General features: G+C 43.8%; 1 protein-coding gene and 1 long non-coding RNA gene across 4 annotated transcripts; both read right to left on the bottom strand.

The window, feature by feature from the left end:
* Positions 1–12,570: 12,570 nt before the first annotated feature.
* On the bottom strand, positions 12,571–16,586 carry LOC139614392 (uncharacterized). The gene is made up of 2 exons (XR_011687032.1): positions 15,911–16,586; positions 12,571–14,231 (listed from the first exon to the last, which is right to left on the bottom strand). It is a non-coding gene; the product is annotated as an uncharacterized lncRNA (long non-coding RNA).
* Positions 16,587–16,935: 349 nt separating this feature from the next.
* epha4l (eph receptor A4, like) lies at positions 16,936–70,309 on the bottom strand. 3 transcript variants are annotated; one of them, XM_071471598.1, is made up of 17 exons: positions 70,081–70,309; positions 68,331–68,398; positions 65,132–65,795; positions 46,049–46,204; positions 38,918–39,253; positions 32,852–32,976; positions 32,554–32,713; positions 30,615–30,726; positions 28,029–28,087; positions 27,426–27,539; positions 26,663–26,848; positions 23,095–23,156; positions 21,620–21,829; positions 21,332–21,481; positions 20,672–20,868; positions 18,364–18,522; positions 16,936–17,151 (listed from the first exon to the last, which is right to left on the bottom strand). In XM_071471598.1, exons 1-17 carry the CDS (start codon positions 70,175–70,177, stop codon positions 17,037–17,039), a joined length of 2,970 nt encoding a protein of 989 aa, XP_071327699.1. In that variant the 5' UTR covers positions 70,178–70,309; the 3' UTR covers positions 16,936–17,036. The 3 variants fall into 3 exon arrangements, with proteins under 3 accessions (XP_071327699.1, XP_071327698.1, XP_071327697.1); XM_071471597.1 differs by having other exon boundaries at positions 18,364–18,525; positions 28,029–28,084; XM_071471596.1 differs by having other exon boundaries at positions 18,364–18,525; positions 70,081–70,308.
* Between the last annotated feature and the right edge of the window lie 1,780 nt (positions 70,310–72,089).

Here is a 72,089-nt window from a genome sequence, read left to right as displayed (position 1 = left end):
GCTGAAGGTCCACCATATCAAGACTGGCCTGTCCAAAGCGAGGCCAGCAGCAGGTTATTATGACCCACAGTTGACGTTTTGTTGCTAGGCGACATCTCGCAGTCGTGATCATTCTGACAGGAGCAAAGGGAAAAGTGCGGTGATGTAGTTTATAGAGCGACAAAGTCCACGTCAGGAGGAGTTTGTGGTGCATGGATGGGTCAAAAGTTAATGATGTTGCTGTTATTGTAACCATGACAACAAAGATCATCTAATCTTTAGGAAGTGCTTATTCTAAGCCAAACCACAATCTTTTCCTAAACTTAACCAAGTCATGACCATAGTTACAAGGGTGGGGTACCCCGCTGTCTGTGTACAGTCTGTGTGTTTATCATTATAACCATGACAACCAACATCTGGTACACCTGTTGCCATAGGGACAGAATTTCAGGCGACACTCCTATGGGTCGTATGAGAAGGTTCAAAAACAAGGTCTTCAGTTGTCATGTATATGGACCAAGCTCGGTAGCTGTAACAATGTATTTTGTTGTACTTTCGTGACTTCCCCTGTGAAGTGGCTACAAATGTAAGAACTTGAAAAAGAAAAATTGTCTGAGGAAACTTACAAAACATGTTGATGCATCAATTAGTTGATGGAAAACTTGCAGAAACAAATCAACAACAATTTGAATTGTTAGTCATTTATCAAGCAAAAATACAAAGCGTCCTTCACTGGAAGGACTTGATGGTTTCCTGTGTTTTGGGTTTGGTGTTTTTAAGTTTTTTCAGACTGCAACTTTATAGACTTATTAAGTGGGGAAAAAATCAACAGTATTCTATTAATAATATTTGCACAATCAATAGCAGTTTCACTGTTAAGATACAGTTGCTGTGACACCACATGGCTGTTGTGTCTCGAAACTAAAACTGCTGAGAGAAAAGCCAGGGGTCTATTTTTAAGTGAACTGAATTCCACACAGAAAACACACTTTCTTCTTCTCTTTCTCCCTCTACTCACTGTTGTCCCCAGTGGACACGTTAATCTCCTCTGTTTCAGGGCCTGAGTTACCCCTGCAGACACTTTATTTAGACTAGAGAGAGAGAGATAAAGAGAGAACAAGCAGAGGCTGGAGAGAGGAGAGGATCCTGGGTGAGAAAAGAATAAAAAACAGTGAAAAAAGTACATTTTAGCATTTTAGCAAGTCATCAGACTAATGAATCAGTGGATGTGTATGTGTGTTCCTGGATGAAACATGTTTAAAAGTCAACTTGCCAACAACATAACACACTTGTCTTCATCAAGTGAGTCCGACTTGGAGCTCGAGGGTCATGGACTGTTCCTGACCCGCAGAGGAAACACGTAATCCTTCAAATGAAGTGAAAAACTGAAAATCACCAGAGCCGTAGTTACAAGGTTTACACATGACAACAGAATTATACAATGAACTCTCCTGATCACACGTTAAGAGTTTCATCCTGTTACGGATCCATTCATTCATGTAGTTATTTAAGCTGCAACCAGTTGCACCGGCTGATTTCAAGCCTGATTGATCACATGGTAAATTCAACATTAATTGCAATGTTGTAACTGCCTGGTTACACACTGAACTCGCTTCTTATTCATTTCTTCATCTCTACTTACACTCAGTCGATGTTAATATGAAGATTGCTGCAGAAACTGACATTTCACCAAGTGCATTATGTGGATAAAGTAAAGATGAAAACTGTGACTAACTAGTACTTACAGTGGGCTGTTATTTAAAAGAAGAAGCTAATATATCTTGTATCCGTTTTGTGTGAACTAGCTAATGTGTGGCCTCATTAGTTAATCATGAATTGTTTTTGTTGAAATTTGATGTGTTTCACTGAAGTTTGAAACCAGCAAGTAGCTGAAACCTACAACGACTCGACAAAAACCTCATACAAAGAGTGATTCCAGTCTTTGACAGGCTGTAAGGAGCAGACACTATAGGACTGAATCAATACACAAGACTGAACGACTTGTCGGTAACAAGATAACCCTGCAAATCCTGCATGAACTCCAACAGTCGTGTGTTCTTGCACCAGAACAACCAGCAGTTTGCAGAGCAGCCTGCAGCGGGAAGTGGAGGTGAGAGAGCGTGAGGCTAACTTCACGTGAGCCAAAACTGTCCTACCAGCATGTCTCCCACGAGCGACTGGCAGTGATTGGATCTGAAGACTTATGATTAAAGTATTTACGCACTGTATGTTTTTATCTGCCATCAGCTGATCCAGAGCCACAACAGACCCGGTCCAGCTTGGTCTGATCAGTTATCACGCCCAAATCAATTTCATAATCGACTCAACAGCTGTAATGTGTGTCTTCGCTTTAAGGTGAAGATGGCTGTATCACACATAACTGTGGTAATTCAGAGTAAAAGCATCAACAAAATAATTCAACAGTTAAAAGTTTCTGTTGGAAGCAGCCAAGCAAACATACGTCCTGGTTCTTCTATGATTAATCTCTCTCAATGTAGCTCTTCCTCCCTGACAGGAAGTTCTTATAAGGACTCAAGGAAGTGTACATTTTGTGTGTGTTTGTGTGTGTGTGTGTGTGTTTGTGTGTGTGTGTGTGTGTGTGTGTGTGTGTGTGTGTGCGTGAGCGCTTCTGTTGGAGGTAAAACAGCAGTCGCATATCAGACTGTGAGAAGGTCCTTCAGTCTGGAGTGACGCTGTTTCTGACTTCCATTAATTAGCGGCATCCTCTAGTTAATCTCTCTTCGGTAATGAAGGCCCAAACATGCACAGCTAAGATACTCTGTGTGTGTGTGTGTGTGTGTGTGTGTGTATGCAAGAGAGAGAGAGGGAGGGGTGTGATTGAAAAATAAAAATGCTAATTTGTGCTTTTTGCTCTTTCCTTCCTCCCTTGCATCCTTCCTCTGAAATCCAAACCTCGTCTTTGTGTTTCACCGTGGAAACCGCCGCTGACTCTCCTGTGCTTTCAGTAATATCACAAACACCCATGAGGCCGAGCGTGGCCACTGGACAAGAAGGGGATTTACGTTATTGGACCTGTGCGCTTTGTTAAGAAAGGTTTCTTGACCCAGTTTAATTGCCAATTAATAAGAGGCAAGACTTTGGTTTCCATGGCGATCGTCTAGCCATACATTCCCTAGATAGGTCCATTGACCTGCACTAATGAAGGTAAAGATATGGCAGTAATAGTTATTAATAGGTGCAGAGCCTCGGGGTTAACTGGGACTGAATACAGAGCAGAGCTGAAAATAAAGGTTACCTTCCTTATAACCAAATGTTAAATCTTCAGGGAGCAGAGGGTTTCAAATTAATGTCACTGGAAATCATTTGTGCCTTTATATTTCCAGGCAATGCTCTTTTTTTTTTACATTTCTCTCCCTGTGACCCACACTATGTTTGCTATTGGCCCTTTATAGCTACTTAATGGACTGTATGACTGGTGTCATGGGTTCAAAAAGTGCTAGCAAGCTAACTGGTGAACTAAAGCATGAAGCACTTCATTCAATTAGCCCTAACTGTAACCTTATTATAGCCATGCCGTGTCTCCATCAGTACATGCTGTGTGGTCTCACTGAATTTAAGTTAACCTGCACGCACACACACACACAAACAAACACACACACACAAACACACACACACATTCCCACACCAAAGAGCTCATGTAATGTGCATGTCCTGTTGGGATTTGAGGGAAAACATGAAGCTGAAAAAGCAACGCTGTGCTCCGCTTTACACAAACACACCGCTCACAAGGAACACACAAACACACACTCCCACAATATACACACCTTAACTACTCAAAAGGCTGCTATTTTAAACTTTTATACCCATAAGTACATTTTCTCACAAACATACACAAACACACTCTGCCTCATTCCTGCACATATATTTTACTGGGTCTCCTGGGCTGATTACACACACACACACACGCACACACACACACACTGCAGCCGACTGGCCAGTCAGCCTTAGTTGTTTTTGGACTCAGGAGTCTAGTTAGCAAAGGCTAGAATCAATCATTTAGCCGGTGGAGAGCAGCTCAGTCGATGGGGTCGTGTATGGGTGAAGAACCTGGCCCAACCCCAGAATCCCTCACTCCGGGGGGGTGGAGGAGCCGGGACGGTGGAGTTCAGAGATTGAATGATGTTTCAAATAGGATGTAAGGAGGCAAGCTGAGTGAGGCTAGATGAAAGAACTGCAAATAAATATGCAGGCAAATACCAGCCCGCTACCAGACTGCTTATTACACGGCTTTATTGAGCACTCAATTTTCACTGTCCAAAGAATGCACGCTGAGCTTTGTTATTTCTGAAAAACACATTCCTGCTTCACATCGGATTATATCACTCTGTGTGATCTCTGGTCCAGTGGTTTTTGTTGATTTCTAATTAGCAGAAAAGGAGAAGAACATGGCGGGGAGTGTCATTTCATTAAGTCATTAATTTGCAATAATTTCTCATGCTAATTTAGAACTATTAAGAAGTTGTTAAGGAGCTGGAGCCTATGCCAGCATGCATCACATAGCATGACTGGAAACATGCTTGATATGTTATGTAGTAGCTCTGGGCTAGTTAGAGTCTGTCCTGTGTCTGTTTGGATTGGGAGACACACAGGGAGAACCCAGACTCCAGTAAAATGGAGAAGCACCCACCCACAGGAATTAGAGCTCTATTAAAAGATTGAAAGGTTTTATTCATGCATATTAATGATTCAAAAAGACATCTCAAAATGTTTTGCCTCAGCAACCATATACGCATATATGTTTGTGTGTGTGTGTGTGTGTGTAGCAAATTCAAAGGTTTATACATAATGCTATGTTCAATTAAAAGCAATGGGGAACTTTTTTTACCTACTGTTAATATCTAGATGTCTTAAAGGGCCAGAGAGTCAGAGATATCCTGAAGTTCCTAGTATGATACTACATTTCCCATAATGCAACTTGAAAGTATCTTGAATTGGCTCTCCTCTGCCAGCTAAATGTCCACTTCTTTTAGATCCCACACATCCGGTCTGCCTTTCTGTTGATAATGTCGAGTCTCAAAGCCAAACTGATCAACCCTAATGACATCATCAGGGGACCGTTTTATTTGGAAAGCTGTAACTAATAGTCTTAAGTTATGGTGATTTAATATGCACTTGTTAAGTTTATCTAAAATTTTGTTGTTTTTGTTTCATTTTATGAAGTTGTTCCAACTTAAAAATGGCAACTAAAATGTACTTGCTTTTTTATTTGCAGAGCCACAGCAGACATTTTACAAATCTCTTTTCACACAATAACACTCCTTGTGTGTGTGCGTGTGTGTGTGCGTGTGTGTAAAATCTGTGAGATGCCTCTTTATTTGCTCCTGGAAGCTTTGTCTTGCTCTGTGTAGTAAATTAAGTAAATGCTGCTTCTTCATGTTTAGTCTTCACTCCATGGAAGGGTCTCCTACTGGTTAGTTACATTATTAAGTTTGCATTATGACAGTTTTATGTCACATCTCTTCCTTCTGTGGTGGGACAGGACACTTCTCTGGTAGTGGGGCCTCAGTGTTTCTCATTTTACAGGACAGATTGCTTTCCTGGACTTATACATTTATTTGTGGCATTTACTCAATGCATCTGTTATATTAGAGATTCGCCTCTTGAACTTTTCACATCTGTACAAATACAGGTAGATACATAGTAGTAAGTATTCTTAAATATTATATGTATAATATAATAATTTATATGATATAATATATGGTTTAATAAAAAACTAATTAATGTAGTGTGCTGTAGGAATAGTTCTAATAGTTTCAGAACTACTACAAATTTTTTTGTGTTTTTATTGTGTTGTGTAGCCTCGCAAAGTCTTATAGTATATTTTCCTGTTCTATCATAAGCAATAAAACAGATATATTGTGTCAATTTTAACTGAAGGTAGGCCTATGTTCTATCTACAACAACACAAAGATAAATACACAATACATAATAGTATTGTAGAAGTAAATTATACTATAATATTATTGTAAAACAATGCATATTTTCAGAATACTATGCTTATTGAGACAAAAAGCAAAAGTGTTGAAATTTTATGTATTTTTAATATGTTGCAACTGTCACTGATGCATGTTGCAATTGGGTTGCGGGCAGTTGCAACATCTCAATTCTTCCATTCAACTAAATATTATGATATTATGATATGTCAAATGTAATCATCTTTAAATGTTTATGGGTAATTAGCAGACAGATGTAAGTTTAATATATAAAAGTTTAGGTGGTCCAGTCCAATTAGGCTCTGAGTAACTGAGAGAAATGCAGAAAGTGTTGTAACCGTCTTCAGTCTCCCCTATTTTATTGTGTCACGCTTCAATTTTATGCATCATATCTTTCGTTGGTGTTTTAGATATTATTGTATTTCATTCAATTTCATTTTTTGTTTTCATGTATCTATGTCCCATGTTTTATTGAATCAGTTTTTCTTCTTCAGGTTATTTGTGTTTTTTATTGTGTGTATTGTAAATATTTTAGTGTGGTTTGTGTTTATTGTTTTATGACATAATAAAACCAAACCAACAGTAGTTAGTACTAATGTTATATTCTATTGATATTATTGCTTTAGTGGTTGTAATACATTTTTAATGCGAAATACAAAACTATATTATCTTGCATCACACAAAAAAACACATATCCCTTGTTAACAAAACCTGCCAGGCTTGAAATCTTAGATACGGACAAGCTCATAGAGTATTCTTCTGTTCATGATCGTATCACAACATAATGTACCTCAGTCCCCTGGCATGGCTGCTATTTTAATTCCATTTACCAACCTACTGAAAATTGAGGATTAAGACTGCATTTAGCATGTGTGCATGCAAGTATATATGTCCATATGTTTAGCTTATGTGTGTGTGTGTGTGTGTGTGTGTGTATGTGTGTGTCTGTGCTGGCTTGCATGTGTTGTAGCCCACATGTGAGCAGCGATAGGAATCTTATTGCTGTCAACAGTCCAAAGGCCAAAGCTGTGCTTGAAGAGAGAAAATCCCAGAGCCCGGCTCTCTGAGCAGCATTACCGCTCTCTCTGTCTCCTTTAATCTCGACTCCTTTTTCTCACCGTTGGGCTCAAACCAACAGATGATGGATGAGTGTTGTGTCACAAGGTGCCTTTTCTTTCTTTCACTCTTTCATTCCCTTTTTCTTACTTTTTTCCTCCAACTTTTTAAATAAAATAAGGTTTAAAAAAGAGGGAGGGCAATTACAGAGTTTGAATTCAATTGCCTTGGCTGTCTCCCAACTTCTCCTTTCATGTACAAGTTCTGTTTTCTTTTCTCTTTTCCAATTTTCTCCCTCTGTCTTTCTATATATACATAGCTGTCCGTCCATCTCAGTCTATCAGGCAGTTATCAATGGGATTTTGAACACTGCTTTCACTGTGATAACCAGGTTTCTGCTTGAGCTGATAGCCTGCTGGACTTTCATCGAGAGTAGGGAGGAGGAAGAGGAGGGCAGGGGTTGACTCGAGATGGAAGCCAAATCCACCATCACCCACTCGTATGTTCGTTTTCTGTCCTTAACCTTCCAGCTTGTGGACAGAGACCCAGTGGCTAGCGAAAGTGGTTTGCTCTAGAGATTACCATTTGTGTGTGTGTGTGTGTGTGTGTGTGTGTATTCGGTAAGGTCAAAGGTCAAGCTATTAGGTGGGACCAGCAGTGTGGCCAGTGGATCTAGATAAAGAGCAATCGCGCAGTCAAGTAGGTGACCTCCCTTCGCCTTCGTTTGGGAAGAGGCCACCCGCGGGCACTCTGTGGCCCGGACGTGAGATTAGTCTGGTAGGGCTGATAAAGCTCCATGTTCTCCCAACAGACCAACAATCACTGAGGATTATGCTCCTGGAAAGAGACAGTTTCCCATACAAAGCAGGTGGGGAGAGATGCAAGGCCACTTACTTAAAGGCTCTTGTGTTGTTGGTTTGGTGTCTGTAGCCTTGAGCGAAAACACACCAATTTAGGTTTGCTGCAGCCCTTGGTGTCAAACAATGGATTTTTTTTCTCCCAGAAACCCAGCTGTAGTACTCCCTGACTGGCTGTGTGTTCAACCAGCACATGGTTTGGCTTTGTCTTTCAGCATTGTCCTTCTAACCTTTAGACAGATGTTCAGAGCCATGACATATTTGAAAACAGCCATGTTTTATGAGGTGCTGAATAGTGAATTCATAAACAGAGAAAACCCTCTCTGCCTCTTCATCCAGATCTCCCCCGCAATCCCTTCATCGTCTGTTCACACAAGTAAAACACAGGAAAACAGACTTGAAGTGTTTGCAGGCATATAGCACAAGTAAAACAGGAGTCATTACCTGCCCTGTGTGGACAACTGGATTGATTAAAATAGGAGTGTATCTGTTCCGTTGGATGTGCAACACGGACGACTAGAAAACAGACAAGGTGCAGGAGTGTACAGCCATTTAGCAGCTCCCTGAGGTAAAGTGGTGTTTTGATCTATTTGGTTATAAACCAAAAAAAAAAAAAGTCATCTTGATCCTATGATGGCACAACATGGAAGGTTAGGGGGATTAACAAAGTTTTTAAAATTCATCCTGTGGGGAAAAGGATTTTCTGTGGAAAATCTTGCAGCAGTCTAACCAACAGTTGTGAAGATATTTCCATAAAAAACAGAAATGTGAATCTGATTTGGCAAAGGAAAAGTCAGGGAATCACCAAAGTATTTATAATTCATTCTGGGGGAAGGGGGCATTAATATCTGTACAAAATTTTATAAAAATCCATCCAATCATTTTACTAAAAACTTAAACCTCATGACTGCAAGAGAGAGAACGTCAGGGAATCACCGAAGAGATTTGTCATTAGGGAAACATGATTGTCTGTACCAGAGTTCATGGTGATCCGTACCGCAGCTGTGCAGACATTTCACTTAGAACCACATATGTCAACCTGCTGGTTGTACTAGATGAGTAGTAAGTTGCTCTAGTAGCCGAAAATGTCAACTTCTTTGTCATGCTAAGGTAAAGTCAGTAGGTCATCAAAGTCTTTACGCTACATCCTCGAGGGATCATGAATCACGGATTATGGCAATCCATCCAATAGTTGTTGATTTTGGTCTGACCGACCGATCATCAGACCCACATAGCTATCCGAAGGGTCAAAAACTCGTCTAGAGAAAAGAAATTGAGAAAATTAAATTCCAGGGGCATGTTTTTGCTGCTGTCTTCATTTCTCCTCGTTGCCCTTGCAAAACAAGGCAGAAATCTCCACTGCTTTCTTTGAAAAACCTTCACTTAAGATTCACTTCTTTATTTCAATCATTTTGAAGTAAATGTTTCCAGATCTGCTGCCAATAAATTCTCAAAGACGATTTCAGCTTTGTCTCTAAAGTTGTCACCAATCCATCTTCACTCGCTTTCCTCTTCCCTTTATCTCCCTTTTCTCTCTTTGTTTGTGGCATTGACTCACAGCTCTGTTTTCTCTGTTTGTTCTGTTGCCCCTGTTCTCATTGCCACCCCGTTCACTTCCATTACTTACAAGAGACTCTGCTTGAAAAAAAATAAAAGTTGCCTGAAGGCCGGGTTGCAGCCGAGTGAGGGTGCTTCTCCGGTAAGTGCTTTTTCATGTTGTTGGGTGTTTGTCTGCGATAGTCTCTGCCTCTGGTGTCTGCTGAACCAAAGCTGTGTTGCACAGACAGTGTTTGACTGTGAACTGAGAAATTTCAAACGCAGCTAAATTAAGACACATTCTGTTATGCTGCCAGAATTTGCTCCTGTTTTGTTCTGACATGGACATTTTTTAGTCCTTCCATGGGTATGGCTGTGTATGCGTTGTCCATCAAAAGTCCTCAGAAGTATTACCTCGCAGACCAGACACAAGGTCAACTCTGTGCTGGAAACCTCTCGATCAATATGCTCAGACAATTCCACTGAAGCTTTCAGCTCTTGTTGTTTTCTTCCTCAAGGTTTTCTCTTATTTTCCTCCGCTTCAAATATTTCCTGGTATGCCACAACAGCATTCGGTCTTCCTCTTAAATCACCCTTCGCTACGACAAAAAAGCCGACCAATCACTTGTCAAGAAAAGAAAACTCTTGACTCAAAATTGGTTGAAGCTGCTGGGGATTAACATTGAAGCATTTGGATTATGGATTATATTATTGTCTGGACCTAAGGGCACACTTCAGAACGACAACACAAAGGACAGAGTAATCATAATGTCAGTGTGAAGGGTGGCGCCCCATTGTGATTGGCTTAGAGGACGGGCCGGGAGGGGTTTTATCTTCCAAATCAGGAAATTGAATTATGAAACAAAGTGACCTGATGAAAAGGGTTGCAGTGACAGTATGGGGTTGTGCAGGTTAAGCCACTTTGAAGGGCTGGCACTTCACCCCGAAGTTTCTTAATTAGATTGGTTGACAAGAGCATTGAAGCTTCTAGCGCTCAGTGTGTGTGTGTGTGTGTGTGTGTGTGAGCATAAAAGAGGATCTGAAGGAGGTACGATTGTTATCTTTTGACTTGCTCTTCATTTAGCCCCTTTGTTTGGCTATAACAGTGAGAGGGTTCACTAAATTGAATCTTGATGGAGCTGTTACGCCCGAGACAAGTTTCAAGGCTGAAGACGGCAACAGTTCCCAAAGTTTTTTTCCTTTTTGTTACCATGAATACTGTGCAGACAGCAATTCCCCTTGCCAGGAGAGAACATCAGTATTGGATGACTCTTTTTTATTTTTGGCACCAGTGTTTTTCAGATTCATGCTTTGTGCAACATCATGGCAGATGGAGGACACTCTTTCACCACTGACCCTAAATGTTGGCAGCCGAAGTAAAACTTGAGTTGCAGAACTGTCCAGTTTGTAACCCCTAGATTCCTCTAAATGTAACTCCTGGAAAACAAGGCTAGCACAAGCCACATTAAATGCTTCTTCTGACTTTATTGTGGACCTTAAGTAGATGCTCACAAAAGTAATCCAAGTACTTCAGCCATCTGCATTTTAGTTCTTCCCATGGAACTGATCGCAGGCTGGAATACCTCGGAGACCGCTTTCTCCTCGAGAAACTGAGGTAAAAAGATAGGCTTCACTGACAGAGTTGTCAGATCGAGCTGATTTCGTCCTTGCGTTGAGGAGAGCGGCAGCATTCCAGCTGAATCACGGCCATTACCTGAACTTTCAACATGACTCAACTTTCTTTGGTGAGCCTGGTCTTGCAGACAGCCAGTTTTTCCTTTCCATGTGACCTGCACTCTCAGAATGTCCCGGTTTTTTCCTCTCGTCTTGTTTTTTTCTGCCCTCTGTTTTACTTGCAGTCATGGCTGCATTTAGCACTTTTCTTTGTCTCGCTTTCCCCTGTCTGTTTCTTTCAACAACACACCCTAACCCCCTAATCCTAACCCTAGGCTCTAGGTACAGTCAGTCAGTCTCTGTATATACCAAATCCGCTTTTGTCCAGACCAGACCAAATATCTTAATGATTACTCATAAATTCTGCTCAAACATTCATGTTCCCCAGAGGGCAACTCATAACTCTGCTCCTGAAGGAAAAATCCTGACAATGATTAGATGGATTGCAATGAAATGTCCTACTGATATTCAAGGTCTCTCAAGGATAGATAATGACTCGGGTAATCATCTGATTTTATCTCTAGCGCAGGTAGAGTAACAGGTCAAGGTTTTTACATATTCAGTGAATACCTTGAAATCTACAAGATGGACTGGCACAAAGGTTTCATGGTTTCCAGACATGATTTGTTTGTCAAACTAATGTTTTCCATTTCTATTTTTTATTGATCTATTTATTTTGAAAATTCAAGTACTGTACCACAAATCCAAAACCAAATTTCAGTTTGGGGCAAATCCATCAAACTCGGCCTCACTAATCTTCCTCCGTCTACCCCTCTACGCTTGCCAACAATCTGTGAAGGAGGCACACTTTCCCTCCGAGGCCGATAAACATCTCCCCCTTCAAACCTCAGAGCGTTTCATGTATGCATGCCTTGTGCTGGTCATTACTCAGGAAACGTGTAAAACGCCATTTGGCTCAACATTCGCCCGAGCTCTGTTTCTAAAACTGTCCTTTCTCTTCCCCCACCCCGTCTCTCCCAGGCCCTTATCAAAGGCTCAGGACAATCAGCGGTTTATCGCAGCTGGAAATGAGTGCAGGAAGCAGATGTTGTTCTGATTAAACATACACACGCATCCACACACATGCACCGCGCCAAGTGAGTGGTGCTTGCTGCTGTTGCCTGAAGGCCTGAGACGAGCTGAGGGTCCAAAGTCTCGGAGTCCAGAGTCATGATATCTGCTGAACATGTGCTGTAGTGGAGACAAACTGCCAAAAGACCGGCGATTTTTATTCTGTGTGTGTGTGTGTGTGTGTGTGTGTGTGTATGTGTTACAGTAAAAAAAACCAGAAAGCTTGATGTGCTACCTTGGCCCCTTCCTTCTGTTACATAACCACTCTATTATATGCAATCATATAATGCAGTAATCAATGCATAAGAGTTAGGTAATCAGCTCTCCTCTGCAGACATAATGACTGCAATAACTGATGAAACTGCTGATGGCCTTTGCATCAGACACTACAGTGTGTGTGTGTGTGTGCGTGCATCTGTGTGTGTGAATGAGAGGCAGGGAGATTGTTGTATGGTTTCTACTTTAATAAGAATGCACTTTGGCACCCCTTTATTTTCTTCACTTTAGGCTATTATTTTACAAACTAGATATAAAAGGACATAAATAAATGACATAAGTTACATGTACCTAGAGCTCCTTGACAAAAACAAAATAAAACAAAAAACAAGGCCAAAAAAATCATGATCATGTCAAAAAAAAAAAAGTACAAAAAAAGATTGAGAGAATGTTAGATCTACATGGCTAGATCATATGGCATCGGAAGGCATACAATGACAAACATTAACTCTGGCGATTTGTTAATTTTTTTTCTTTTTTCAAATCTCCTGACATTTAAGTAAAGGAAAAAAGTATTTTACAGTACATTCTGGTTTCCATCTCCTTCCCAACATGTCTTGCATATTTCCAAACAGGTCCTTTTAATTCGATAGATAAACCCCCCCCTCCCCCCCAAAAAATCCCCAAAAAAACCCCAAAAAAACATCGAATTGCCAAAACAGGAAAGAGCAGTAGAGCTGTATTAAGGGCGGAGGTGTTTTTTTGAATTATATGAAGCGTCACTTACGAGTTCAAAAACATTCACATACGTATACTTCAAAGAGATAAAGGAACAAAAGGAATATAGTCCATTGGGTAAAACCTGTAGCTGTATGATGCGCTCTGGAAAAAAGAAAAAAATAACAGTTTTCCCTTCTCAAACACCTTCTTCCGTACTTCTCTGATCCTTTGTTGTGTACAGGTGCGTCATTTTTCAAACTGCTCCCACTTCAACAGAGAGATGGCTCCAACGTTTCCTCCTTGACTTGACATGAGCTCGGAGAGTCCAAACGTGATGGGGTTTGTATGCACAGGAGGTTTTCAGTCAGTCTCGTCTGTGTCTCCCGTGTGTCTGTTCGCAAGCCGCTGTCGCTGCAGAACTGGTTTGCACTCCAGAAAGCTGTTCGGTAAATGCTGTGGCGGAGTTGAGTTTGCATGACAGGAGCAAACACACTGTATGTTCTTTTTTTTGTTGTTGTTGTTTTTTGTTTTGTTTTTGTTTTTTTTCTTAGTCAACACGAAAGCAAAAAAAAAAAGTCCAGGGTTTTTCTTTTTTATATCAAAAACAATACAACTCTGTTATCTCCTCCTCCACAGTGGCATTAGAACAGACACGATTACTGATAGTACTTCAAAGACGTTTTCACTCATACAGCTACACACTCACATGCACACACACACACACGTCATCTCATTCGCACGCTCAAATCAAACGCTTGTTACTTTACATGCAAACAGAATTAAGCAATAAAAAAACAACCAAAAAAAAAAAAAAATCACAAAAAAATGAAACTTTCAAAATAAAAGCACATTATCCGCTGGAGCAGGGCTTCTCGATTATATTACATTCTTCTTATTGTCTCTTTTTTATGCTGTTAAATCATTCATAGTAAATTCCAGTACATTGCTGGACGGCCACAAGCACACTGTGGCCAGTTTGTCAAGTCGACGTGTTGTAACGGCGGATGTCCCAGACGCTTGGGGATGGATTTGTCATCTCAGTGTCAGAGGAGGCTCCAAGGAGGAGGAGGGGGGAAGCAGGAGGAGGAAGACAAAGAGGAAGAAGAGGAGGGAGAATTCTGGTCGTGGTGAGCGAGGCCGGGAGCCGGTTTATGATGGATGGCAGCAGCTGGGGAGAAAGAGAAGGGGGAGGAAAAGAGAGGCTGCATCAGTCATGGTGGTTTTGAATATAAACAATTTTAGCTTGGCATCCAGTCCTGACCAACAACACTGCTCTGCAGCTCCGGCTCGATGGAACATTCGACTCATCCGCTAAACACAATCGAGTGCCAAAGTCAGGGCATCCAGAGAGCACAAGCGGCCGCACTATGGGGGGAAATATGGATTTCGTGGCAGCAACATATTAACTTGTGTGCACCACATGGTGTTGTGTACATAATGTATGAAACATGCCCTTGACTTACTGGCACACATCAAAAGCACAACAATCGACGTTCATTGAGCGAGAATGCTAGATGATTACTCCATGTATAGAGTCAACAGCCAGTGCAACCACACTGTGCTTTTTTCTAATGCCAACTACAATAATCCTTTGACACATAGTCAAGCAACAGTACTGAGGAATTACAGCCCATTAACCTTCAATATCTATTATAGGTTTTCTTTCATGCTCGGAAGAAGCCTTGTGCAGCATTTTTTGTATATTTTTACATGAAGTAAATTGTAATATACAGCAAAATATACTGCATTATACTACTTTAATTCTGTTTTTTAATAGTTACATAATAATTATTCACTCATGTTGATATAGACAGGGAAAATATACCTCACAGTTTAATGTAACTATTTCTTATCAATTAATTGTGTTGGACATTTCAAAACCAAAAATGCCAAACATTAGCAGGTTTTAGGTGATGTGGATATTTGGGCTCTGAGAAATTATAACATGCATTCTTCACTATTTTCTGACATTTTAGAGACCAAACGATTAATTTCAAAGATGGTTAATCAGGCAGATTAATGTGAGCGTCCTGACTACATCTTCCATAAAATTAAATTTGAACCTCTCTCAACAACAAAAACTGAACAACAAAACCTTCAAGGAGGTAACGTTTATTGCAGGGCTGTTGTATTAGACTGAATAAGTTTTAGCTAAGTGTACCTACTAAACTGACAACTGAGAGTACCAGGAAAATCAAATAAATCAATGCTGTCACATCAGTGAAAGTGATTATGTCGAGAGTGAAATTATGCCGTAACTCGTGGAGTGAGCTAAATCCAAGCTTTATTATATTATGTGTTAATTTATGTGCATAAATTATTATCTTCTCGGAAAATTTAAAAAAAAACTCAGTTCAAGGCTTAACAATCTGTAGTATCTGATACGCTAAATTTAATCAAGACCCTCTGTTAAGACCCTCATGCTACCATGGCAACATATTAGTGTGTTCACGCAGGAGAAAGTTACACTCGAGAGCACCTTCTCTTCTTTCCTGAAAAGAGTTTCTGGTGGGCTCTGTTTGGCTGACTGGGAGTCAGCAGCTGATTAATTCTTCTCATTAAGATGCCGGCGGCATCGGGAACGCAGACTGATCACAGACCAGTGGCTATTGATCTGCTCTGGCTGCCTGCGGTGGCACAACCTGCTTGTTAATTAACACAGTTTCTGGAGCTGAGGGGCCAGTGATGAGAGAGAGGGGGGGGTCTAATGAGTCTTAGATATACTGGATATTAGCATCATGCTGCAGCAATAATAGGAGGTGTAATCCAATATTTTTATTTGTTTTGTTGTAATGGGACTCTTTGTGCTGAGTCTAGGTAACAATGAGGTAGACTATTGATCCTCACCTTGATGATGGTTGGAGAACAGGTGAGCGTGTTTTCTTGGCGGTGATAATGCTGATGATTCCTGCATCCATACTGCCTTTGTTCCATCCCTTTGTCCGCATATATCCTGCCCATAAATTCCTTCATTCTGGCGTCCGCTTCACAAAGGCAACTTCAATTCAACAGGTTCCAACAGCTGTCCGTCCATCAAAAGTGGTGAGGAAGAGGTGATGGGTCCTGTAGTGAGGCAGGGGTAGGAGCTTCGATTCAGACATGGAGATGAATGGAAGAATCCAAATTGTGTGTTTATCTGAGGTGTGGGAGAGCATTTTTGGGAAGACAAGGGAGTGGGAAGGCTCCTCTGGAAGATCAAAGACATTCTCAGAAATGTCCTGAGGGCAACAAAATACAGCGTTCTGGGACAAAAACAAGGCCAGAACTGAGCAAAAAACAACAAGAAGCGCCTCAAAATAAGCCCTCGCTGCGCCGCCATCTCCCCTCAGAATCCAACCCTCAACCTTTCAGAGATTCACTGTTTATATCTGATGGGTAGGATCCTCCATTTTGTCTGTGAGATACTGAACAGATCCAGCTGAGAGACAGAGCAATGGTGGCTGGGGCAGCCTGTGAGTCCCACAGAAACAATTCATGTACAATAAACACAGTCACAGGAAATCAAAAAAAAAAATCTGCTCTGCGGATTATTCCAGAAAGAGAGTTCCAGAAACAACACTCTGCCCAAGAAGAGCAAGAAAGGTATGGTTCCCCCTCTTCCTCGCTTTTCCTTTCCAGACCGTTAAAGGCACTCCAGATTGGCCTCTCGGAAGCATTTTTCCAGCCATCCCTTCATCTATCCATAAATGCTGCAGACAGAAGTGCCCCTTTCTCCAAAACAACAAAAAAAAGGGCAAGGTAAAGGTCTGATTTTTTGAAAAAAGTGCCATTTTCACCACTTTTTTTCTTCTTCATCAACATCTTCTTTTCTTTTAGATCCAATTTAAAGTGCATGGATGAGGTAAACTATTTCTTCATAGTTTATTTGTCTCTTTTTTTTTTATATTTAATCTTTTTTGTTATTTATTTATTTTTTCATAAGAAATGAAGTCGCTTTGCTTCCTTCTCCTTTTTTGCCTTTAATTAAAATCTCTCAGACGGGAACCATTCTGCCTTGCATCTGTTGCATTTGGGTCAGCATTCCCTGGACGCTGGTCAGGATCTTGTTCTGGTGTGCTGCCGAGGAGATACCTATGCGAGCCATGTCCCTGAAAAAGATGGTGGAAAGAGGCCTTTTAGGACCAAAGACAACAATAACAAACACATGAAGCCCTTATACCCATAATGAATTTTACAGCCTTCCAGTGGAAACTAGCCCGACAGTTTAACTGCTGTACAAGGAATTTCATCTGCCAACACAGCCAGCCTAATCCTGTAATCTTAATAAGTGAAAAATGAAAATGCTACAGACAAGTGAAAGAGACTGAGAGACTTTTAACACATGTATACTTTGCAAAAGATGTCACACATTGATTCTGGTCTAAAAATAAAGAAATAGTTTGAAGTTTTGGGATTATGCTTATGCTCTCTTGCTGAGAATTAACAGGCGAATAGTTTAGATTAATTTAGTTCAGTTAAAGGTTTGAAGCAGGAAGAAACAGCTTGTTAGGTGCTGGAATCATTTTAGGTGAATAATTTAGCTTTGTTTGTTTTAGTTTGCTTTGCTAAAGTACCTTGTTTAGTTTTTATTACCTTTGGACAAAGCCAGGCTAGCTAACTGTTTCCCAGTTTGCAGTATAAATGCTAAGCTAAGCTAACAGGCTACTGAATGCAGCCTTACATTTAGAGATACGAGTGAGTGATATCAATCTGTAGCTCTCGGCATGAAAATTAATTAAATGTCAAAGGATTCCTTTAATAAGAGAATCTTTTTTAAGAAGGGAATAATATATTTTTTAATTATTTCAAAATCAGAAAGGTACTGAAATAATAATCCAAGTCTTCAATTGCTCTGTGATCATTTAATTAAAATGCAGAGTCAAAAATCACCATAAATAATTTCAAATACTGTGAAGTAAGTAAAATATTTGTGTTTTTCAAAGGATAAACCAGAGCCTTGTCTTGTAATTCCACCTTTAGAACTATTGAGTCTTACTCTTATTAAAACAAGTGAGTAATTAAAATCATAAAATGTGACATATATTAACGTAAAGTGTATTCATCGCTTCTCTGGAGTGATCTTGAGTCATTTTCTCAAAACTAGTGCACTGATCTGCTTCGTGCTGCCTTTTACTGACATTTATAAAAGTGAGAATACAGTTAAAAAGTGTTGTTATGCTGCTCTGTTCACAGAATTCACTCTCAATAAGAAAAGCTTTTTTGCTGTGATGATGAGCTCGCACCTTCTTCTTCTCCCATCTCTCTGTTTTTTTCTGTTTACTTCCTCACTTCCTCCCTCATAGCCTCCCCTTCCTACTCACTCTTGTGTCATGTGGACCACAGCCTCTGGAGTGGTGTAGCCGGCAGCAGTGAAGTTGTCGCAGTATCTCTCCATGCCGATGGCCTGCAGCCAGTCCTCCACTGTGCCCACGGCCGAGGACGCCTCGGGGCTCCCTGGCTCCAGCAGGGTGGTTTTTGGCCTGCTGTGGGTGGAGGAGAGAGAAGAATTAATTTCATGAACTTAGGTTCTTTGGATGTTATTGCAACTTTCAGTTTGGTCCAGTGTGTGAACTCTGTGCGTGCAACTGCCTGTGCAAATAGACAATAAAAGTGATCTTCTGTTTAAGTGCTTTTGACTGGAAAGGTAATGATCTGATCTCTACACAGCTGGGAACATCACTGATTCATAACTACAGCAACTAATCTGAGTACGACGGTGGACTGTAGCATCACATGGGCATGACACACACACACCTTGTGCGATGACAGAGACCCACAAGCTTTAAAACGCACCATGCTATATTCCTCTATACCGTTTGCCTGCTTTACGGGATCAGCCAGTCTGCCAGGTTCGGCTCCATTTTGTGTCCCTGTTCTGTGAGTCCTACCAGAAACCGAGCCAAGTCAAACACAGTTCCTCCTGGGTGTGACCGCCACAGCTAGTTAAACCTTATTTTACAGAAAACACCCAACGTGGTCACACTGTGGTGAGTTTTCCCGCTCGGTGGAGTTCCTCCTCACATTCAGAAATTCATCAGCAGATGTACCTCCCTCCTTTTTTCACTTCTTTCTTTCCTTCCTTTCGGCCGCGGCGCCATCGGCCGTGAAAAGTTCACATGTGGAGCAAGTCTGAGTCGGTGGCGGTCTCGTCCCGCTCCGGTGACTCTCTCACACTCACACTGTCTCTCTTTACCCTCAGAAGATGTTGACTTGAACTTCGAGAACAGGATGTCAGACTCTTTGAGAAGAAGTCACCTCCACTCAGTGGGTGGAAAGGCTTATGCATAGCAAATCCTTTTCTCACACATACACACACTCTCTCTCTCTCTTTACTTTCCCCTTCTCTCTTGTAACTGTAAAAGCTGCATTTACAGGATGCAGTTCTGCTAATTACTTCACAAGGGCTCCCCTCTTGCTCTCACTGTGTCCCATTAGGTGAGCGTGTACATGTTTGCGTGCACTCACACACTCATTAAACTCAAAACAGACTCCTGCCGGCCCCGCGTCGAGTCTGTAAACACACGTAGGTCATTCTTAACACGTTTAGCCACTCGAGAGTAATGGTGCTGGAGCTGCAGGGTCATGTTTGTTTTTTACTCGCCGTCACGTCGTAATTCTCCTCTGCTGTTGGAGCGGCTGCATTCCTGAGTGAGCTGCGCCATTAAAGCTGGTTTGCAGAGAAATCCATTATGGAAGGTGTTTGTGCTGAAAAGAGCCACACGTTGCTGGTAGATAATGTTTAACGGTGACTGTAAATACCAGCGGGAGAATAGAAGAGAGAGTGTGTGTGTGTGTGTGTGTGTGTGTGTGTGTCGGTTTCAGAGGCAGAGCATTACATACGTTTTACAGTATTTAGGCTGCATATATTGTGAGTCTGTGAGTTCAGCCGATGAGTCAATGTCTGTTTACGCACATTCGCATTTTAACACAATATATTTGTTGGTTGTCAGTGTGAACTTAATGTGAAATTCCACAACTTTTCTATAATTTTCAAGACGGTTGGACCATTTGGTGATGGAAGCCATATTGTTCCCTTCTCGTTGGATTACTTTTGTGTTGTTTTAGTTAGTTTGTGAGACAGTCAGACTAAAATCACACAAATTAATGCAAAGAGAATGTGGAATAAAGTTGCATAATAGTCACAATTTTTTAAGAATATAACCCATTACTAAGTGATGTGATATTACCAAATGAAATTAATTAGTAATTTAATGAATTCTTCAAATTTCTGTGGTTTAAAACTTTTTTTTTTGCTCAGGATCAAAGCAATATCTCATTAAGTGATCTTTTTTTTTTTTAATAACTTGCATTTACAAGCATGAGCAGCTAAAATTATGTGTATATATAATTAAGGTGTTAAAAGTCTGAAAAAATATATTGTCTGAGTAGCAAAAACTGTTATTTTTTTTCGAGTTACTCTCCTGTAAAATCATAGCTATTATTGTGGACAGCTCAACCATTAGTTTGAGAACCACTGACCAAGATCTGTGATCCTCTAGCCAGCATGACCTCTTTTGTGTGTCTGTTAGCGTGTGTATGTGAATGGATGAATAAACACGTACACCCACCAGAAGCAGCTACAAATCATCACAAATCACAAATCATCTTTTTCATGTTCTGCCCTCTCACCTGACTGTGGTCTCTCCCCCGGTCCTCTTCAGGGTGTTGGGGTTGCGGATCAGTTTGTCCAACATGTTGACGATCTGTCCAAACTTTGGCCGGTCGGCCCTCTCTCTCTGCCAGCAGTCCAGCATGAGCTGGTGGAGCGCCACGGGGCAGTCCATGGGCGGTGGCAGCCGATAGCCTTCATCAATGGCTTTGATTACCTAAACAGTAGATCAGTGCTGCTGTAGGTCACTTTGTTTCTGAGTTTGTCTGGCATGAGTCAACTAGTAAAAACTGGAGGCAGTTTGATTACAGCTATGTCTTTCTCCCCCCCCCCCCCCCCCCCCCCCCCTCTAGTTTTATACCCTTAATGTAATTTTTAATCACCTTACTTTACCCACCTACACAAGACATTTGGTTTTATGCATAAAATTAAATGCTTTATCATCATTAGTGGCACTAGAAATTTGCATTCAGTGTGTAATAAGAAGAGGGGAAAAGTACCGCTGGTATTTTGCAGGTAATTTGATTAAATAACCAAGTTAAAGTGATAAGGTATCTCTAAAAAATGTTTGACAGTAAACATGAAGCTGGGAATTGTTTTTCAGCTCTAATATCACACACTAACTAAAGCCGTACATTATTTATGACTCTCTGCATATGATTAAATTTCTCCAGACTTACATCTTGGTTACTCATGTCCCAGTATGGTCGCTCGCCGTATGACATCACCTCCCACATGACGATGCCATAGCTCCAAACGTCGCTGGCTGAGGTGAACTTCCTGTAAGCGATGGCCTCTGGGGCCGTCCAGCGGATGGGGATCTTCCCTCCCTGTAATTGAAAGATGTGCTGATTAATGAAATCTGACAAAAGCCGACAAGCAAGGTGACACACAGACGGACCACCGACACATGCTCGCCCACACACACACACACACACACACACACACACACACACACACACACTCACCCTAGTGGTGTATGCAGCCTCGGGGTCGTCCTCCAGCACTCGGGACATGCCGAAGTCGGACACCTTGCACACCAGGTTGCTGTTGACCAGGATGTTGCGAGCGGCGAGGTCACGGTGGACGTAGCTCATGTCTGACAGGTACTTCATGCCCGATGCGATGCCACGCAGGATGCCGACCAGCTGGATGACTGTGAAGCGCCCGTCGTTCTTCTGCAGGACAAAACGTTTTCATATAATCTTACTGATTTTACTGGTAAGTTGCTAATTACTGTTCAGTTTTAATGAGAAAACTCTCTTTTATTTTGCTCCCTATTGGATTAACAATGCAACACTTTATTTTAAACTTCCTAATTTGGCCTTTCTAAATACACATGCACTTAATATACATACAATAGAAGTGTGTTAAGCTGAGGGATAATTGACAAAACAGTGTAATGTAGCTGCACAAATGAACACTAAACAAATCCATATAATGTGCTATAAAGTATTTATTAACTGTGTGAAAACATATCATTAGATATGATTTTAACTGTTATATAATTTTACAAGCAGTGTATGAAAACTTATAACGCAGTACAATATGTTATAATGTAGCGGAAAGCAAATATTTTTAAACCTGTTGTTAAAAATTCACATATGGGTTTATTATTCTGCTCAAAACTAACCATAACATATCATTATATATGATATGTATTAGTAATCTGCTTGTACGCATAAATTATACACCCACCACCCACCCAAATAACTTATTTTCCACAATATAGAGAGCCACACCTGATATTATGCGTGATGATATGGTGACATATTACAGTGACATAGGCTGATTTTAGATAAATAATAAATAATTTATTTAAAGTAGGAGTTGGCAGCAGGTATTTCCACAACAGGCTGAAAACATTCTGACATATTTGATCCATTCAAACTACAACTCTGAATGTCACAGGTACTTCTCAACCGCAAACTATTTAAAAGCGTCAAGTTTGGCTGCTGCCCAGAATAAATAGTAAAATGTAACAACTTCAGCAGTCCAACCATAAACCCTAATTCAAAAATGAAGCTGAAAATGTGTTTGCATTGTAGAGAATGTAATTTATATTTTCCTAATCTTCATCCTCATCTCATTTCCTTATATGACATACTGCTCACTGTTTATACACAAGTGTGGAACAGGTTCTTTCTGCAAAAGGACTGATGCCAACACAACTTTTCCAGGTCTACATGTTTGTATATTTAATACATGAAGTAGCGAAGCATCATCTATAACCAAAAGTGCAGTGGATCCTGGGAGCAGTGAGGCGAAAACCTCCGCCCACTTTGCCGTCGGAAAAGCAGCAAGTCGATCAAGATTAGGGCGAATGTTTGTGAACAAACGCTTGTAATTTTGGTGGATGACATTACAGAGATAAGAGGGGATCAGCAGCTGGCTACAGTCGTATCGCACACTCATGCACACATGAAAGAAACGCATGACTGACCCTCAGGAATGCATCCAGCGATCCGTTTTCCATGTACTCTGTGATAATCATCACTGGCTTACCTAGGGAGGGAGAGGGAGAGGGAGAGAGAGAGAGAGAGAGAAAGAAAGGCAGATGATTATGGAGGTAAACGATGCACATCACAGCCCGACACAGCAGGAGGGTTCTCAAGGGAATGTGTGTGTGTCTGTGTGTGTGTGTGTGTGTGTTTTAGACCATCCATCTCTGTCCCGTAGTGATTTAATTAGCTCAGAGTTACGGTTGCCCTGACGTCCCCCCATCTTTTCCCTGCACATGCAAAGGCATCTCCACCGAAACAAGTTACCAGCACACACAAACACACACACACACACACACACATACACCATCTTGTGTTTATGCAAATACAAAGTGATGTTGGAAGCTTTATCCAAAGGCTCATCACAGTCACCCAGAATCCCTCTGACTCTCTATTTATGTCAGTCACTGTCCCTTTGCCCTCTGTCTCCTCTGCCAACTTTGGACGCATCTGTCACTCTCCTGCTAGTTCCTTTTTATTGCTTTCTCTTTTTTTTTTCCTCCCTCGCTCCGATTCTCTCTCTCCCTCTCTTTTCTCCCCGGTCCCTGCCCCTCCTCTCTGGCCTTTTTCACCCCATCCCTCTGTCTTCCCCTCTCTGTCTCTCTTGGGGAAGCGTCTGTGTCTTTATCTGAGCTGGGGCAGGCGGTGGGGAGGGTGGACATTCCCTAGTGGGTCTCTGTCTGTCTTTGTCTCTCAGGATGAGGGGGGGATAGCAGGCATGAGGAGAGGAGAGAGGAAGAAAGGGAAGGGAAGGGAAGGGAAAGGAAGGGAGGGTGACTTGTTTTTGTCCCAAAACGGCAACAAGCTGGTGCCTAACCAGCCATGGCAACAACACATGCCGAAAAGTGCCGCCACAAATTCCTCCCAGGACTTCGCTGTTCTTTGCGTTCCATTTCAAGTGGCACAGTTAAGGTGGACTTAAAAGCTTATTGTGCTGAAGAGAAGTGCTGACTTCAACCTAATGCCTGGAGGGGAGGTTGTGTAAAATCTCTGTTGCGCTCCAGCAGAATGCCTGAAGCGGCAGAGAGCCAGCCGAGCAGTTGGCAGCTGAGGTCTTGAAGGTGAAGTTCCTCCACTCCACAGCAGGCCTCTCTCCGTGCCAAGAGGCCGTCAGTCACCGCCTTACCCGCCGAGTGATTGGCACTCCATTAATTATGGGGCGCTCCGGCGATGCCCCCAAAAAAGAGGAAGTGAAGTTGAAGTTGGCGGAGAGCGGGGGCCCTCTTTGTCAGCCATCTTTGTTCTCTTTGTTGCGTGTCCCTGCCCCAGGGGCTACCGGTGATTGACAGCTCCCCAATCAAGTCTGAGGAGCGTCTGACCTGCGACCTTAAACTCTCGCCTTCCCAGCCCCGCCCTCTTCCTCCCATACCATTTGCATGCTAATTTCTTGTTTACTGAATACACCCTGCCGCCTTTGGCCATGAACTCTGGGCAAGGGCCCCGCCAGTGGGATGATTATCACCTGCCAACAAAACAGGGGAAGGGGAGAACTGCAATAGGGGGACAATATTGGGGTAACGTTGGGCGATCGCTCTCTGGAGTCCTTGACGTTTGCGGCAAACAAAGATCTTGCTTTTAAAAGCGGATCTTTTCTGAATTAGCATGCTCTTATGTAAATCAGCAGTTAAACATATTACGTCTGATTCTGAGCTCTAATGGAGGCTAGATTTTAATTACCCATGAGCATGATAGAAACATTAAGTGTATACAGGCTTCAAGATGGTGGACGGCAGCCAGCAGCCCTCAGTGAGCGATTTTTGCACATTTATGTATTTTAGTGCCTATTTGGAGTTCCTCCATAATTAATAAGGTTTAATTGGCTCTGTTGGACACGCCAGCAAACTGGGGCTAGATTGAGAATTCCTTTTAACTTGATTGTAATGGAGAGAGGAGTGCAATTCAAATAATGGATTTTTAATAGATTCCACTGACACACTTAAGTGTGAAGGACTAATTTGCCCAAACCTTGTGTCAAGCTCTCAAAAGTTAAGAGTGGAAGGAGGTGGAGTGGGAGTTATCGGACGCCCTTCTTGCTTTGGCTCAGCATCCTTTCATGTCAGCTCCTGTCACTGCCGCACAGCTCATCTGCTCCTCCTTCATCTCTCTCCCTCCGTCTCGCTCCGTCTCTTTCTTCTCCAGCCTCCGGTTCAGTAGTTCTACCACCCTCTGCTTTCTCTCCCTCTCTCTCACTCTCTCTCTGTCCTTCCCACTGTTGTTTTCTGTCTTTCCTCTAATCCATCAGCTCCAAACCGCCTCTCTGTCGCCTTCTCTCCGTGTCTCTATTTGCACCTTCTTTGGCTGCAGCTCTGTGTCCGATTTCTTTTCCCTTCGTCCTGTTCATCCATCGGCCTTGTCTCCGTCTTTCTCACTCCGTCGCTCTGAGAGGTCGTCCCCCCACAGTGAGAGGTGTGATAGGTGATAGGCAATTCTGCCCATGCTGCTGTTCACTTTCAGCTCCAGCTGGGCTAAATGTGTATGTGTGCACATATCTGTGTGTGTGTAGAGTGTGTAGAAGAGTGAGAGACAGTGTTATCTAGCTCAGATAGGGCCAGGCTGCTGTGTCACGACACATTAAGGCACTTCATCCATCTAACCTGAGCTGAGGCTGGCCATCGCACATGTATACAATCAAAGACGTGCAGATGCCAACATGTGCTTACAAGAGATTCAGGCATGCACATACACACACATACACCTCAAGCCTAACAAATAGCATCAAGGGGAAGGTGTAAAAGGTAGAGAGACAGAGGAGAGAGTGCCAAGGGCAGAGGGAGGGAGATCTGGACGGTGTTTTGTGGCCACGCAGCAGCAGATAGAGCAGGGATAGGGTATCACTCCCTAACCCCAAACACATTTACGGCTGACACCATGATTAATGAGCCTGGTGCTGCGCTACAGGGTCTGTTCCTGGACCCATTAGACCCCCCCTCCATCCCCTCCCAACTGCCCCTGCTACCTCTAACTCCACCTCCCCCCTCCCTATCAATGCAGGACCCCTTCCATCTGGACAAAGCCCACCTGGGGATACCCTGGGTGGGACATACAGGCATGCACAAATACAAGCACCTACATGTGCAGGTATCCCAGAAAATATGTAACTTAAATGGTGGTTCATCTTGAGATCAACACACAACAGCACACAGACACACACACCTTTGGCTGGTAAAGGTTTGGTTTGTCCCCACGCTCACCCTTCTCCAAAGTCACCCTAAAGCCGCAGACGTAGTTTGTAATGATTTATTGTTGAGTATTTTTTTCTTCAGGGAGAAAGGGGACAGCAGAAATGAATGTCCTCTCCGTGTTATTATAATATTAAAGTCTTTGTGTAAATGTGTGTGTTTGTGTGTGTGGTGTGTGTTATTGCAATTTCCTGTCCCCTAAATCGTTTATGCGAAACAATTATGCACCAGATCGTGTTCTTCATCTCGTCTGGAAATAGACAAATTCTCACCTTCACCTTTCTCAACAGAAAAAAATTAAAATCTGTAAACAAATTACCGCTTGACGTACATTTGGTGACCACGCCCTCCAGGTGAATGATGTTCGGGTGGTCGAACTGGCCCATGATGCTGGCCTCGGACAGGAAGTCCCTCCTCTGCTTGTCGGTGTAGCCGGCCTTCAGAGTCTTGATGGCGACACAGATCTCCCTCTTGCCCGGCATCTTCAGGCGGCCGCTGCAGACCTCGCCAAACTCTCCTGGAAACACAACACACACAAGCTAGTACAGTGCACGGCCGTAAATCACATCAAGGACAGAGTGGGTGAGTGTGTGTGTGGTTCTGTGTGTGTGTGTGTGTGTGTGTGTGTGTGTGTGTGTGCAGGTTAGAAGGGGTCCACTTTAAACATTGATCAGGGTCTCTAATCCCCCCCTTCCTCCTCCCTTCACCCACTGGTGCAGAGAGAGAGGGGAAATGGATATTGATTCTTTCTCTTTATTATTTTGTCATTGGATGACTTTTCTCTGGCCACAGGAATAGTGCAGACAACATATTTAGCCTCCCCTGATTTTTTTTTACTCATTGACCAGTCTAGAAGCAGACCAAATGTTATTGTCTGGGTAAATGCTGCTTCTTGTTCTCAGGGAATGCACAAAGGCATCCTGGCAGAAGAATATTTGCATGAAACGAATACCAAATATGCTATTATCCCATTAGGTGGATGCTTTTATCCAAAGTATGCTTTACTGCAGAATCTCCTTAAAACACTGTAGTCATAATATAACTGATGAAAACTGCCTGAATGAACCAAAGTTACAGAAAATGCGTCTCCTCACCGATGCCGATGACTTTCTCGATCTTGATACAGGAGGCGTCGATCTCTTTGGCGAACTCACGGACGGCTTGGTTTGGGTCCTCGTAGGTAAAGGGGTCGACGTATATCCTCACTCCTGAGGAAAGAGGTTCGCAAGAAAGAGAGGAAGGAATTAAAAGAAAGAAGCAAGTGAAAAATGGATAATTCATTCCTGCAACTAAACTCCATCTGTTCTTTATTTCCATCACGCTGCAGGCTACACTGCCTTCCTCTGTGGAGCCTCCTCTCCTCCTCCTCCTCCTCATCCTTTCTTCTCTCCATACCTTCTCTTCACACTCTTGACTCCACTGCGTTTCATGTCACTGTGGCTGACTTCAGTGAAGATGGAGCTCATTAAGTGGAAATTTTTTGTGGGATGCAAATAACAATGCTGATGACTTGATAATGAGGATGTTTGGAGCACGTTAGGACGCAAGTACATTAACTTTAAAATAGTTTGTTTTTTTTCCCCCCTCTGGTTTTATGAGCCTCATTTGTGGTTTGAAGTGCATGCACATGAACACACCTGACAGCGCTAATGTTGTTTCAATTATAGAGTGTAGGTGGACTGTTGACTGGGAGTTACCTTGATGTAAGTGCTTTTCTTCATCAGAGTCCTGCTTGGCTTTGCTGTATTTACTCCTTCTGGGGGCAAAAACAGCAGTCGGTCAGGGAGAGCGTCAGAACATGAAGCATGTCATATAAAAATTATAATGGAGAACAAGTGTCATTTCAGTACAATCCCTAATTAAAACTTGAACCAATACTTCTAAACCCACTAACACATCAATTAAATTACATGAAGAGCCAACACAATCACTGCTCACTGATGAAGCATTGATATTCCTGTTTGTTATAATTATTTTTTTAGAGAGCGGTAGCTGGTTTTAAATGCTAACTGTAATCAGTTTTGATGTGTTTAATGGCACTTCATATTTGCTCTTTGTTATGCAGATAAAAGCTTTAAAGACATCGTTTTGGGAAAAACACTTATTCGCTCTTTTACTAAGTTTTACATAAGAAGACTGATGCCACTGTCTGTGCACAATTAGCTTAGTTTGGCACAAAGACAGGAAACATAGATGGAGCTTGGCCTGGCTCTATCTATATGAAAAAAATAATCTTATACCATCAAATGTAAAGCTCACAAATTAAAACCTTATATCTGGTTTGTTTAATTTGAGTAAAAAAAATATTAAAGCCCATTTCCCAAGTTGTCAAACTTCTTCTTTAAGTTAAAATATGACAAAACAAAACAAAGTTTAGTGCCGTGATTTGCCACTGACACCTTTGCATTGTTAATGTTTTCTCAGTGCATCCATTACTTCGCAAAAGACTAACCAAGAAAAGAATCATAAGAAAGACTCAAGTTTTCCAGTTGTCAGTTACATTTACATAAGTACTGTAAGTAAATTTTCTGGTAGTCTGTGTGGAGTATTTCCATGTTTTAGTTATTCATGTTTCCACAGAGAAAAATACAGTCATAGGTCCATCTAATTAACAGTTGCAGTTAATAGCTACTTTAGAAAACACATGAGTTTGATTGTTTTAACTGCAAATTAAAGTCAAAATTAGTTTCACTTTGATTAGCTTCAACATTAGAGTGCTGCTTACGTGTTGATGCGTTCACTGTAATAATCAAGATATATTATATATGAGTATAAGAATATGAAAAGGGTCATTCTGAACTGTGAGTACTTTAACTTTTGATACAGAAGTTATTATTATTAATATATTCGCTCTCCTCTGGGTGGGTTCAGTGCATAATGTTATGTGTTTTATTTGGGATGCGATTGCCTTTACATTGTGGTGTTTCTACTTTAAAACAAATAAAATATCTTTCAGCGTTAATGGTTTCTGAAGGGCACCGAGCACACAGCAGCGACATGGAGTGAAGACGCCGGCGGGTATAAAAGCTGTAAATCAATCTGAGACAAGATGCACTTAAATCCCTCTGAATCCCTCAGGCAGCCTGACACCTGTGCTCATATTGATGTGTTGGGTCAGTGGTGGAAATGACCAGATGTGCGGCAGGACATTGTCCTCCTCTGTGGTTGTGTAATGATGGTTAATGGCTACGTGATTACAGTCACCCCCCACCCCCACCCCCCCACCCCCCCACCCTCACACACACAGACACACACACACACAATCACAGGATGGCTGCAGCAGCACAATGACAGTGGCCGTCACATGCATATAAAAAAGGCAGAGACAACCACCTGCTTGGCTGTGGAGAGAGGCAATCACATGGAAAAGAGAGGACACACACAAACACACACACAAACAACAGCCCCCCTTCACTCCCCATCATTCTCAGCTCCAATACACACATGCAAACAGTGACTTGGTTTCCATATGTAAAGAGGCACGCTCACACACATAAAGGGATCAACGGGTGCTCATAAAACACCCACACGCAGGAATCAACACACAAGCCATTAACACTCCCCTTCCCCCATTGCCACCACACACATGAAAACAGCACTTTTTTTTTCCTCCTAAGGATGTGCACACATACACACCCCCCTACACACGCACACACACACACAGGGGGAGTTTGGTTAACACCCAGAGGTGAGGAAGGCCCATCTGCATGTAATCCCATCTCTGTGACGGTGCTTTGTCCTGCTCGCTGGTTAACACCCTGAGATTGGGTCACTGCAAATCCACCTGATGCCTCTCTGTCTCAGTCTCTCTATTCTATCTCCTACTTTTCATTGCCCGCTTATCTCATTGTCCTCCCTCTCCCTCTTTCTCTTTTTTTTTTTTTGCCTCTCTCATTCTCTTCACGGCAGTCAGCAAGGCGCAGCAGGGGAAAATAACTAGCGGCCAGGATTACAGCCGCTAGCTGTGAGATGGAGGGATGTGAGGAGCTGGGGATGGAAGCAGAGGACAGGGAGCGAGGGGTCACTGATTGCATCTCTTCAGCTGTCGGAGCTGTCAATCACGTCTCCGGTGTGGCAAGTCATCACTCATCCGATGTGGACAAGTTGCACTAGCTGTCTGGCTGAATCTGTGTGTGTGTGTGTGTGTGTGTGTTTTTGAGTGACGTCCGTTGCCTGACAGCTACTTTTCCTGTGGCTAAGCAAGACATCTCTCACCTGGGGAGGAAAGAGGGAGAGACAGGAAGCAGAAGGGACAGAGGGGGAGAGAGAGGGATAAAGCTCACCTTCGGCTGATGACAAATGCGCTGATGAGGATGATGAGGAGGACCACGCTGCCCACCACTGACACCAGTAACACTGTGGAGTTGGCCCCATCGCCTATAATGGGAGCCGGGACTGTGGAAAGAGGGAGGAAAAGATGGCAGCGGGGGGTGGGGGGGGGGGTGAGAAGAGAAAGGGAGGAAGGTTGGACAGAGACAAAGAGCAAAGTCAATATCACGATTGAGTTGCCACACATGAAGGAGTAGTGTAGATTCAGTGTTTGTCAAAGTCATCGACCCCCCCACTTCCCAAACTTCCTCCATTTCTCCCATCCTCTCCAACTCACACACACAGCGTTTGTCCTTGCTTCCTATTCCTCCATTTCACCCCCCCGGTAAATTCTACTGTTTTGCACGCTTCATTGAGAGACAATGACGGCCCATTAGGATGTGAGCTTGACCGTGTCATTATCATGCACCGCTGTCTCTATCTACATTACAAAAGGGGACACCTGGGCCTACAGAGCATCTCTGTAACCCCACACATCACAATCTGTCAGCAACAGTCAACGTCATCCTGAATAATATTTCTGAGATGTAAATGTTAGCTTATGTTTGTTAGCTTAAACAGTTCACCGTGCGCGACACAGATCCTGAATCAGCACAACCTCAGCTAATTATATATGTCACTCAATAAAGACTTCAGTACACCGGAGGATGGTAAAACAAGAAAAAAAGAAAAAAAAACAGACCTTGAATTCTTACTTATTTCATATACGAAATGATTTCAAACTATAGTAACGACAGAAAACATCAACACAGAAAGTTGCTCACATTAGTTTGGATTCTGCTGGAGGTTATTTGAATTGATTTGTACTCATTGTACTAAATAATTTCTGTTTTCCATCATGACAATAAACACATTGATTGGCGCGTGACAGCCCCCACTGGAGGCAATAGGAGAGTCCTATTCAGTGATATGACGCTAGACATCAATTGTGGATGGTGGATGAGAATTGATCAACAAACACACAGACAGAAAGAAGCAAAGTGCCACGCAAACAGCAAAACTAATCTTTTCTGACTTTACATATTAGTTTATTGACCAAAGTAAATGGTTCACAAGGACAACTTGTTGGAAAGCGCTGATTCTCTAGTTTTAGGTGGAAAAAGTGGCATGTCTCTGGCTCAAAACAGTGCAGATTAATAATGCTCTAAAGACAATGATATTGTATATGATAGTGTATATGCTCCTGTTGGCTTCAGAGGGTTAAGCAGCTTTAACAGTATGAAATATATTTAATCAATGTCCCAAGATTCTGTGTTTTTTATGGCCGCTCCAGTCTGTCAAACGGAAATGGGTTTTCCACTAGAATTTAAAATAAAGTTCTGTGGGCTTTGACAATTCACTGCATGAGTCTGACCCAGCAGCAGGTCAATGGGATTTCAGGGGCTAATTTGAAATTGTGATCAGAGTCCACCCACGCAGGCGCTTGTTAATGTTGTTGTTTTAGGGTTTTGTAAAGTTTCAGAGTCTGGGGGAGACAATGAACGCTTATTTTTTGGCTTTAACATGCTCACATTTAAGGCCACTGATGAGAAACAAAAAGCAGCCATCAGCAGCTTCCAACTCCAAATGTCAGATATGGTGTCATTCTTCAAAAAAGCCATATAAGTTGAACCTTAGCTGGCGCTTTCACCGAGACTCACTGCAACTTGAATAATGGAAGCTACTCAAGTTGCCAGTCAGGTGCTGGAGCACAATATCATTTATCTTTTATAGATGACAGCTACTTTGATTAATGACCACAATGAAAGAGACAAACTCGTAAAAGATGCTATCATTGCAGGATTTTTTGCAGAAACGCGGTGTGATGGAGCTGGCGGTGAGCCCCTCTCTGTCTCTGCAGCGTGCTGATGTTATTAAGGCGAAGCAGAGGAGAGGCGATGTGGCTGAACTCACCGGAGTTGGTCATGAACTCAAATGGGCCGCTGAATTCCCCATAGCCCGCTGCTGTGCGAGCGCGGACGTGGAACACGTAGGAAGTGAGGGGGGTGAGACCCTTGATGTCGGTGTTCCTTGATGATGTTTTTATGATTCGGTAGCTTCTTTCATTTTGGTCCTGAGGAGAACAGATAATGGTGAGACACAGAGAAAAGGAATCAATCAGGTGTGGTTTTCTTCACAAATTTTCTGTTTTTATTGTTATTACAGGGACTATTTAATCCACAGAGACTACATCTCCCATGAGACCCCTCACCTTCTCATAGTATTTGACTTCATACTCTAAGATGACCCCGTTGGCTCTATCTGGTGGCTGCCAGGCCAGTGAGATGGTGTGTCTTGTGATATCCTTCGCCTGGATGGAGGTCACTGGAGACGGAGCTAGAGAGATGATCAAAGAAAGAGAAAGGAAAAAAAGAAGAGAAAACAATTTTAGCTCGCTGCTGTCTCCCTGTCCTCCGTGTTGTTTTCAGCCTTGGAGACACCGAGTCTGTTTTGTGTTGCTCTCTAAATCCCAGACTCTGCTCCTGCTGAGAAACTCACACATTGGGCCAGGCCACAAGGCAATCGCTTCCATTTGTCTTTGAACTTGGCTTCCATTCAAAAGCGGGGGCGTTACAGAGCTGTGTATGGCCACACAGCTTAATTGCCAAAGCTAGAATGTACAGCAATGCTAATGTACTAATATTTCTGAACTAATGGTTGGTATCCATAAAACGGATCCCATTTCCTCTTGGCTTATGCTCGCATCCTAAAAACTGGCAAAATGATGTCTGACTTCATTTTCTGCAGATTCCCAGGTCACCCTGGGAAACCTACTAAGTCCACCTAAAAGCTCAAAATGAGCTCAATGCCTTTGCTTTTTTTTTCTTCTTTGGAGCAAATCAATTGGTTTTCATTAAAGCTCGAGTGGGCGATCTTATCTCAAGCCCTTTCTGTTGCAGCCGATAATGAGGCCATATTTCAAGCAGCCGTGCTATCTGTGTTCAGACGTCTTTAACATGTGAAGGTTAAAGCACAGATAATGGCTTATACTCATCTCCTCCCATCGGTGTGGCACCGCTGCACAAATCAAGCCTCTATCTTCAGGGGTTGTGACAACACTAAAATTGGATCATACACACTCGATGCGACAAAGAGAAATCCATAAGCGCGGGATATATAGACCAACAACAAAACAACAAAAGGTTACATGGATGAACATACAACCCAGGTACAAAACGACAGCACATAAACACACCTACACATCTGCAGCTCCTTGGGGATTCCACCATCGGCATCATCCCCAAAAAGTATCTCAACAATCAAACAACTTCCCTCATCTCAACAGAGCCAGAACAAAAATACCACACACACACCGACACACACACACACACACACACACACACACACACATACACACACACACAAAACCATTTCCACTGATGCCCAGGTAACATTTCATTGTGGCATCTGTTCTTACAAGTTCACAAGGAGTGAATCTTTGACCCCTGGTTCTCGGCGATACTGTAACCTTACTCGTTTCAGACCATCTGCCTTTTAAAAAATTACAGTGGGATGATTAATGAGGGGTTCGCGGTCTACCGATTATGATTGGATTATCTATGACATTATATACATTCTCATCACTTTGACCGGGGGCTCCAGGGAACCTAGCCTTCGAGCTAACGCTAACAAAACCCTGCTTTTAGCCGGGGATTGAGTTCAAACGGGCCTGGAATTCAAGCACCAGCCTCGGATAGAGTTTCAGCTGGGGGTGAAGAAGCAGCGGGAGGGGGAGGAGGCGGTTTGTGACTGGTGGTGGGGAGGGGTGTGAGATGGAGATAGAGAGGGATGGGATTGCAGACAGTCTCTTGGTAAATAGATTAACCCAAGGTTGTGTCATCCTGTTGGCCTAATGTGTTGCGTCTCCGTTAAACAATTAGACGGCGGCCATTTGTATCCCTCCGATCAATCTTACCCAGCAGCGAGAGCCAATTTGAGGGCCCTCCTGGGGCCGACCGAGAGCGCTCCAGCTCAGAAAGAAAACCCCTGAGGGGTCACGGGCCTTCGTTCCCCCAAGGTAATACACACATCCATCTTTCCCCCCCAAAGATGACAGATATGGCGTTTTAATCGTGTTCCCCTCCTCTTGTTGCATTTTTATTTTTCCCTGGACTAATGTGAGGATAAAGATGAGTGATTTTCTGAGTGGTCCCTTCTGAGGTCCACTATGTGAGACAGCAGCCCAGACACAAAATAAGTAATCCATCATGGCCAAGTTTTATGACTTGTAACAAATAAATTAGTCTGAGGAATGCCTAAAAAGCAAACTGATACACATGTATATTTCAAACATTGTGAAACCATGTGCGCACAAAGCTGATGGAAGACTAAACGCGACGTGTCTGTCCTGGAGAGAGAAAAGTTGAACCTGATTTCAGCTGCGATTGAAGCACACCACGCCAGACTAGCTGGCACCTCTGTGGATGAATTTAAAAATGTGGGGCAGGATCTGTAATTTCTTACCGCCTGCTGAACGTGTGGGCTACAAACGTTGGTGGAATAATAAGTGTTAAACACAATGAATATTCAGATCTCATTTCAGAATTGTGCACTCCAAAAAAAAAAAAATTAAAAAAATGTGTGTGCACACACACACATGCCCACCAACACAAAGGACCTCATTATGCAAACAGAAAGATAGAAATTCACATAGAGGAAAAAAAAAAAACACCTAGTCCCATTATCTCCCACAGACAGCGAACACCTCAATCACACTACCTGTGCATACATTATAGTGAGTAAAACCTGCAGAGCAACATAGAGTTTGGTATGGTTTGAAAAATCACCCTCCCAGGGGATTAGTGGAGATTGTGAAGCAATTTCTTGCAGACGTTTGTGAGGTTTTGTTTCCGCACAGAGCCCAGTGCGTTGAGTTGAGCGAGTTTATCTTTGTGAGCATGTATTTGTGCAGTGAAGAGCAGCTGCGGTCGGTGCAAGCAGTCGCGCGAATATGCGGTCGATTACAGTTTGACATTAAAAGAGACAGGGGCCGTGGTGCACATGTGGTTGCCAGATTGGAGCATGGTTGCCAGATTGGAGTCACTCAATTTTGCTGCCGCTGAGGAAAAATAGCCGGGGAGGGAGCCGTTTTTCAGGGTGTTGAGAAAATGGCTCCTGCATACAAGATCCTCACCCCCACCCCGCCTGTGAAGCCTGCTCCCATCTCCCCCGAACACATTTCCACATGTATGTCTGTCCGGTTTGCAGGAGAGGTGGAAACTCACACACACATGTGTGCTGACAGACGTGCCCACACACACTCTCTCATGCACTAATTCACTTTTAGTCACCTAAGCCTGCCAAGTATTTTGTATGGAGACATAAACACCTCTCACTCTGCCTCTCTCTTTCCCTCTTTCTCACACACACACACACACACAAAGTGCTTGATCCCATAAAAGAGGGAAAAACGTCCATTTACAGCCAGGGGTCAGTTCAAAGCTTGGACATCCTGCCCCCCCGCCCCCTTCCACATGCAGTCCGGGTGAAAGGGTTACACCCCGGCTGATTTACGACTGTGGAATTGTTCAAGGCGAGATGTGGAATCTGACCTCCTCGTACAAACGCACACATAAATGCATGCCTGGTCATTGGCCACAGATGCACACACACGCAATCAACAACACTCATGTCTTAATTTTTTGTCTCCCGGCTTCATCCTCATTCATTTTCCTCTCACGCAAAGCTCCACAAGCAGAAACGTTCCTCCCTTCCAACCTGCCTACATCACTTCTTCCTCAATAGCCGAAATTTGAACTTTTATGGAAAGGCGGTGATGGGGGCGTCTTTTCCACAGCACTTATAAATCCTAATAAATCTATCATAATAAATGTGTAATCCACGGTGTCTGGATGAGGGGAGGCGATACAGGGAGAGGGACAGCCACAGATGACTGGCTGGATTACCAGCGGCTGAAACCAGATCTTCCAAAGCCCCTACCGAGCATTAGCAGGACGAAATCCAATCAGTCTGGAGCTATTCTCTTTAACACACACACACACACACATGCACGTAAATTAGAAGAGACACGCACACATGGGGACACATAGAAGACATTGTTTGAGTGGGAAAAATGTAGATCATCTCCATCCATGAGCGTACAAACATTCTGTGTAACACATTTTCTCACTTGTAGCTGAGTGTGTAGTCAGTCCTGCACATGCACACACACACACACACACACACACACACACACACACACACACACACACACACACACACACACACACACACACACACACTAATGGAGGTTCCAGCTGCAAGTGTCGTATAACTAATCCTGAGGAACAGTTGTGAAACATGCAACAGTGACAAGCCAAAGGCAACATCATCTATATCTTACAACTTGAAGTCAGCAGATTAGCCTCAAGCAACCTCTGGGGGATATCACTGTGTCTGTGTGTGTCTGTGTGTGTTACTGTGTCTTTGTATGAATCCATGTGTGAGAGTGTGCACTCTGGAGTTTCTGTGCAACTGCACATCCATGTGATCATACTGACATGAGCCCTCGGCCTGGACTCAAGGGTGTGCTCCATTACAGCTCCCACACATGCCTGTCTGGCAGCTCTCCCACAGGCAGCGCATCCATTCATCTCTATCTTCCTGACCCCAGCTGATATATCAAGCCACTGTGTCCTTAAATTGCCAGTCAAAGACCTATTCAAGATATTCGCTTTTCCCAGGGAGGGGAAATTAGTGATAAAAAAACAGACAAAGGGACACTAAGGTTACCACCCAAGAGCCGAGCAGTAAAGAAGACCAAGGTAATGATCAGCTATAAGCGGAGGAGTAAAGGGAGGGATGAAGAGAAGGGGCCAGGGTCATAAAATCCATTTGCACAACAACCAGTTACAAAATGGCTAAATGACAAAACAACAGGAGGCTTTGAACGCAACCCCAGGCTAGAGGGCTCTTCTCCAGATCTGGAGTAGAGGCTGTATTCATGGGTTTATTCTACTAGAATAATTACACACTACACATACACAAACACACACAATCCAGCAGCATTTGTAATGAAGCCTCCACAGATCAATACAACTCATCTAATTCATTAGCTCGAGAGCTAAATATAGCACGTTGGCCCTATCTTCAGCCGAGGCTTCTCATGCCTAATTATGCAAAACTCAAGTGAAATATTGCAGAAAATCATTTCCCACTGCAGAGAATCCATCATCCTCCTCAGTAATCACCCAGCCTTCGCCCAAATTATTCACAGCTTTAATAAACATGCTTTGACACGCAGATTGCCCCCCTAAAAAAAGTACTTCAGGCGCTGAGTGTAACGAACCTGTCCTCTGCATCAAACATGAGCCAGCACACACAACTACAAAGCTTCTCCAATATATACACTCACTCTTTCATACGCACAGAAGAGTCCAGAGACTAACTCGGATTCAAGAGCAAACCACTGGAGATAAATTCAACAAGCTAAGAGATCAAATTTGAGTAAGTGCCCTGATATATGAAAATAATTGATGAGGTCAATCGGACGACGGCCAGGTAGCAAAGGCGAGTTAATGTTCTGTCTTTGCAGGAGACTGGATCGAGCATTGACACATTTAAACCACAGCTACTAACCAAAGAGAAAAAAAGAATCTCTCCTTTAAATCATCAGTTTCTGTAAAATTTGCAAGAAGCCATTAAAGTGCCCAGGAAAATGGAAATCTGAACATCTGCATTTCCATGACAGCAAATCAAACTGCATCTGCTGAGGATGATCATGTGAAATGATCAAAAGCTCCATAACAGCTCATTTTTCATCTCAAATTTAATTCACAGTTAGGTCTAGCAAAAACAGCTATAGATAACCATAATTAAGCATGATTTATCTTGTTCATGAACTGTTTACTGAAAATAAGTTCCTCGTCAATCAGAAACATATATTTTCAATGGCCCTGGTATAAAGGGCCAGTCAGGTTTGGTTACTTTCATTTGCTTCTAACTTTCTCTATAACTGGTCTTGTGCAATAATCCTTGGCCTGGGATGAGGGTCCTTACAAAGCCAAAGCCATAAATCTTGCAAGAAAACATGGGATCTGCAGCGTCTCATTGGGCTCCACCATGACATCATTAATAGGGTTGAGAAATATATTGGTATGTCGATATAGCAACAAGAGATCAACAGGTCAGAGCAACATAACACTTATTTACTGTTGAATTAATCAATGTTGTCAATGGGAAGTCTTTAACTTCCACTGATGTTGCACTTTGAGAGAATATTGAATTCCTTGTCCCTGTTTTCCCACCAACTCATTCAAACCATGTCTGATGGTCTTACCAGCCTGGTTGGTGGTGACGGTCACCGACACTGCCTGCTCCGGCCCGGGGCTCTGAGGCGAGACTCCGTTCACCGCCCACACCTCGAAGGTGTAGTTGGTGTGGGCCTGCAGCTCGTTGATGGACACCCTGGTTCCCTTCAGGCTCAGCTGCTGGGGGCTGAAGTGGATGCCGTTACCACAGGGTTGACAGCGCCGGCCATCGGGCCCACAGCGCTTACACACCACATTGTATGTCAAGTCCTGGCGTCCCCCTGAGCTCCGGGGCGGGCTCCACTCCAGGTTTACAGAGGTCTCGTTCACATTGGAGATGAGGTGGACGGGCGCCGACGGAGGACCTGTGGAGGAGGAAGAATGAGGAGAGAGTTGATGTTATTACCAGTAGTGGTTGGAAGGCAAATGCTAAGCAGGTACAGAGTTACACTGACATTTATTGTGGTTGCTATTGGAAAAGTGGGATCACCTGAGAAAAGGAACTGCTGATCATTACATTAACTGTTAGCTTATGGTGGAGTCTCCAATGGCTGAGGTAATTAATTCTTTTCATATATACATATAGAAAAGATGTAAACTTGTAATTGACTTGGTTGCCCATTGATTGGGGGCTGAGGCTTCTTGAATTCCCTTTTAATGTTCTGTCCATTACAGCGAGGGAGGATCCGATTTCACCTCAGTTAATTCAGCGCGTTAACTGAAATCCAATAGGCCAGCAGATTTCTTTCCCATTCATATGTCGAATCAGCTGGAGGTGGCACAGAGCCCGGGCCCGCTGCTAACAGCAGGACTTTATGGCACCCACTCAATAACTTTAGACAAAGTTTGCTTTGGACCCTGTTATTAAGTTTCTGCTTTGATGTAAAAAAAAAAAAAAAATTACCCGCTGCAGGTCTATATTAAAACCTCTCCACAGATATGTGACACAAACTCCCCCTGCTCATCAATCCCAATTTACATGTCAGCTCTATTGTAATTAATGTGTTTTTTGCGTTGCTTTCAAACATAAGCGGCGGTAATTGACTTAACTCTCCCTCTCTCTCTCTCTCTCTCTCTCTCCCTGTCTCTGTTTTCCCTCTCTCTCTCGCTCGCGCTCTCTCTGACTAATGAAGCGCACGCGAGCAGGCTGGGGGGATCGATGCAGGGTGAAATATGAAAGCCAGTCAGTCCGCAGACGAATCATTTCACAACGGAAATTAATTATCAGTGTTATTTTTGGAGGAGCACAGTGGCAATGAGTGATTTCACAGAGACACAGAGAGCAGCAGAGGGGACAGTGTGTAGGAGTGTGTGCACATGGTCAACCAAGGATGAATCACTGCGCTTTTGTGCAGGAGTGTTGCCGTATTAAGGGAGACGTTGATGTACAGTTTTAATTGACATGTCTTCACAAGACGCTCATACTGTATGTGTACGGACTGGAGTTCAGTAGTATGCCAGCGTTACGTTGGCAGCTCGTGGTGAATGAACAAACGCTGAGGCTGAGAGGAGAAGGACAGAAGGAGAAGACAAACACCGTCTGTTCATCCACTGCTTAGTGGGGAAGGAGCAGGTCTGGATGGAGGGGTGGAGGCAGGAAGGGGACAGAAATGGATGATGGGAGGCAGGGAGCAGTGTGTCTAACTGAAAATGACCTAAAGGGTCAGTAACAGCACAAGACACAGGCAGGGAGATGAGATGATGCAGAATATACTGTGTTAATATTAGCATCACTCAGCTTCCCCTTCCAACCGCAGCCTTCCATGAAAACCTATTAATAAATTCTCATTAAAAATTGTGATAAAGCACTGCCTCCCCCCCTGCTTTTTCTCCCCCTCACCCACTTTTCCTCCCTCACTCCTCCACCTCATTCCCTTCGTCCGTTTCTCAGCTGATGGGAACAAGTTACAGATGGGGTTTCTAAATTAAGGTGCCACACTCACTTGTCATTATAATAGTGCCTTTGTCAGTGCGCTAGGTTCAACTACCCTCTACTACCTTTAAATACTCAATAGCATGCAGTCTGAAAAGGCTATAAATCAGCTGTTATCTGGACTTAAGGCCACAGAAAACAAACAGAAAAAAGGTGATATTAACATCATCCTATTTCAAGATATTTGTTACAAATATTTTACTTACAAAAATAAGTAAAAGTAAAAATTACATTTTGATATCATGGGAAAGAAACTCACTCACCTGGAAACCATTCTTGTGTCTGTATGCTAACTATGAAGCTAGAGCTAGGAGATGGTTAGCTTAACTTAGCACAAAGAGTTCAGCTAGCTGACTGTAAGAAAGTAGAGAGAAACATCTCACACTTTGGTTTTTGTAAAACTTGAATAAGAGATATAACATACTAATGACTGAGCTTTGGAGACATTAGCAGGCAGATTTCTTTTCCTTCAGTCAGAGCCAAGCTAGCTGTTTCTCCCTGCCCTCAGTCTTTATGCTAGGCTAAGCTAACAAGCTCCAGCTTCATATTTAACATGCAACACTCAGAAATAAAGCAAATATGTGTGTTTCTAAAGGTAAAACTATTCATTCAAAAATATATTATGACGTGTATGTGTGTGTTGATAAGTGTGTGCGTGTGTATTTATCTCACAAAGATTATTTTGTTTGTTTGTTGCTATGACAAGAGTTGCAACATCTTAATATAACTTTATGACTGTGTAAAGTCTTGAACACAATCCACCACGTCAGAGCTTCTCCAGAAACTCCACACACACACAGACACACACACACAAACTACCTTTGGCTGTACCTGTCGCTCTCCCAGAATGCACCAGTGGGAGCAAGGGAGCGTGGGAGAGCCGTCGGCTGTGACTGACACCCCATAATTAATCCTGGGAGAGGGAACAGCAGGGGGAAGTGGGAGCGAAACGCTCAGACAACCTTGGTACAACGTTAGCTCAACCTGGACTTAAAATTCAAAAACTCCTTATGGGTGAAATCCCGGGGGAAACTTTGAAAGTTTCTCCTGAAGAAAGTTGGTGATTTCTTTTTTCCCTGCTCTCCCTTTCAGCTCGTTCACGGCCTCGCGCTTCGCTCAGAGCCTCATTTCTTTCTTTCTAGTCACGCCTTTACTTCCATCTCCCCCTTCTTTAATCTGTCTTTCTCATTTTTACTCGGCTCCCATTCTCCATCTTTCCTCTCTGCATGCTTCCACCCTCTCCTCCTTTCATCCCTCTCTCTTTCTGTCTCTTTCCATCAGTAACTGTTAGCCGAGTGTTGCACAGGGCCGAGGCAGTGGGCAGGCAAAATTAGCCAGAGCACCGACCCCGCTATTACCATCCGGCTGGGATTCATTCACCGCCCCTCTAGAGTCCTTCCCACTCTGCATTCATTCCTCACTCCATCCCTCCCTCTTCCTCTGTCAAACCGCCGCTAAGAAAACTGGGGAAAATCTGAGAAACACATCATGAGCCACGAGAAACCCCAAAATGAAGAACACCCCCTCCTTATAACCTGAACGCAGCTGAGCAACCAGCTCCCACGGGTGTCTGTCCCTGGTCCTCATTACCAAGACTCACATTTATTCATGTGTATTGCAGATTTTGCCCTGAACATATTTTAATATGTACTCTGAACTCTATGCTTCTCGTGTTGATGGAGATGTCTCGTATTTATTGAATTTCCTAAAAGTTATCTATGGGTCCTAGGAGGTGTAACAGCCTTGACATAAATGAAGGAAAATGAAGAAAAAGCATGACTGCAAAGGTGATTTACAGGGAACGACAAGAACAAAAAAAAAAGCATCAACAAGCCAGGAAACATAAAAGCAAGGCAACATAAAAACAAACCATAAAAAGCTGTCAACAGGCTGTTACAGCAAATCCAAAAAAATGAGTTCCATAATTAAAAAATTATGGAACTCATTTATCCTGCCAGGTTCCTCAGGCAAGGATGATCCAAGTTGTGGGAGGCAAACGACTGGATCGCCCCTTGTTTGTAATCTAGAGAGTGAATGTTTTGATCAGACTCAGCACGCGTTAATCGCCAATCAAAAAGAGCAATCACTGCAAAGGAGCAAAGATGCGGGAAAGGCAGTGACAGAAAATACAGCGGGAGCAACCAGGCCTGCACACAAAACAGGCACACAATGACACAATTACACTACATCCAGTTTTAATCTTCATCTTGCATCGCTAGACCCCGAGCTAAGAGAGAAGAAAAGCGTTTTCAATTACCCGTATGCACACACACACACACACACACACACACAGGCATGTTCCCCAATTACCAGAGATGCTGGCTCTTTCCCAGCCTGACCTTCAGCAAGTCAAACTGGGAAATGAATTTAAGAGCATTTTTTTTTCTTCATCTGCTCCGTTCGTGACTCTGAGTGGATTTTGAGAGAATGAGAGAGAGTGAAAACAAAATGTGGATGAGGAGGGATGTGTGAGTGACAGCTGTAATTACAGAGCTCCAACATGTGGGTGAGAAGTTAAAAAAAAAATGCACGAGGAAGGGAAAACAGCAGACGACAGACAGGGTGAGAGTTCAGAGATCAAACCGGCTGACGAGGCGGGGCAAAGGTCGGTGAGAGAGTCCGGCTAATGTTCACTTCCTCACCGCGGAGTTAGGAGCGGAGGAGAAACTGCATAGCAGGATCCTATGAAATGAGCCCAGTAATGAGCTTTGACAGCTGTTGCTTGCAGCAGCCTTGTTCACATGCCACACTGACTAACAGGACAATGGAGATGAGCCCCAGCCCCTTCCATTTAAAGAGCGGTAGTAACTCAATACATTAGTGATGTGGCAAAACTGTAAGGGGAGGGGAGGGTGACTTAGTAGTAGGCCTTATATTTAATTATCTAGGGATTTATTAATTATTATTATTAAACTAGACAAGTATTAAAAACAGGTGAAACTTGTGTTAGTTCAACCATGTTGTTTTTTTCTTTTGAGAGATTCATGTTTTCTCATGTTTTCCTCTTTGATTTCTGTTACAGACCCTGGAGGACTTTGTTTGCTGAAAATAATATTTCATGCTGAAAAGTGTCTTTTGGAATATGTTTATACATAAAATCAAATTTTGATTCTAATTTTTTTTTTTCTGATCCCTTTCAAGTGTATTTGCAGTGAAAGCTGGTTGATAATGACAACGATGAGCCCTATTTAGTGTTAAAGGAGACTGTAAACTCCCACCACATATCTGACATGCCCTGGAGCAGGGCTTTGTAAGATACAAACAAACAAAATCACTGTACTTACATGTAAGACAAGAAAATGTATTTCATTCTTACACCTGAAATACTGGGATTAAAGAGCAGTGTCATAAATGTTTCACAGTCTTTTGGGGGTCAGGTGGACAGAATTACTGAGATGAACTCTGTAAAAAAGGACCATGATCAAACAGGGTTGATGAGTCAATCAGAAGAGAGGCTCTGAGCCTCGGACAGTGGGTTCGGCTTGGAGCATGGCTGAGAGTGGTGACAGCTTTGTTGTGACATCACAAAGTTACAGAAGTCCTGACGGCTGGTTTTAAGGCTCAGTTTCTGAATACAGGCTGTGTGCATTTCTCTGTGGACTGAGGCTTTGATATTTTCACAGTACTAATATAGAACCTAGACCTGCTTTATAATCAAAAAACACATGGACATCTATCTATAATCTTTAATATGGGACCTTTAAATGGTTAATCATTTATGAAAAAGGTGACCAAATATTTTATTATGTCAGACTATTCGATTAATCAACTAACCACACTGTTGCTGTTCTATCATTTTCCTGTGACTCATTTTGCACACAAGTCTAATGACTTAATACTCTAATACTCATAAAATCTTTTCTATTTGTTGGAAAATAAAGTCAAAGAAAACTCTTTGGGTTTAGTGACACTTGGAAAAACAGCATAAAAATAAGACTGTTGCCAAAATTCAATCAAGGATTTTGCTGATTATCAGAGAACTCAAGTCAAACATTGACTCACATTCATCATCATGACAACATTCCACATTAGAGTGTTGTTTATTATTTTGCATAGATACCGTACAACTAGGGAACAATTAAAAAGCCGTTCAGTTTTGTTGCTGCTTAGACAGTTAAGTGTTTGGGGGGATGGGGGTCTGGGGGTCTGGCTGCTCGTCTGACTCAATAAACTGTTTTGCTGAGTGATGAATCCACAGGAACTTGACGGATCACTGGGGGCAGATTGCGAGCCAACTATGAGCTAAGCAACTTAACACAGATGTTTTCGTTGTTAAAACCGCCTCATGACACATATTCACTCACACACAAACGTTTGTCGAATGAAAGTATGAACACTGTTATTTTCGTGGGAAGATTGTTTTTTCTTTTTGTTCTCTGTGTGTGTACTGCATATTTGTACCGGTGCAAACTCCCAGTTCCATGACTCAGAGAAAGAATGAGGCGTATAAAAAGAAGAGGTATCATTACGCAGCAAGATTGTTAGCAATATTTGTTATCAGAGTCGCGATGAGTCAGGGCAGAGGACGGGAGTTGACTCACACAGACGGGTAGCAGAGAGCGGAGACACACACCGAGAAACACAACGCTGAACACCTTCCTTCAGCACAATGCATTCTTGCAATTTCTTTCTCTTTGGCACCTTAACCCTCTTTCTCTATCAACATCTTATTCATTCTCTGCTTGCTTCTCCAGCTTTCCACCTGCCCTTGTTTTTCCACCTTTCCCGTCACCTCCCTGCGTCTCCGCCAACACTTTATCTCTATTTGTCTTTCTCCATTGTTCTCGCCCTCCTGTGCTGTTTTTGCAGCCTCTCGGAGGAAGACTGAAACTTGGATGCAGCGGTTTAATACCCTTATTAGTTCTCTGTCACCATGACTGATCACTAAGTACCACCTGGAATCAAAAGACACCTATTAAACCAGCAGCCGCCTGCTTTATGTGTGTGCAGAAAGGCTGTCTCTGTGTGTGAGGGGATAATTTAGGCTGGCACGGCACGAGAGAAAGAGAGAGAGAGAGTCTGTGACCATGTTTAGGTGAAAGCAATCACTCTGCGTGTGTGTTTGTGTGAGGTTTCTTTTAGTATTATGTTACAAATAGGGTGTACACGGGCAAGCTTAGCAAAGATACATTTACAAATCACTGTCAACCACAGGCTATCATGGCGTACTGCAAATACAGCTGTGGCCTATTTCACACTCTCCTGCACTACATGTGAGTGTACTTACGGGTACAGGCCATGGATGCCGGGTCCGTTTCCGAGCGGAAGTATCCCTTGTCGCAAACACAGGAGGTGGATCCCTCCCTAACAGAGTAACTGTGGAGTGGACACTTGGAGCAGGAGCCATCAGTGGCCAGAGCGCGGTAGTAACCGATCTTACAGGCTGAAAGAGAACAAAGACACAGAGGAGGGTTAGTTGCAGAAAATACTCTGAATGAGGAACAGCAAAGACAGATGTAGAGTTAAAATGCAAAGATAACAAGGTCAGTAACACTAGTATTTCATTATCCATGTTTCATTCACCACTGAGGCTGATAAGACCCCATCAGGGAGCAACCACTGGTGTCTGTGATTGTTTCCAAAGGTCTCCATTTCTCCTGAAAACTCCTCTATGGGGGAACATGAATGCCTGGACCAAATATCATTTCAATCTGTCTGACAGTTGTCAAAACATTTCACTCAAAACCAAAAATGTCAACCTCAGGTTTAGGGAAAATGAAGGAATGAAATATTTCACTGGGTATGTGAAATTTGTTCAGACCTGTTGATGGTGCTGCATGAAAAGTCAGGTTAAAAGCCACCAAGTTAGGTGACTCAACCTCTGAGGATCATGAATGTCAGCATGAAAGTGCATGACAACCACTCCAACAGTTTGTTGTGATACAATTACAAATTCATAGTTAATTGAGGTGGTTGACCTGGAAATTTGGAAGCTACATCCAGAATAAGTGTCACAATTGAAGTTGAGAGAAGTGGCTGTCTACGGTGTTGGTAATCAGGGGATGGAGACATAGCATTGCACTTGACTTCAAATAGCTGTTTTCCAGTGGAAGGGAAGAAAAGAATCATCTTGCCCATTTTCCCCCCAATTAGCAACAGGAAACAAAATGTTGCCCGGAGGCTTCTTCTTCTCTCTCCAATCCTTCCTCCTTTTGTCCTACATTTCCACCTTCAATGCTTTCTCCCCTTTCTCCTTTCTCACAAACCTGCATTGCATTATCAAAAACAACAGAACAGAGCAAAGGGCGCGATTTCCTCTGACAAAAACACAAGATCAAATAACTACCGCGCACAAATTTAAGCTATGCTCCTCTGGCAAGACTTGGAGCCGCAATGAAACCGGAGCCGTTGGCATTTCAGACCATTTAACAAACAAATGCCACCACACTTGGCACACCAGGAGCTCTGTCACTCTCACAGGGCTGTGTTCCCTCTGCAGGCCCTTACAGACACACACATTCATACACACACTTTATTCTCAAATGGTAACCTAAGTGAAACCTTTCCTTCTTTTGGCGACAGTGCTCGCCTTTCTCTTGAGTGACAGTTTGATTGGAAGGCTCATCTTTCAAGGAGTTTCTCCCTCGTCTATCCATTTCTGTAATTGCTGGAGAAGCCTAATGGGGTTATATTTCACCCCCTGAGCGCTGAACCAGAAGAGGAGGACAAAAGAACAATTCTCCGAGAGGTGCGACGCAGACAGTCGTAACACCGATTGGACCGAATAACCTGTCAGTCAGTGAAGCTGCCGTGTGCTTGGCAGTGGGCAGCAAATGATATTGCGGCCGAGGGGTTGTTGGTTTGGGTTTTGGTAGAGGAGGCAGTGTGTGAGAGAGTGTGTCTGTCATGTTATGATGTAAAAAGATCCATTGGAGACAGATGGGTAAATTGATTCCCAATATAAATCAGATAATTACACACTTTTATTCTGCAGGGGTGTACACACACATAGATGCCCTCACAAGCACATACACAACCCAGAACTAAAAGTGCATGATTTCAATGCCACATTCATAAATACATCAGGGGATCCTGCGTACAAAAGAGCAGTCACATAAACAAACTCCCACATGTGCTCACCACACTAGAAATCAAATCAGTGCCTACCCACATACACCGCAGCGAGGAGGAAGTCCGTCCTCCAACAAAAACACACATTCCACCAACCATGCGACATGCTCACACGTACAAACAGCAGAGGAAATCCACAAACCCCCTAAAAAATACCAGGCAATCCCTCTCTTACAGGCGCAATAAAGTCAGGCCTCTCTGCCCTGCAGCCGCTCCTCTGCAGCTCCTGGCTCCTGGATTAGCGTAGCGTGGCGTTAACCGAGCCGGGCTAGCTGCTACCTGCTGGGCCATTCTTCGCCTGTTCCCACTCAGTCAATCAAGGCTAAATCCCTGCCGCTTCACTCGCTAACACTAAGCTAAGGGCCTCTTTGATTGTAGCCTGCAGGGGTGCGTGAAGCCTTGGTTTCTTTTCTTCACCATTTCAAAAAAAAAAAAAAAGAGGGGAGATTAGTCGGGAGGCACTTTGTGTTATCTCTCAATCTTTAAGGCAATCTCTCAACACCCAGTCTCATCACTGGAGACAGGACAGCGGGATTTGTGGGTATTGTTTAAGAGGCTGTGACCGCTTCAGGTGACAAAACACAAAGTTGCTGTGAGGGGTTTGTACATGTGCGCTGACCAGGAAAGTGTCCAAAGTTGAGAGTGGGGTCAACCAGCTGTTTGAGATGATGCCCCCTTTGCTAAAAGCTGGAGGGAGAGTTAATTGAGTCCCATGCTTCACAGCCTTTAGGGCTGAGCCTCTTTAAGGAGACATAGTCTAAGAGCAGGCTACCTCAAACTGGGCACAGTTGATGAGTTTTTTGCTCGTCAATTATTAAGCTGTCCCAGGCTGACCCCACAGTCCCCAGCCGGCTGTCCCAGGATTCTTTGCACAACTCCAAATCCCTGTTTGGTGAAGACGAGCTCTGGCATCTTCATCTGCGGTTTTTAAACTCTGCATTTCATAAATTGTGTTTGAAAATTCGATGTCAACATACGAGGGCTTGTTTATAGCAGCGACTGCCCTGCAGAAAGGAACAGTCGAAGGAAAAGAGAGGTCGATATCCAAGTAAAGCTGGGGAATTTGCTTCCTATTAGCAGTGTGAGTGTGTGTGAGTGTGTGTGTGTGTTTGTGTGTGTGTGTATGTGTGTGTGCGTGTGTGCGTGTGTGTGAGGGAAGAGACCGCAGCAGTGGGTGGTCCAAGAGACCGTGGCTTCGGAGAGGAATCTCCCTTAAGACTTGCTGGATTTATCACTGTCCGGGCCAGCCGTGGCAAACCCACACGCAGACACAAATACGGACACACATGAACACACATGTATTTAGTTTTTATGGGATCTGAGCTGAGAAGCCCTCATCATATCCTCTCATACAGCTCTCAAAAGTCTAACCCTATTTTTCCACACCATCTTTTTTAAACTGTCTCCCTTTTCGCTCCGTCACTCTCCAGCTCTCCTACATTATTTTTCATCAGTCTCCTTCGCCCTCTATCTCTGTCTCCCACTCTCCTAGGCTTTCTCTCTGCAGGCCTCCTTTCAGACAGAGAGGGGTTTGTCAGGTGCCAAATCCCTGAGCCGAGAGATCAAAGGCAGACAAAGACACTGGTGACTTACTGTTCTATTCTGGAAAGGCAAAAAATGGAATCCCTCATAGACTGGGACATCGCATTCTTCCCTCTTTTCTCCCCCGGCAGTTCTTTCACTCATTCAATCCTCCTCTCTGGCTTTAGTCCTTTTTCCCTTTTGTCAGTCTTTCCCCCCGCCCCCTCCACATCCCGGTTGTCTCTAAGCTAAAGCACGTTTGGAGGAAAGAGAGGGTGGGCAACGAGGGTGGAGGGAGAGGGTTGTGGGAGTTAATGAGTAGTTTTGTCCGTGTGGTGGTTGAATTGGTTGCACGGCGTGAGGGGAGGGGGGGATCGGCAACTTCTGCTCAAGACAAAACCGTGGATGCCGCTTCTGCAAAAAATAGGAGCGCACAAAAAGCTAATGATACAATGATAGCTACCCACACGCGAGACAACTATAACCTAGCTACATTCTCCTCTGAGTAGTAACAGCCTACACACCAGGCTTTGAACAGGCGTGGATGCTCCCCGCACTGCCGCCAAATAAAACCACATCTACCCACACACCCACCCACTGCAGCCCACCTTGAGTGACCTGCATGGAAAGCCTGATAGGCAAGTTATTCTGCAGCCTACACAACAAAGTAACCAATCCACTGGGGACTGAAAGCATGAGAGCAAACTTGCGCTACAATAGCCATCCAAAAACCCCAGGAATCTAACACCCAGCACACGGCACACAATAACCAGGCCTGCCCAGGCAGAACAATTGCCTCTCTTGTAATCAAAAACAGAGAGAATTAAGTTCAAACCTCGGCATTTCTCTCCTTTCAAGGCGGTGCTTTATCTTCTTTGGGTGATGAAAACTCGGTCACTCTTTTTTAGTCATAACAGACAGTGAGCGCTCTTCAGAAGAGAAGTCTGAGGCGTCCTCACAAAGCCGCTCTTTCAGAAAAATGAAGCGATCGGCTTTCAGGACCTGAGGGCAAGGAGAGTCTCTCCTTCTCCTGCACCTTGAGGAGCCAGAGATCTCTATTCAACCTGCCTTTCTGCTATATCCCTCTGCCTTTGTGTCTCTTCTATCTCTTTTTTTTCTCTTTTTCTCCCAGTGGAAAGCAGTCCGTTGCTCAGGTAAGACTCCTGCTAGAAAGGATTGTTATTCCAGCAGTGCTTTGTTTACCCTCTGGCTGCGGTTCCAAGCTGGGATTTTAAAAAAAAACACTTGGATGTATATATGCTGTCTATTCTCCCACAGACAAGCATATAGATAATAAAACACATCAGTACACCTGAGCCACAGGCATATTAGCAGGGATAACTAGCTGCTGACCGTTAGCATCTGTCACTGGAACAGCAGGAGAGTGGAGCAGGTTAACTCATTAATTCCGTCACTGGGGGTTATTAATTACCTCCGGCCCTGACGGAGACACACAGCCACACGGCCAGCGAAAGCCATCAGCGTGATGGATGAGGGACACACGGCCACCGAAACTGATCACCATGATTGATGACATACACTCGTCACACATCTTGACCTTGACCCGGCAGGGCGGGAAAAAAGGTCCCATACTGGTGGTACAATCCTTTGAAATGCAAAACCAAAAAAAGTCCAGGTTGACATCCGCACCGGTGTTAATGAAGGCTAGAACAAAAGCCAGAGAGGCTAACAATGTTAATAACACACAGGCTAACCTTGCTGACAATCACCGCAGCTTTGCTCACAGTGGCCAGAGCCAGGGAGTGCTAGAGTTGCCAGCAGTTTGTCTGTCAAGCACCGGATGATTTATAACTGTATTTTTAGCAGCTCCAATCCATCAAGCAGGAGCCACCCAGGACGCTGTCCTAATTAAAATCTCCGTAACAGCAGCAGTCAAAGAACCAGATGAGCAAAGCATGTTGTAGAAATTACAACAAACACAGACCCCAAAAGCAAAAAATTGTGATTTTTAACAACATTTAAGCTTCCTTTTTGTCATTCTGAACCAAATTCCACACCACAGTGCAACCTGAGATGTGCAAAATTGCACTTTTTTACATGTTCATAACTGATGTGTCTACATATAGCATGAGAGTGTATAAAAACTTTAACAGTAATGTTAATGTACAGGGCAAACAAACTATTTCCTGCTCCAACATAGAGCCATTTTTTGTTAAGAGTGCACCGTGGTGCCACCTGTATTGGTACTGTTTGGACTGCATAACTGCAAAAAAATGAAATATTGTTCTGAAGACTTCCTGAGGACCAGGGACTCTGCGTTCTTATTGACACGTAGGCCTCAACTTCCTCCCTAATTCCTCCAGCCTGGCCTTAAGAAGGAATATTAGCACAATGGGCATATCGCAAAAATCTTAAGTATTCCACCCAGCCACTTCAGAATGGACAAAGACCACTCCTTAAAAATGAGACACAGGGTACTGACATAAAAAGAGTCCTGAGGGCAAAGTGCACAGAAAAAAAGACATCAAACTGGATTCAGACGGTGCAGAGAGATGGACAGAACAGGGAGGGGTACAGGCAGCAAACAGAGCCATCTTTGTTTTGTGGACCTGTTTGATTTGGCTACATTGGGTGGAGGCCGCTCAGATTCCACTTTTGCACCCATGCCAGATCTGTAAAGGTGGCACCACCCAAAGCCGGGCACAGCGCCAACCCAATGAGGACCTTTTGTGACCTAAGATTCACACAGCAGGTGGGTAATGGACTTTAATTCAAGGCAAACAAGACAGAGATATATACACAAACAGAGGCTTACAAACCTGCGCACACCTGCACACACTCAGGTATTCACACAAAGCCCTTCAAAGGCCCTCTGGACTACACAGGTGCACGCTGCAATACCATGCATGCAAACACACTCAAAGACATGCACGCATCCACCGAACAGGCTTTGTGTGAGCACGGGGACAGGAGCACAGCAGGGACGATGGGAGGTAAACAAACTCGGTCATTGCCAATTTCCCCAAAGTCTCAAGAGACTCAAATCTCATGTTGGACATATGTGTGTGTGTCTGTATATGTGAGTGTTAGCAGGCAGTGTATCTAGCATGCTTTCCTGACATTGTTTACAATGAAAAGAGCCGCATTTCAATTGAATCATGAAAAAAAAAGGAGGCAGGGAGGTGGATGGGAGTATGCTAATGCTGTTGTGTGAGGGGACACTCACTTGGGCACACACCGCTAAACAATTGGGAGAACTAAACCATTCTAACCCACAGTGAGTCAAGGAGAATGGGGCAGGAAAAGGGAGGATGTGTGAGGGCACACACAAACACACACTAAGAATAGGTGAAGAGGAAGAGGAAGCGATAGGGAGGTAGTCTCAACGGGGCCTCATGCAATTCTGTAAACAAGTGTAAACCACGTGTCATGCTGTAGCACAAATACATAACAAATCACTGCAATCCAGCACAATGCAACACTCAAAATGTACACTATTGTTAACTTATTACAGGTTAATTACACTTTTAATCATTCTTGACATGCATATGTTGTGTGGGATTTGTTTTTTGCTAAATATACTGTATCTTTAAGGTCCCATATTGTAGATATATAAAGGTAAATGTCCACATGTTTTTTGATTATAAAGCAGGTCTAGGTTCTATATTAATACTGTGAAAGTATCAAAGCCTCAGTCCACAGAGAAATGCACACAGCCTGTATTCAGAAACTGAGCCTTAAAACCAGCCGTCAGGACTTCTGTAACTTTGTGATGTCACAACATAGCAATCACCGCCCTCTACCATGCCCTAAGCCCTGCCCACCCGGACCCACAATCCAACCTTACAGGATTTGAGATATTTGAGAGTCTTTTTATAGATAGAATGAGATAGTCTTTTATACAAATATATTTTCACGTGGATATTATATACTTACTTATTTACTACTTGTATACTTGTATGCTGTCCAGGTTTTTTAGCTGCATCACATGGTAGAATATTTTAAGGTTCTTTGAGTAAAATGAAAACATAAAGCAGATCCACATATTATATTACTGATATGACAAAGTTGTTGTCAGAAATGTGAATATCTCCAATTCATAATTTTATAATAATTTCCTACAGCCCAAGCTGATGCCACTGAATTGCTTCTTTTCCCTGAACAAACACAAAAACTAAAAATATTCTGTTTACTTGCTAAAATTTTTGGATTCTCACAGTTGAGAGACTGAAACTGGAGAATATTTTACATAGACAAAAGACAAACAATGAATGGGTTAACAATCTATATTTCCATATATATATAATTAATTATTTCAGCTTTAATCAAGATTATCAGAGCTACCAACTGAACAATTCCTACAACTTTATTTTCATATTCTTTTACACAGAAGTGCCTGTATTTCTACTCTCATGCTGACTTGTGTAATTAAATTCTAACATTAGTTAAACATTAATATGATTTGAGCTGATTATCAGTTTTAGCATTTCCATTATTGCTGATCTGCTTTCCACAGGTGTGTGACCTCAGGTGACCACGTTTGTACTGAAAAAGAGTCTGACATCATGACCACAGAGACGTATCACATTCACCTTAGAGCCAGAATAAACCTTTACCTCTGTATCATGTAGCCAGATAAATATGGAAACGACAATAGGAAACCAGCCCTGTGCAGTTGGGGATTTTCAAAAGACAAACAATCCAAATATCTAAATATAATTAGATCTATTATTGGATATGATCAAATATGATGACATAATGATGAACTCACCAAAAAAAAAAAGAGTGAGTCTAGGTGGCTGAAGTAAATCAGATTAAACACACATGTGACATATGGTACACTCATCTGTCAACACTTAAGTGTGCATAAACACACATACAAAACTTTAATCGTCTGGCCGTCTGTGGTCTCAGGAGCAAGTTTAACATCAACCATGTCAGTTTCTCAGAAGCGGCCGTGGTGAGTTATGAGGAGGGGCTGGAAAGAGTCGACTTACGGTTGAAAAGGAAGGTATTTTTAGGTTGTTTGTTTAGGTAATCTACTTGTAGCTCCCAGACGACAGCCTGTCTGGGGCCTCAAAACACCTTCCATTGTGCGTGTGTGTGTGCGCGAGGGTGTGTGTCCCTGAGAAAATCGTACACACCATTGTGTCTCTGCATTGTGTGTGTGTGTGTGTGTGTGTGTGTGTGTGTGTGTGTGTGTGTGTGTGTGGGCGCTCTGGCAGGGTACATAAAAACTTTCCTGGGTCACTAGCTCTTCAACAGCTCATGTCAGCCCAATGACGGTCTGCTGGTCTCCACTCTGGCTGTCACTGCTTTAACCTTTGACCTCTGCTGGTGTCACTCAGGCCTCCCTCACTCCAGACCACTTTCCCCTTCTCCTTCCCTCTCTCTCTCTCTCTCTCTCTCTCTCTCTCTCTCTCTGAAAACAGGATCAAGGTCGACACCGTCGTGGAAGTGATACTCCCTCCGACTCGAAACTGTGTCAGCTCCTTTTTGCATGATGTATGAGTGTTTTCCTAAGTTAGTAGCACGTACGTGGGTCTGCAGACTTTGTTGCAGAGTGTACACGTTGCCCTCCTCCCTAACCTCAGGCTAGTTGAACCTGGCCTTGCAGGAGGTGAGGGGGGTACGGGGTGTGTAACAGGACTCCGGGGTTAATGGCTGCTGCTTAGACAGGGTTACCCTGCTAATGTGTAACGTTTTAGCCTTTAGCTTTGATGTGAGGACAGACACACAGGCACGGTGATGACGGGAAGAAGCAAACAAAAGAGGCGTGTGATTCAAAAGTGTGTGGGCTCCACTGGTTACTCGAGTTTCTGCATTATGTTTTGTGTCTCTTGGACTCCCCAGCTTCTTTCACTTAGGTATGTGTATTACTCTCTTCTCGTCCTCTCTGTTATCTCGCCTTATCTTTATGGGTTCTTTCACCACTTAAGTTGATGCTCCACACTTGGCAGCTTTGTCAGTGATCTGCACAGTACCAGTGCTCTGCAGAGCTGCCAAAAATGTGTTCATGATCTCTTTTATTCTCTTGCTACACATTGTTGCCAATATTGTACTTTTACACACCAAACACACACAAAGGACCTATGTCGCACCAACATGTGTTTCTTTAGCCATTTACAGGTCCAATATTTTACACTTTTCCAGTGTCGAGATTGAAGTGTTGATATCTGTAAGAAGATACATTTGTAGTTTTAAAGCTCCAAAAACCATCTCAGTGTAGTTTTACATCTCCTCTCTCAGGCTTCTCTCTGGAGCTCTAGAAACAACAGGTCAGTCAGCCAATCAGAAGAGAGGATCTGAGTCTCTCTTAAAGACCATCTCATTCTATCTATAGAAAGAGTATCTCAAATCCTGTAAGGTTGGATTGTGGCTCCAGGTGGGCGGGGCTTAGGCTGAGAGTGGTCACTGCTTTGTTGTGACATCACAAAGTTCAAAGTCCGGACAGCTCGTTTTAAGGCTCAGTGTCTGAATACAAGCTGTGTGCATTTCTCTGTGGACTGAGGCTTTGATACTTTCACAGTATTAATATAGAACCTAGACCTGCTTTATAATCAAAAAAGACGTATAATTCTTACTTTATATAATAATGGACATTTAAATTGCTTAACAGCTACATTCAGTAGGTCACCCATTAATCTGGACAATCATGGTAACAGAAACAGTTTTTCAGAGGGACTAATTCTTCAGCAAGGGAGGTGAACCTGCACGCAGGTAGTGATATTGACAGTAATATCAACTGCAGCTGCTGGAGGTCATGACACAACCACACTGGGCTTGTTCAAAGAGCGATCACCGTCTGTACCCATAACCCCCCTCTGCACCTTTCACATCTCCAGCCGTTTATCAGGGCCACTAGACAGGAGTCAATTCATCTTTCTCTCTCCTTTACTCCGCACATACGCTCTCCCTCTGTCACACACATCCACGCCTCTGTTTCCTCCAACTCACTTCTTCTTCTGTCTATCTCCATCCCATCTGTCTTTCTCTGTTTTCTCTCTCCTCCTCTTTCTTCTTCCCCTCAGATTCCTCCGGTCTGTGCTGCGAGCCTTCAAGGGATGGCGTTTTTTGTTGTTTTTTTTCCTCCCTCCTCTTGCAGCAGTATGTGTCTGCTCACTGTGGATCAGGAAGGATCAAGGTTTCTAATCCCAAAGACGTGCCCTAGCATGGACACACCTCTGCTTTTGGCTTGAGATCTGCAGCTTTGGATTCCCCCCCTAGGGCTGCGAGACCTCCACATCCCCAAATTACATTTCAGCTCTCCTACAGAGAGGTTACACCCCGCGGTGTATTTGATACATGTGTAGTTTGTATGTCGGCGCACATACGCATGTAGTCACAGCAAGAGGTCAGCCACCTGATCTCAGAGTTGTGGGTTGAATCCTGAGAGAAGTGTCAAGTGATTCCCAATGTACAAACTCATTCATTCCAGAGTTTTCTTTTAAAGGAATAGTTTGAGAAATAGAAATGATTATAGAAATAGTGAGATCGATATCACTCTCATATCTCTACTCCTAATATGAACCTACAACTGTCAGCCAATTAGCTTAGCTTAGCATAAAGGCTGGAAATGGGAGAACAGCTATGGTTTATGTGCCAGACTATTTCTGGACCTGGAACGTGTTATAATATATTAACATAACACAAACATCTTGATAATTGTAAGACACAATAGATTTATAGAATGTCTAAAATTTCATCTACTACATTACCCATGAGCCTCAGCCACTGTTGCTACAGAGAAGAAGCCAAATATGGAACATTTCACTTAGGAACAAAATCTGCGCCGCGTTTGCAGAATTCACTCAAAATTCATTCATTCAAAATTGACCCAGAAACTGAAAGTGAACAAAGTTAAACAGCTGAATGTATTTGCAGGTTTCTACCAACAATAAATCACACATAAACCTTTAAGCTCCATGATCAAATGGATTTCACCCAAATGCACCTTGGAACTAATACTTGACTTCTCTCCCCATGTTTTTATGTGCACAGGCTTGTGCTTTCAACTGTTTATCATCAAACCAGCTATTTTCTGATGCTATGGTGCATCTTTTGTAGTGATGATGCTCCAAACTCTATACTATCCTATACTTTACATCCTGGACCCTGGGTGCAATAAATACTTCTTCCTACTTTTCAGGTCCATCGCACTGACAGATATCATCCACAAAACTAACAACCTGCATATATTTCTCATTCTTCTTCCATGCAGTTCACACAAGTGTGTGTGTGTGTGTGTGTGTGTGTGTGTGTGTGTGTGTGTGTGTGTGTGTGTGTGTGTGTGTGTGTGCACGCTTTCCAGGGAGAATGAACCAGTGAGCCATTTCCTCCACCACCATGATTAGAAAAGGAGGATCTCAGCTCATTAAAATGGACACTGCGTCCAGTCTCAGGGCCAATCAGATTACAGAGCAGCCCTTTATTGCGAGGCCTTTTTGTCATAACCTCTTACTGATTGCAACGGAGTAGCCTTTGATTTGGCCACTGAGCTCCGCGCCCCCTGGAGAAAACGGATGATGACAAAAGCGAAGAAAAGACCACCTACTATCGGCCCCCGGCAGGATGGAGGGAGCTTAGGATAGAAATCAGCGGGAGAAAGAAGAGAGGGAGAGATAAAAACATTTTCAAGGTGTTTGCAATCAGCCTCCCATTGTCTGACAGCGAGGGAGAGTTGGCCGTCCATCTGGAAAGCTGCTGGGATGCTTTGTCTCCGGGCTCAGATCGCGCAGCGCGATTGGAACGTTAATGGAAGTTTATGATACAACATGCGATATGCCTGCCGCGACAGATGCACAGAATAAATATAGGACAGATAATGGTTCAGACGCACACACACCGTCAGTCCGTCCACACACACACACACACACAAACACAACCAGTCCTTGCGATCAGTAACACATTGCCCCAGATCAAAGGGATTTCCATGCGATGGTGAACCGATGGATGAAGTGTAGAAAGAGCACTGTTGCCAGACTGGAACTAAATCTCTTTCCACTTCACTTCCCCCCATGTTTTTTGTCTCTCTTTCTCTCTCTTCCTCCCTCCCTGCCTCCTCATCTCCATCTCCTCCACTCTCCTTGGCAAGAGAGGTCTCTTCTGCCTCTCTCGCGGCACAAAGAAGGTGGCAGAGGCCCTCTTTCTCTTTCATAACCTCTCTCTCCCTCTGAAACAGTCCACCCATGCCCACTTGATCGCTGTCCACTTCTCTCTCCCCTATCCGCCTTTCTCTGCCTATACATCCGTCCATCTCTCTTTACAAACCCTGCCTCTTCTCTCCAGTCTGTCAGCTGAGGGAGAAACGGGGGGGTGGGGGTTTGAAGGAAGAGGGGGAAGAAAAATCTAAAGTGAGCGAAAGAGAAAGAGAGGGGCAAAGGAGCAAGAGGGAGAGTGTGCAGGAGTGCAGGAGAAAATGGAGGGGGAGAAGAAGGGAAACAGCCGGAGGAATGGGGGAACGGCAGGGACGGATAGAGGGAGAGGGAGGAGGGGGTGGGGGGGGTGAAAGGACTGCAGGGTTGTGTTGGTAGAGAGCTGGGGTATTGATTCAGGGCCTTTTGACATGCTAATTTGCTTGCTGACTGCTTTAATCGCTCCCTCTTCCCATCGCAGGCTTCAAAGAGAGGATGCTTTTCAAAAAGATGAGGGAGAGAGGAGAGCAGAGGAGAGGAGGGGAGAGAAGAGGAGAGGAGACAGAAATGTTATCATCCTTTTGACACTTCCACAACAGTTCCCGATGCCAGCTGACAACCATGTTAGCTGCAATGTAAGAACATCCATCCATCCAATTGTGATTTTGAATTTTTAGGAGGAACTGCAGAACCAAGTGTTTCTTTTAAAAGCTAAATATGTCGACTTCTTTTTACTCGGTTTTCATAGGACAGCAACAGTGTATGAGATAATGTATTTTCTGTATGTGTGTGTTTTTTTTTTTTAACCAGACATGCACCACGGGAGTCTGCAAGTCTGAAACTGTGGAAAACAGAACAGAAAATTTACCTGATATAAAATATTTACTTTTTTCCTCCGAGATGTTCCTGGAGCTGTCTCGCCACTCTCCATCCCCTCACCCTCCCACCCCCCGGCTCTTCCACTGTGTATCACACTGCAGAACAACGTCCATCAACTGCAAACTCTAAAATTTAATAAGTTGAGTAAGCAGACTGGCATCTTTGGTGCATGGTTCATTTTGGGGTTTTTTCCCCAGTGTGGGGGGGGCACAGCTTGATTTTAATTCCCATTTTTAAAAAATTAAACAAGCTTTTATTCAGCTATTTAAATGACATCTGTTGCTGTTTAATTCCACACGAAACTGGTGAAATGATCTCACCCCAGTGACAGTTTTACACCGGTAAAAAAAAGGGAAACAAAATAAAAGCATATCTGCTTTACACAGAATATGTTACAGCTTTGTCTCATTATCTAGTATCGAAATCTAATTTTCCACAAAACATTTGAGGCTGCCATAACTCAACTTATTTCAAATGCAGTTTGGCATGCATCTGGCACCTTCTTCAAAACCAGTGTCAGCTCCTTTAAACGAGGCAAAATAAAGCACATCGCCCCAGTGAAAACCTGATTTTCATTGGAAAAAATGAGCTTTTAAAACCCAACAGGTGATAAATGACTTAAAGATGGCTATTCATGGCAGCATGTTCCTGCACTCCGTGGTGGAGCTGCCGCTGTGGGAGCACTACAGCCATCAACCCGGGTCATGCTCGATCACCGGCGGCTTCCTGCCCTGAGCAGGGCACCGCGAGCAGAAAGACAGAGAGGTGATGAGTGTCGAGGACTGAAAAGGGAACAAACACTGAGGCAGGACAGCAGCCCAAGCAGGAAAAGCATTTCAGCACCTCAGTTAATGACGGCTGAATTACCACCAGCAGCCCCCCCCCCGCTTCCCCTCCTCCCTCCTCCTGCCTCTATCCAGTCAAGGGAAGTGTTGAGAGGCCTTTTTTTCATCATTTGAGGAGCTAAACAAGAACAGAGTATAAAAAAATGTTTTAAGTAATTATTTCAGTAGGAAGGGGAGGGTAGCGGAGGATTGCTCATGAGACATTTTGTCCTTCCTCTCTGTGTCTGTTGTTCTTTCCTGCTCTCCGTTGGTAATAGATTCCTCGTCTCTATTCAGCAGCACAAAATGAGCTTCTCTGGTGGCAGGCAGAGTGATGAGTACATTCACCTCTATTCTGCTCTGCTCAGCTCCAAGTGTGTGTCTGTGTACCTTGTGTGTGTGTGTGTGTGTGCATCACTGTACATATTTATGAATGTGTCTCTGCACTTGTGTCTATTACTTAACATGTGCGTGACTGGACTTTTGTGTTAGTTTGTGTAAGTACGAGTGTGCATGTGTGGCAACATGTATGAGTGCACATTCATTTTTGGCTCCCGTCGACGTCCTTCTCTCTGCATGTGTCTGGATCTTTATTATTCAGGTTTGCGTGCACACTCACACCTATAGTTTCTGTGTGCGCACAAACACACGTCTACATGTGTGTTTGTGGGAACAGTAACGGGTGATGATGTTCTGTGTGCAGCCTCCCTCCCAGCAGTGGAGGTAATCTCATTATTCAGCCCACTTCCTGCCGCTGCCACCAGAGACAGGCTGACGAACACTAACCACCTTAACGGCAGGAGCAGAGGGAAGGAGGGAAAAAAATAAGAGAGGAGGATAAAAGGGGAAAGAGTACGAACAGGAGAAAATTGCTAACAGAAACTCACCAGCAAAAATGGAGGGAGATAAAAGGAAAAAGAGACACAGGAAAAGAGAAGAAAGCTCATAAAAAGAGCCGTTAGAGCAACAGGAAATTTGAAGAGACAGGCAACACGGACTGAAAAAACAAACTAGCACTCGAGCCAGCTAAGAAGAAGATGCAAATACTTCATTTGTGTGCATGGAGAAGAGAGTGAGGGAGGAGAGAAGAAGAGTGAGGGACCGAGTCTGTGTATTTAAAGTCACCGGGGACCGGCGGGCTAAATAGAATTACGTGGTGAATTTAGAACGATGCTCCCAAGCGCATATTTAACACTGTCAACAGAGGGAGAGAGAGAATGGGAGACCTAGATACACACACACACACACACACACACACACACACACAATGAGTGGAGCACGGGAGAAAAACTTCATCCATAAAACCTCTTAATCTAATACCAATAAGAGTTTCCAGCTTTGCAGAGACTGCTGGGAATAGAGCAGGAGGGTGGGGGGGTCTCAGGTGAGAAAATGCTCTGATCACACACTGACAGCACAACTGGGTCCTAAGCCGTCATCCAAACACACACTCACACACACACACACACACACACACACACACACACACACTCAAATAAACAGGTTTTGAGGGAATAGTGGTGAAAATGAAGGTTAAATTGAGGGAAGTTAAAATTTTCTGATAGATTTGCTGTTTAGATAAATAGAAAATTTAAATGTGCAAAATTCAATTGGATATTTGGTTAAATTCTAAATATAAATGTTAGAGGACTCAGTTATATTCACTGTTAACATAATTCTTTTTTTAAGCTAATTATAGCAACCATTAAGGTGTGTGTGTGTGTGTGTGTGTGTGTGTGGTGTGTGATGATGGATCACAGCTCAGCCATGAAGTAGCATTCTGCAGTGTCAAAAGCCTACGTCACCTTCACGCCTCAGTCCAGTCATATCCTCAACAAACACACACGCCAACAAATACAACAGCACAGACATAGAAACACACACACACAACTTCAAATTTTCCTGAAAACACACATCATTGCTCTACAGAGGAAAACTTCTGCCAGAGCACACATCGTTCAGAACTTTTTGAACGATGCAAAAAAAAGAAAGAAAGTGTCGAGGTAATTATCATTTCCCCATAATGAGATTCGTTGTTCTCTCTAATCTCTCACTCCCATCAACACCCCTCCAACAGTAGGAACCCCCTCACCAGATGAGGAGCGAGGGGACATCCTGACCCCCACCCTTCTTGTGAGGGGGAGGTGGTTAACAGGGAAAGGGATCCCAAATGCAAACAGTCAGAGTCCCGTCTCCTTAGATCAGGGGGCCCCCTTAGCCCTCAGTGCCCTGTTTGCCCCTCTCGCCTTGGCCCAGAGTATATACCCCGGCCACCCTTGGCCCACCTCGAGCATAGACAGACATACACGCACCCCCGCCGCAGCTGTCAAAACCCTGACATCTTAATCAATCCTGAATCCACGACCCTGTCAGACGCAGCAGTAAGATGGATGCAGAAGGGGGTGACCCCTGACCTCTGCCAGGGGTGGAGAATACAACTCCTACATGCCCCATCAGCCCCCAAGCCCCCCCCAAAAAACATCACCAGCCTCAGTCGGCTCCGCTGCAGCCCCAAACAATGATGGAGGAGAGCCCATTCATCCTTGGCTGGGAACCAGGGGCCAGGGTGGCCTTATAACCCTGCACGTACACAACACAAGCAAAGACACACAAGCATGCGAACACACACCCTCTTGCATCCACACAATTTGGCTTATGTGCACCATAGAAATCCTCTAAAAAGAAAGGTATGAAACCAAATCAAACAATGCAGAGTGAGCATATGCTGACACAACTTTTTAATATATCAAAAACAATATATTTACACACAAACCTAACCTAATGACTCCTTGAAATCCAACCTCTCTCCCCCCAAAACCAGCTCCTATCTAAGTCTCTTGGTCAACATGAAGCCCCTCTCCCATGGAGCCTGTCACACTGAGGAATATTAACCAGCTCATCAGTGCACTTGAAGAGTGACAGTGGCCAGCACCTTTTAACCCCTGAGTCACTGGAGCTCACCCATGCCAACGCCTTGGGCTGCAAGGCAGCGTCTAATCCAATGCACGTTACCCAGCAGTCTAACTGGAAGTGAAATGTTAAACATCTTCGGCAGTGTAACTGGAGCTCAAAGTGAACAGAGTGGATGTATTGGCACCATAAACTTAAACAAAGCAAAGCAGATGCAGTGATATGTGAACTAAATGGATGTATTGGCTTGAGAAGCAATACTGCCAGCTCACAGGCTGGCAGATACTACGAGGCTGCATTAGTCATGTAAAATCAAGGGCTCCAAATCCTTTATTGCCTTCTTTGGAGGGTAACAACTATTTATCTGAACTGGAATTAAAGGAAAGATAAGGAGGCTACTTCAGTGTTGTGGCCAAATTGAAATTATGATATGCAGTATGAGATCAGGGTTGAAATGAGAGGTTATTATAGTAAACTGCATGATAGAAAGCCAGTCCAGGGGAGATTTACCTAAAGTCTGTAACTAACTACCTTCTGGTCTCCTTCACTCAACCCTCCATTTTCCTCTGTGTTTCTTTGAAGCCGACCCTGGGGACAGAAACCTGGCCGCAGCCATCTGAGCCCAGCAACAGGGAAGATGGGCGACGTTCCAAGTGAATTCTTACGGCTCAAATTATACTTTTTTGGAACAAACACACACACAAGTAGACACACAAACCCATCTGTGACCACTTGTACCCCTTTTCCTCCCCCACCCCCAAGTAGCCAGTGGTACCCTTAAATCACCAGACCTGTTTGTCATGCAATTAGTCCCCCAAGATAAAGCCCCCCTTGTAAATTAGGAGAGGTGTATTGGTCCATCCCCCTGTTAATCACCCGTGCCCAGCCCCTGACCCCTCACTGCAGTGGCCCACTGCTTTTTTGTGTGTGAAGGTGGTGGGTGGAGGGTGGTGTGCACCAATAAACCATCGTGGCAGAATTAGCATCCACTCATCTGGCCAGCTGACAACTGTGCCTTGGCTTGGCAAAATGCTGCATGTGATCCACAAAACAGCTGCTGAATACTACTGGATGCTTCCCACAATACAGTGCTGCACACCATAAACTACAATTTACTGTGCGCAATGAAACAACCAAGTAAAATTATGGGAGAGTCTATCAAAAATGCCAATCATCGAAAGAGCCCAAGCTTGAAACCTCTTCAAGCAGAAATTTGGAGGGATCTATTGGCTGATTTTGTGGCCATTTCTAGGCTATGTATTGAATTCTCCAACATACTGAAGCCTTTATCATGCTCCTGATTTAAAAAACACGTGGAAGGAGGTACTCTGCACTGACCTTAAAACCTCATCAAACAGTCTGGTATAGGATCAAAATGAGATGACACTAGAATAATCATCCACAAAGGGCTATTACCCCCTACCAAACAGCAGTATTTCAACTCCATCTTCCAGCTGTGTACCTCCACTCCTTTCATACCTGCTTGGAATGATAAACTCTTTCTCCCCCCTTCCCTTCCTCTAAAACTGCCTATCTCTTTTTCCCAGCTTCAGGCTCCATTGGGAGTAAGAGAAAGAGCAGGTGGGGGTGAAAGACACAGCGGTAGTGCAAACCAGTTGGAGCTCTACCCTCCCCTCCCGGTGTCACCAATTCTCCTGGGATGCACCCCATTGCACAACACCTCCCTGTGGGCTCGCTAATTACACCATTTACAGTCATCATTGCTTCTATCACCCAACCAGACACTGGAAAGGAGACCGTAGAGAGTGGGAGAGTGAGGAGAAAAAAAAAATACCAGACAGAGTATGAGGTAGGTGAATCGAGGGAGGGAGGGAAGGGAAGGACAAAGAGAATGAAACAGGCATAAAGAAAAAGGGAGGAATGGGAGAATTGAAAAAGAGGTAGGATACAGTACAGACAGACAGTGTCAGAAAAGAGAGAGTAGTCTATAAATAGCTAAAGGGGCAACAAACGGACAAAAAAAACGCAAGACAAATACTCCTTCTTTACCTTGGCATTCTGCATTGCGTTCCTCATATCCAGGGTTGCACAGGCAGTTCCCAATGGGCACCAACCACTCTCCATCAGCCCCACAGTACATCTTAGGAACCTCCTTCTCCTCTGAATTATCCACGCATGAGCCACGAACTTCCACAAGTGAGGAGGTATCGGCTCCAGTGATGGTATCAGGAAACTGGGCCAAGTTGCGAACTGCCAAAGGACATTTCTTGTAGAAGACCCTGACAGACACAAGTGCAATGCACGCTCCGACATCCTGGAAGGCCAAATAGAAGCCCTTGCGGGTCAAGGCGCCCACATCTCGCACCTCCGTGTTCAGCTTCATGATGCGATCTCCGATGTCCACCTGTGTGAAGCTCTCGTCTGCAGCTATGGTGTCAATCTTGCCGAACTGGTTCTCACGGATGTAGCGCTCTTTGTCATTGTTGGACTCGTAGTAGTAAAGATTGAAGGTTTCCTTGCAGGTTCCCATGACCCCTGGGAGGCTGTTGCAGTCTCGGAGGGTGAACTTGATCTCGATGTAGACACGCTGGGCACCGCCACGGGGGATCCAGTCAGTGCGGAGCCAGTTGTTCTGGTTTGGCTCCATGACGTTACACACCTGGTACGTCCGAATGGGAATGTTCTTCTCATCCATAATACTCACTTCCTCCCACTGGGGAAAGGCCACAACATTAAAATGTTACAAGGATATTCTTAAACCTAAGAAACCACACTTAATTAAAATCAAATTAGATTATTAAAACAAAAGGAACATGCAATAAAAGAGCTGCAGCAGTATTGCTAAAGGTTAAGAACATCCAAAAAAATATCAGACGTAAATGGCCCCCTAATTAAAATTGAGTACTTAAATATCACACATGACTGAGAGCCAGTCTATGCCAAGAATGAGAGATACTGTGCAAAAGAGCATCCGAGACAGATTAGTCAATATTTGAGTCTCAGCAGAGCAATTAATTGATGGCTAAACTTAATGCATATTTTATGAATGACACCTAATAGACTTGTTAGGTCCTAATATAGAATCATAAAGATATTAATATTCATGGCTTCTCCTCAACTGCGAGAAAGGAAATTTGTAATTAGTTCTCTGCCTCGGTAATGCCTGCACTTCAATTACTTGGGGAGTGGTATACAAAATCCTCTTCTCTCTCTCACAGACACACACACACACACACACACACACACACACACACACACACACTGAGAGACCTGGAGGGCTCAGGGTATCAGGGGAAGAGAAAAAGGAAAGAAGAAGAAAAAAACAGGAGGTTGTATGAAGGCAAAAAAAAGAAAAGGTCTCTGAATCAATGCTAATGATCTAATCTGATCCTGCTTTACATCTGTATATATGATGGGGACTGGGAGACAGCACAAAATGTTCACCGCTGTTGTTAGAATGAACTCATAGGAGGGAGACGCTGACGTGGGGTGCATGGATTACATTATCCAGCACGGCCTGGCTTATTTTTGCCGAGAGGGAATGTTTGTTTTACTTATGATAAAGTTCCCCTTCTCCACTGAGCACTGTTGAGCAAATACAAGCTTGTCTTAAGAGGCTCAAAGCGGTGTGTTCCCTTAAGTTTTTCATCGTGTGTTTTAAATAGAGTCTTTGACTGAGCTGGGCTGTAAACAAGAGCAGACAGGCTTTTGGCTGCCCTACCTTCACCCATTTAGAAAACTGTACAAAAAATAATAATAATGGGGCAGTGGAAGATATGGCTTTATGCTGCCAGATTTGATTTGACGCCTTATCATAAACAATCTGGTTTAAAGCTTTATTTCCCCGGAGGAGGGTGGGATAATGCTAAACATAGCTGCGGCTGTATGATTTGAGAAAATGTCTATCATTCCCTGCTTTACCATTCCACTCTGCTCTCTTCCTTTAACCCCTTCTTTTGTTGTGGAAATCAAGCAGCGTAGATAAGGCCGCACCTTTCCTTGATAGCAGGGGAGAGGAAGAATAAGGCCAATTGGTCGTAATGAGGGGGTGAATGCAGGCTTGACGGGGCTGGCAGAACCTTGTCAATCACTTGTTTGTGATAAAATGACCAAGAAAAGCTTGTCGGCAGAGCTTGCAACATTAGCACCAGGTGGAACTCTGCTCCCCTGGGTTCATATTCATTTGTTGCTTATTTGTTATTAATCTTCATAAAACATTAAAAGGGCTTGCTTGTGTGCACTACATTTCTGTAAGTAGAACAAATGGAGGTCTGACTGCTGGCTCACTGTTGCTTATTATGAACAATGATTAATTTAGGTCACCACTGACCTCTGAAGGTATGGCATTCAAATACATTTCAGGCCATGTCTATGTGATAGAATTTAGCCTTGATTAAAGACATAGCATGTTCGTCACCTTTCCCTAACAAGGTAAAGCCCGGGGCACATCAGGGCCACCATGGGCCCAACTGCGGGCCCTATTCTTTCTCCACTCAGAGCCACTGTAGATATCCCAATTAGACTGAGAGATCACGCATTTGGTCGACCCTGTTCCCAATTGCTTAAAGCCCGACCCAGTCGTCCTGCGGCAAGAGCTGAACCCCACTGCACTTTCCCCCTTATTCATCCATTCCAGAGGACCCTCTCTCAGCTGCCAAGTTCCTCTCTCTCCCCCCTCCCTCTCTCTCTCACCCTCTCTTCGACTCAATGGTGGAAAGGGATATAAAGTTTCTCCACAAAGACCGATTCAATCCACCGTCTATTCAGGAAATCTGACGCCCGCTGCAGTATCGGCCCCTGCATCTGACCATTACAGAGTGGTTAGAGAGAAGGGGAGCGAGGAGAAAGGGGAGAATGGGCTGAGGAGGGGTGCCTATAGACCCAATGGTTCTCAAAGTGAATTCCGGGGACCCCATGGGGCCCTGGAGGGTGATCCAGAGGGTCTCTGCACACAACAAAATGGCAAATTCTGATTTATCCATATTTAAATGTAAGAAACTAGAAATTAGGCCGTGCCTTGATCTCACCCTGAGCCTAATATCCCTACAGTGCAGACAGCTGCACAATAAATCACAGACAAAGATATTCCCATAAAGGGCTCACCAGGACAAAATCTTATCAAAGAAGGCTGTGTATCTATTTGGCGGTCCACTCCACAGCTCCTGCCAATAATGGATATTATCTCTCCATTTTTGCTCAATAGGGGATCATGCGTCCTAACAAGGGGACACTTCTTTGCCGTACTTACCCCTCCTTCTGTCGGGTTGGCGACCCATCCCAGCTCCCCCTGCACAGATCTGGAGTCCAATAACGTGACTGGAAAACAAGAATGGGAGAGGTGAGCATGCAGGCTCAGTCCGTCCACACAACAATCAGCGGTGGCAAGTATAATCCACTGAGGTCTCACACACCGAGGAGGAAAAATGGGCTGCTGTTTTTTTAAAGGCTTAATTAAAATGCAAATGATTGTTAAAGCGATTTATTAAGTATAAAAAAATACCCTCCTGATGAATGTCAGTGCACACAGAGAGAGTAAAAAGTGGAGGCCCAGTGTTTTGTTGTGTGTAAATCCCTGCTGGGCTTCGCGGCGTCGTTTCCATTGATTTTCGTTAAGAAAAAGATTTTCTACAAAAGACAAATGCATTTCCCAAGTGTCTTTAAAATAATGATTTCCCACTGCGCTCAGCAGCAGCAGCAGCAGCAGCTTTAAGCGTGTTAGATGCGATCGGGGTCGGATAGGGAGCCGTGTGCATTTAAAAAGCCTCTGACTGACGGACAAGCTGCCTTTCACAGTAAAAGTAAAACGTAGATCAAACATTTCGATTGAATGAAATGACAACGACACATCTATATTTATTAGGTCTGTTCTGAATTCGATGTCGGTAAAAAGCTCAATCAACTGCTCATCTCAAATCGATAGCTTAATAAGCCTGTTATGTCATCCCACTGTTTACATTGGGTTTAATAGGTACAATATAGACTGATCCAATTTCAATGTGAAATCTTAGTTGTAGTTTTTTTTTTTTTTTAATAAACACACTCCGTGATGCATCGTTGTGTACTTGTGTCTCCCAGCTTGTTCTGCCGAGCAGGACAGAGACACAACAGGCAGTTCTGCAGAGGACACACTTCACGCATCGCATCAGGTCCTTTCAGATCAAGTCTTTCATTTATTTGTGCTTGCAGGAGAAAACAGGCTGTGATCTGAGCTGGGCCCAACATTTTGAAACTGGATACACTGCGCCCTGGGACCCCGATCAGGCAACTCCGGTCCTGAAAGCTTCCGAGAGCTGCTTTTTGTCGGGCGCACCGTGTCCGCTCGGTTTAACCATCCTGCAGTTCAGTGTTTGGTCGCATTTCAGTAAACGTAATCTTTACGATTTAATAATCCCAAGAATTTTATTCTTTAATTCTGGGTGTATCTAACGCACCACAGCACAATAAACTTCTAGGATTTATCTTCCTTTCGGTCCCTACAATCATCTCCACCGAAACGCAGTGTGACAGCAGGAGCGATCAGTGTGCGCGGCTCTGAAACTGAGAAATAAAGAGCTGCCTGCTCAGTCGGATGTGTCTGACTCGTAAATCCGCTTCATTTCTGTGCTACAGGTCCGTTTGGATCGATGCAGTGCCACATTAAACTGCTTCTCGAGCAGAGACTGGCTTGACCTTTTCTCTACACGGAGAGATCAGTACGCATCGGGGCTACAAGTCTCCCCGCTCCAAGCAGCCTCTCGGGCAGCTGGCACGATCCGAGCCCCCGGGACCCGATGCGGGGTTTGGAAACAGCTTCTCGATCCAGCTTCGTTCACATAAAACCTGCTAAAGTCGCTGCGTAAAAGGTGACCCTCCGTGTGGCCCAGCATGAAACTCATCGCGGCTCCACGCACTCGCAACTAGGGGCCACGGAGTGAAGCTCCGCGGCGCAAACACGCACACACGGAGCTGGGGGATGAAGTCAGAAGTCCGCGGCAGTTCTTTTCTCCCGATAACCTTACCTTCATTTGGGGGGTATATCCGTGCCGGCGAAACAAGTGTAGATATCCCAAAAACAAGAAAGGTGGCCGTGAACAAAATCCCTGCCATGAGTGCCATTTGTGTCGTTGTTCCGTTTTTCTCTCCTCTTTTTCTTTCGTTGCTCTTATCCCGGGTCCTGCACACACTCTCTCTCTCTCGCTCCCTCTCTCTCCCTCTCTCTCTCTTTCCCAGTGGAATATGGGTTTGAAGCGCACAGAAGGGAGAGGGACGCACCGAGCGCACCACAGCCAGGAGGCGGGTCTAGGCTGTGCGCTCTGACGCGGACCCCGTCAATCCATATAGGAAACAGCGAAGAGGGGGAGAAAAGAAAGAGGGAGGGGGGAAATAATCATTAACTACCCCCCCCATGTACAGCCCTAACAACTCACCCTTTTACTTACTAGTGGACACCACTGTCAGAGACGCGGTGAGGAGGTGACTGTGTGAGGTGGCGTTTCTCCACATTTTTCCTCGCAGGTACAAAAGCGATGTAAAACTCACTGAGTCTCAGTCACAGATCGACACAACAAGAATTAACAAGAATTAACAACAAGAATTAACTGCGGGTGGAAATGTCCTGTTAGTCAACAGTGACAACGAATGGGAAGTGTGTGTGTGTGTGTGTGTGTGTGTGTGTGTGTGTGTGTGTGTGTGTGTGTGTGTGTGTGTGTCTCATAAAGACCACTGTGCTTAGTACAGGACGTCTGCTTCAATCACTGTTTTATTTCACTTAAAAACAAACACGGGCCTTGTTTCTCAACCATATATCTACATGCATAAAATGCAAGGCGCCAGTTTTCGTCCTCTGTGTTCCTCAGCAGTCACACTGTGCTGATCCTGCATGTAGTCTGGCTCCAGTCAAGCGCAGCGTTGTCCAAGGTGAGCCGCATCGGACCAAGGTCGCCACCTAGCGGACACATTGACGCCTGTTCCGCCTCCAGAATTGGATTAAAGAACAAGCATGAGCATGACCTCCCTAACATTACATGGTATTGCACTTTGTGAAATTGACAATGCTGTTTTGTGATCGGTGGCGGGCTTGTATTGGATTAGTCACTTGCTACTATTCTAATATTATCAAGGCTTTATGGGTATTTATGATGAATCTGCACACGGCTCCGTCTATAGTGCAGAGCAGAGGAGACCTGCTGCTCTGGGAGCTCCGAAGGTGAATGATGCACAGGAATTGATGTTGCTCCTGCAGTTTCTCTTCAAACAAAGGCTGCATTGTTCTTCTTTGAGAAGAGCCAGCTGTGTCCAGGTTTTGGGCCTTTGCCCCTGGTGCTCTCATTCTTTTATGTCCTCCTACACAGGTCTTCAGTTGCACCCATGAGAGGTGCCCATCACAGTGGCCGGCAGGCAACCTTTCAATGATCTGCAGAGTTGATTGTCACTCTGTGGGCAGGTTCGGGCATTGTGCATTCATTGAGTAAATATAGGCCTCCACATCCACAACCAGCACTTTTATAATATTGTGTCTCCTTTAGAATGGAATGCGGCCTTTTACAGATTACAGACACAGTGATTCAGCTGGAAAACATCCACCATGTTGAAGTGTCCTTGGGTAGTTGGATCCTTATCAGCTGTAGGACTGCTGATCCTTTCTGAGGGTGCAAAGCCAAAACAGAGTTCCATCACAAGAATCAGAAAAATGTCTCAATATTGTTATGTGAAATCTGCTCCCCTTAAACGAAGCTACATGCCATTTTTTATTTGGCTGAGAAGCGCTTTGTGAATGCGAGACAGTTACTAGAAGTTTTCCTCGCTCTCAGCAGGTGTCTGAATTCATTTTTCTCTCATCTCGTTACGGCGTCAAACATACATGAATGTGTCTTTGTGTGGAAATATAGACTGTAGCCTCTAGCATCCGCGTTTGGCAGATCCTAAGTGCTCCAATTCCCATGCCTTTTTGTAGTTGTCACACCAACCTCAGGCTTCTGAGACTTGGAAACAATAAATTTATTTCTGCCCATACAAGGAAACATCTAGG

The sequence above is a fragment of the Trachinotus anak genome, unplaced genomic scaffold (genome assembly GCF_046630095.1).
Source record: "Trachinotus anak isolate AG129_WGS33_773 ecotype Australia unplaced genomic scaffold, CSIRO_AGI_Tana_v1 ptg000034l, whole genome shotgun sequence".
Taxonomy (NCBI): Eukaryota; Metazoa; Chordata; class Actinopteri; order Carangiformes; family Carangidae; genus Trachinotus; species Trachinotus anak.
This window is presented reverse-complemented; position numbering and strand designations above follow the sequence as displayed.

What these genes read in the sequence shown, in the direction of transcription:
- epha4l (XM_071471596.1), bottom strand. Translation starts at nt 70,177, where the DNA reads ATGGCACTCATGGCAGGGATTTTGTTCACGGCCACCTTTCTTGTTTTT. An exon ending in GATATACCCCCCAAATGAAG is followed by an intron (nt 68,399 to 70,080) that starts GTAAGGTTATCG and finishes CTTGTTTTCCAG; the next exon opens with TCACGTTATTGGACTCCAGA. An exon ending in CGCTGGATGCATTCCTGAGG is followed by an intron (nt 21,830 to 23,094) that starts GTCAGTCATGCG and finishes TTTGTCCTGCAG; the next exon opens with AAGAACGACGGGCGCTTCAC.